Source organism: Lampetra planeri, chromosome 31, assembly GCF_965212315.1.
Source record: "Lampetra planeri chromosome 31, kcLamPlan1.2.h2, whole genome shotgun sequence".
Classification (NCBI taxonomy): domain Eukaryota; kingdom Metazoa; phylum Chordata; class Hyperoartia; order Petromyzontiformes; family Petromyzontidae; genus Lampetra; species Lampetra planeri.
The window spans coordinates 12096620-12168708 of record NC_136137.1 but is presented as its reverse complement, the minus strand read 5'-3'; the positions used below and the strand labels follow the sequence as shown (position 1 = coordinate 12168708).

The 72089-nt window shown below is 47.3% G+C and overlaps 2 long non-coding RNA genes across 3 annotated transcripts; both read left to right on the top strand.

Annotated features, from left to right (window-relative positions):
• Window positions 1–2796: 2796 nt before the first annotated feature.
• On the top strand, window positions 2797–12493 carry LOC144729237 (uncharacterized). 2 transcript variants are annotated; one of them, XR_013587661.1, is made up of 3 exons: window positions 2797–3448; window positions 6779–11193; window positions 12323–12493. It is a non-coding gene; the product is annotated as an uncharacterized LOC144729237 (long non-coding RNA). The 2 variants fall into 2 exon arrangements; XR_013587660.1 differs by having other exon boundaries at window positions 2853–3448; window positions 10483–11193.
• Window positions 12494–39506: 27013 nt separating this feature from the next.
• Window positions 39507–71646, top strand: LOC144729236 (uncharacterized). The gene is made up of 6 exons (XR_013587659.1): window positions 39507–39601; window positions 57689–57825; window positions 60328–60553; window positions 62396–62549; window positions 63328–63382; window positions 71133–71646. It is a non-coding gene; the product is annotated as an uncharacterized LOC144729236 (long non-coding RNA).
• Window positions 71647–72089: the final 443 nt, after the last annotated feature.

Genomic DNA, 72089 nt, shown 5'->3' with positions numbered 1-72089 from the left:
AGAGCCCACAGCGTTGTAGCAATGATCGGCAACGGCGGAAGAATCAGTTTTGCCGTGTTTCAGATCTGACCATAGAGTATGGGAGGTCTTCCCAAGATCCATAAAGAAGGCACCCTGCTACGACCCATGGTGTCGACGATCAACTCTCCTACCTACAAACTAGCCCGGTTTCTATCAGATACTCTGCTTCCCTTCACAGGCAAGACCTCTTCGGCAGTACTCAACTCAACCCAACTAGTCTCTATGGTCAAGGACATGGTACTATCTCCTGATGATATCCTCGTCAGTTTTGATGTAGTATCTCTGTTTACCAACGTCCCAGTACCTGACACCCTAACAATAATTGAGGACTTGGTCCAACATGGATTGAATTCGGATGTACCTGCGCTGGTTAGACATTGCCTCACCAACACTTATTTTACCTGGAATGGTACCTTCTACAAAGAGAATGAGGGTACCCCTATGGGCTCCCCATTGTCACCAGTGATAGCCAACATATTCTTAGGTTTGTTCGGTAAAGTCACGTCGGTAAAAAAAAATTAAATTAAATAAAATTAATTAAAATTAATTAAAATGAAATTTACTTTATTGATTTAATTTTTTTTTACCTACGTGACTTTACCGAAAAAACCTAAGAATATGAATACTTGCAGTCACGAAAGCTTCAAATCTAGAATTGATAGCCAACATATTCATGGAAAAGTTTGAATCAGACGCCATCCAGACATCCACCCTGCGTCCTTCCCTGTGGAAGAGGTATGTGGATGACACTTTCGTCATTTGGCCACATGGCCTCCCAGCATTGAACCACTTCTTGGACCACATCAATTTCAGACACCCATCCATCAGATTCACCATGGAAGTGGAGAAAGATGGTAAACTACCATTCTTAGATATTCTGTTTGAGAGGAGACCTGACGGATCCTTGGGACATTCTGTCTACAGGAAAGCCACCCACACAGATTCCTACTTGAAACCTGATTCCCACCACCACCCATCTCAAAATAATTATCTCATCAAAACGCTATACCACAGAGCTCAAAGCATTTCTGACCAACACCACCTGGCCAGTGAATTAAGACATGTACATCGGGCCCTCAGGATGAACAGATACTCTGACCGCACCATCCGCCAAGCTGTTTCTCCCACCATACAGAAACTCGGATCAAAACTATCACGTTGCCATACATAGCAGACGTGACCAAAAAGATCTCCAAAATTCAAAACAAACATAAGATCCAAGTCCGATTCAGTACAGTACATAAAATCCGTGATCTAATTCCAGCTGTGAAAGATGTCATTCCTGACTTACAATACCCTGGAGTCTACAAACTGAGTTGCAGTTGTGGTGATTGCTACATTGGAGAAACGAAACGTCATATCTCTGATCGTGTCCGCGAGCACAAGTCAGATCTGAAACACGGCAAAACTGATTCTTCCGCCGTTGCCGATCATTGCTACAACGCTGTGGGCTCTCATGAAATTGTCTTTTCCGAGACCAAGGTGCTCTGCAAACCTCCTGGCTACCATCAAAGGTTTGTACACGAAGCCATCCAAATATACAAACACAGACATAATTTCAACCGTGATGATGGGTCCAAACTTAGTAATCATTGGAAAGATGTTATTAACCATGCTAAAAAGATTTAACTACACATATTTGGACCATCTTATTTGACAGGCACCATTCTTCAGTTACCATATAGTTTCTTCTTCTTTTTTCACACACTGGTTTTCCTACTATAAATTTTACCACACATATTTGGCAAATCTAGAATTAATCCCAGCAACGTAACAAAAGTGCTGTTTCATCTACATAACAAAGGCTCAGTCCCATTCATAGCAGCTGCACCTTTACATCCATCAGCCGCACCTTAACAACAATTCTACACAACAAAGACTCATTCCTGGGAGCGTTTTCAGCCTCACCACCTCTACATAACAAAAGGCTTAGTCCCATTTACACGCACCTTTACATCAGCCGCACCTAGTTTACACAACAAAGGCTAATTCCTAACAGTGTGCTTCAGCCGCACCGAACCTCACAAAAATAATATTCAGGGCCCACCTTGGCTCCTCCCACCCTCATCCAGTATATATGCAAGGACTGTTTTCTTGGATTTTCTCCTACTTGATACAGCTATCGTGCTGTGACGGTTCCACCTGAAGACGGAAGCTTGTGTTGCCTCCGAAACGTCGTGATTTTTATTTTATTTTTTATTTTACTTTTATTAATTTAACTTTTTTATCTACGTGATTTTACCGAAAAAACCTAAGAATAGGAATTTCACTGTCGTTTGAAAAATTCGCAGGGTTTAGTGGCAGCATAAAATATTTAACCAACAAAAACAGGTAACTTATTCCAAACTGCTAAATTCTCAGGATAAACTCATTCGGTTGCCATATTCATTACTAACCCCACATCAATGTATGCAACATGTTAATTAGTACCGAAAATACGATTTTAAATATACGATGAAGGCTAGAAACTGACTTAAATAATGTTTCTCCTGTCACGAGAGCTGTCAGAATGTACCTGCGTCATTTTAACTGATGTTTCTTGTTCTAAGAAATGCAGTCATATTCGGGACTCCTGACGTCATTTCACAAACATAGTGCGTCAGAACCCTTTTGGGAAATGCATTATGCGCACCTGCCTGGCTAAATTTGAATAAATACGTCACTCACCTTCCTCACAAAAATAATATTCAGGGCCCACCTTGGCTCCTCCCACCCTCAACCAGTATATATATACAAGGACTGTTTTCTTGGAATTTCTCTTACTTGATACAGCTATCGTGCTGTGACGGTTCCACCTGAAGACGGAAGCTTGTGTTGCCTCTGAAACGTCGTGATTTTTATTTTATTTTTATTTTACTTTTATTAATTTGAATTTAAATGTTATATCTACGTGACTTTACCGAAAAAACCTAAGAATAGGAATTTCACTGTCGTATGAAAAATTCGTAGGGTTTAGTGGCAGCATAAAATATTTAACCAACAAAAACTGGTGACTTATTCCAAACTGCTAAATTCTCAGGATAAACTCACTCGGTTGCCATATTCATTACTAACCCCACATCAATGTATGCAACATGTTAATTAGTACCGAAAATACGATTTTAGAAATATACGATGAAGGCTAGAAACTGACTTAAATAATGTTTCTCCTTTCACGAGAGCTGTCAGTATGTACCTGCGTCATTTTAACTGATGTTTCTTGTTCTAAGAAATGCAGTCATATTCGGGACTCCTGACGTCATTTCACAAACATAGTGCGTCAGAACCCTTTTGGGTAATGCATTATGCGCACCTGCCTGGCTAAATTTGAATAAATACGTCACTCACCTTCCTTACTCACTTATAAAGCCCCTTGCAGGAGACCACAGCGAGACACCTGGAGAGAGCATCCATCGTGAGAAAACGCATTTCGGAACTGAGTCTCAAGGTTTGTTTTTTAAAAGCCCTTGTGCAAATACAGAAAATATGTATTTAATATGTATATATTTATAAAGGCTCTGTTGGTCAATTTCTCAAGCTTTCCCTCTTTTGGCCGGTACTCCAAGGGTGTGTAGCTATTGTTAATTATTAGTTGGCGTGTTTACCCAGGGAAACCTCACTGAGTCTCAATACTCTATTCGAGGAGGTTTCTGCCTCGTTTTCACAGTAGGCAGTGATGTTGCTCTGTGTGTAATCCCACTTGAGTAATTTTAAAGTAATTTTCAGCATTGGAATGTTTTGGCCAAGACAAGCTTAAATTTGTTTTCACAATCAGACCATTTCAAGTTCATGAGCTTGGCGGAGTGTTGCAGTGCGAGGACCATAATAGATAGTGACCGACTTGGGAAGGACTTAACCCACCCATGGTTAGATCACAGTTGATTGTGATGATGGGATGTGGTCAGAAAATTAGATGTGGGCGACTTTGTGATGTGTGCGTTTGAGTTAATTTTATTTGTTTACATGGATGTTCCCATTTAGCCAGGTTCCTGACTGTTTTACAAGGAATATTTGGTGGTGCGTGAGCACAGCAACAACACAGACAAAAACATCAACATTGCAGACAAGTACAGGGTCCTGAAGGAATATGGCACAACTAACAAACTCGGTATTTAACGGTCGTGAACTAAACACATGCGAAAAAAGTTTTAATATAATGGAAGCAAGATGCGCCAAAAAAGTTAGGTAGAGGTGAAAAAAAGCTCTGTGTTTTGGCCTAATAGGGTTAAACAGAGGGGGAGTGAAGGGAGTTAGTTTTAAATATTAATAAAAAGACACATCTGATGCTACGGGAGGGAGTTAGAGGAACAACATGGTCCTTTTTTAATTGTCTGATTTTATTAAACCCTTTGGGTTGAAGACAGCCCATTGATGGACTCTCTGGATTTCCATCCGGGAGAGATTCGAGTTGATGTACAGGTTGCAATGATGAGTTCTATAGGGAGCGTCAAGGGAAAAATGGAGGGCAGAGTGGAGAGAATGAGGAAGGCGAATTAAGAGGTGGATAAATAGTCGTGTCACAAGGCTGGATTTCAGTGTGGATGTGGCCTGCAGATGTAAAAAGCTTGCGTACTGCCACGGCCGTATAATTATGAACTGCGAGCGCATCACAATTTATGCAGATATTAGCATCACGTGCCGCTTTACTAATGATTAACTCTCGATGAATCGATACTCTAACGTGGCTGTCGGTTCGACACTGAGCGGAATCGATATTATAGACACCTAAATTCAGGTTTCACAAAACCTTATACAGTATTGGCAGAGGCGCGCCCCTATGGGACAACGCCACACATACTTTCTTCCATACATAGGCAGATAAATGATCGGTATTTTTGTCAGGTTTCGATTTTAAATGTTTCGAGTGCAACACCTGGCAGGCTTATGAGCACACAAAAGTTAAATTGAAAAGGACTGGCGTATCCTGAGCTGCGTTGCCAGGGAAACCGAGTCTACCCGTATGCTAATTACAGTCGACTCAATTATCCAAGCTAATGACGGGAAGGACGGCCGCATATAACACTGGTCTGCAGCCAAAATGCTTCTGAAATAAATGTAGTCCAACCTTACTAATTCTGGGTCACTGAGAATGAAAACGATGCTTAAAATTGTTGATTGGCTCTAGTTTTCAAGATATGCTACTGGGTCAGTATATACAACCCTTGACTTGGGAATGGCGGAGGATTAGTGAGTTATTAAGGGAAGGGATCTCAGTTTAAACCAGAAATGACTAAAATACATCTTTGACTGGGTTTGGACAGTACTTGCTTTTTGAGCAAAACAATTAATGATGCAATCTGAACCTGGTATTGCATCATACGTGATATGAATTGCATAATCTTATTCCTAGAAGTTATGGATGATGCAATCATAACTATACTTACATCCCTCTGGTGAAAAAAATGCCCTATATCAGCTCTAGAAATCACAGTGTCGTGCTATCTTATTTGTCAGTGTTTGATTTTGCAAAGGAACACATTTATGTTTAGCCAAAGCGAACAGAGATGCCTCGTACTTCTGTGAACAAACCAGATAACTACTGCTATGTTTGTGGTGAAGTCACATTTGCATCACAAAAGCCCAGTATAACCACTATGGTTAAGAAAGCCTATCACCTTTATTTTGGCTGCAAATTGGAGATCAGGACAAGATGTGGGCCCCACCCATATTCTGCAACACTTGTGCAACAAATTTTCGCCAGTGGTTGAACAGGAACAGAAAATCTATGCCCTTTACAGTGCAAATGATTTGGAGAGAGCCAACAGATCATATCAGCATTTGTTACTTCTGCATGGCACCTCCAGTTGGGAAAGGTGTGTCAAAGAAGAAAAGTGGACTGTGCAGTATCCAAACATTCCATCAGCTATATGCCCAGTACCCCACGGAGAAGAACTGCGGATTCCTGATGCACCAGAATCATTCTCACCTTGAGTCTGACGAGGGAGAGGATGAAACTTCTGGTCCTGAACCATCAAGGTCACATGACCTAGATTTTCTCCCATCCTCCTCCTCTGAACCACACCTCATAACACAAGGTGAACTGAAAGACATTGTCAGGAATTTGGAACTACCCAAGAGTAAGGCAGAGCTGTTGGGCTCAAGACTACAGCAGTGGAATATCCTGGCAGGTGATGTTATGGTTTCCATGTTCCATGACCATCAAAAGGATCTTGTCACATTCTTCTTCATGAAAGGTGATCTTGTTGCCTGCAACATCGATGGTGTGATGGCAGCCCTCAACATCGTTCATGATCCAGATGAGTGGAGACTGTTCATTGATTCATCGAAGATGAGTCTTAAAGCTGTTTAGCTGCATAATGGCAATGTTTTGCCATCAATTCCAGTTGGTCATGCAGCCCATATGAAGGAAACTTATGATAACATGAAACAATTTTTGAGGTGCATAAACTATGACCAACATCAGTGGCAGCTTTGTGGCGATTTTAAGGTTGTTGCTCTCTTGCTTGGTCTGCAGACTGGATACACAAAGTACTGCTGTTTTCTCTGTGAATTGGATAGTCGTGCGAGAGATTCCCATTACATCAAGATAGATTGGCCACTCCGACCGTCATTGGAGCCTGGGAGGAAAAGTGTTCAGCATCCACCACTTGCTGAATCAAGGAAGATTTTGTTACCACCCTTTCATATGAAGCTGGGTCTGATAAAGAACTTTGTCAAAGCCATGGACAAAACTCAAGCAGCTTTCAAGTACATCCGTGAAAAATTTCCAAGGTTAAGTAAAGCTAAGATAAAGGAAGGTGTCTTTGTTGGTCCTCAGATTCGTGAACTTCTTCGAGATGATGCAGTTGACAGTGCACTGCATGGCAAGGAAAAGACGGCATGGAAAGCACAACAAGGCAGACAACTACAGGGAGTTGGTGGAAACCGGAGGCGGGCCGTCAGGGCCAGCAAGGCCTTCTCTGCTGGCCTAGAGATTGTCAGAATCAGAAAATTTTAATTTTATTTTAAAAAATCATTAATGCTTCATGTATTTTTCAAAGTTCGTTCCCATCAGTCTATTAACGTCATTTCATTGCTACTCTCTCCCTCAGTTGCACTGCTTCCAGTGCAGCTCATAAATTCGAGCTTTTATCCAATCAGATTTTCCACCTGTGCTGTCTCCGGGTGAAAAATCTACCCTGAGGCCTTCAAAATTTCAAGTGAATCCCCTCTGCTGTTGAAGCATTTGGGGACGATGCTGTTGATTGTCATATGCTTTAACCAATCAGATTTCGAGTTTGCCATGTTGGGCGTATTCTTTGACACGCCGGAGCCTTCTAGCTTGCCTAGCCGCCTACATTAGCACTTTTCGTGTGGCGTGATCGGAGGGCCAGATAGCTAACTGAAGTAAAACTAGCTAGCACATAGCGTTGCATCATCAAAAATTTATTTAAACTTCATTTCGTGACGTTTAGATTTGTAGATGTAGTACTTTAGATTTTTTGTTTAGATTTTTACTTAGTCCTGTTGTTTTTTAACGCACAATGGCTGAAGGAGGAGAATAAATGGATTTGGTGGCAGATTTACTGGCAAAGCCTTTTTCGAGGAGGACCTTTCAAGAAAAGCCGGGCCTGTTACTAGCTATTTATTATTATTGCTTGCTTTAGGTCATTGCTGCTGGTGTGAATGCTATTCAAATTCAGTGGCCTGACTGTGCCTTTGAGTGTGCGTGGTGGCATGTGCGTTTAGGCCCAGCAGCTTGGCTGGAATTTGTGGGGAAGCCTGTTGAATCCTGATTGTGTTATTTGTGATTTACGGCATTTTTGCTTGCTTGGTGGTCGTATGAGTAAATGTGACTGGTTGTTGTGAGTTTGTTCTTGTTTCTTTGGTAATGACATTGATTTGAGCTATGCAATGTCTATTTGTGATGCAGCCTCCTGTCGTACTGTGTAATAGTGGAACATCCTTGATGGTTTCAGTCACTATGTAATTATGTCTCTGCAATTAGTGTATTTTAACTCTCATAGGTGTTGAGCTTCATGTTAAATCACTTTATTCCACTCGATAAAGGTTACTGTCACTGTAAATATCGGGTGGTTACGTCGAATGACAATATCGATAAGACTCTGTCTTATCGACAGACCTGTTCTTCACCTGAGGACGACTGCTTGCATTGTGGCCGAAACGTCGTGAGAATTATTTTATTATAATTTATTTTTTATTATTTTATTATTTCCATTCTACGTGACTTTACCGAAAGAACCAAGATGATAAATATTCTATAGCCCTAGTGTCATGAGGTTTATCTCGGCCTCGCCGTGCGCTGCGTTGCACCGCTAGTCGAGTAGATAACCATGTGTTCAATAAACCCTCGGAGCCAGGATGGCCGTCCAACTCCGATCGTCATTTATTGATTGTAACAGGTAAAACTGGTGAGAAAACACAGATACAGCATCTGTTATAATTTGGAAACACCCACACAATGAACACCACAGCATCAGAACATTGTCTCAGATAACAATAGATCCTGGAAGAACCAGGCCCCCACATTACCCCTGAACAACTAGACAAAGGCACAAGCTGGTGCGTTGCATACAGGCACATAGTGTATTCATCCCACTGCACCCCAAATGTACAGCATTACACTTAACACTAAACTGTGGATGAGATACTTCGTCATCACTCTCAGGATCGCAACATAGGCACAAGTCTGACTCGACCTACTAAATCACAAGTAACATCCACAATAAGGAAAGTCACAGGCTTCGTTACTAACTAGGCCTCGTATTTACTACAACAACTTAACGGCACCATAAAGGCATTTACATTGCTATAACGGTCATTCCAACATTACAACAGCATTTCCAATATTATAGGAATATAAACAACTTACAGATAATGCTTCTTAAGCTCCCACAATGGACAAGTGCGGCTGTGGTCTCACTGAGATGCGATGCGTGCCGCCATCTTGACTTATCTGTGTAATGGCTGACGCCCGCGTGGTACAGTGGAAATCTAACATCGTCACTTCCTGGTCACGTGACCAACATTAGCATCAAAAAACAGGAACTTCCTGTGAACGTACGCTCCCCATCTGCCGTGAGGCAAGACAAGGTTATTCGAAGGCAGTTTAATTGCGGGAGGATAGCACTTAAGGCCTCGGTGTAAAATACACGGCCCTCCACTGTTGGAAACCCTCCTCAAGGCATACAAAAGCCTTGACTGCAACATTTAACCAGGACATTGCAACAATGGATAAACGCTATCAGGGCAAATGGAGCCCATCAATGCTTGCGGACTATTGCTGGGCAGTGACAAGAGATGCTCCATTTAATGAATACAAGAGACAAGCCAAGAAGCGCCGAGTAGACACTGAATAAGGACTAAACTATGTACTTATATATACATAATAGTTTTTTGCCTTTTGTTTCATAATACATTTTATTTATATAACTATTTTGCTGATTTTTAAAGTGTTACATGAACAGGACAGGTGACATGTTATCATGTTAAGCAACCATAAACACATGAAAAGACCTAGGTTTACAATTTATGAGTAGAACTCTACTATCTACACAATATACATAGACGTAAAATGTAAAAACTTGGGAACAGTAGCCAATCAGTTGTTTTAATTGTCATATTTGAATTCAGCACATCAAAATCCATAATAAACAGCACATTTCATCTCTGAAGCAGACGACGTCTAAAAAATTGTAGACCAGTGGAAGTAAAAATCACAGATAATCCAATTCTTTACATTTTTACGCGGGTCTCTATGCCAAAAACGAACGATCGACCAATCGATGCGCGTGCTCAGTGATACCACTTTCCTGTTCCCGCGCAGATGAATCCGCCCACAAAGTGGACAGCAGCATAGCCACGCCAATCAACATCAAACTCTGCCCACTGTTGTAGAGATATGCAACTACTATACTGTTGAGGCAATAACGTGGGTTTTGGATTAACCGGAGCACATATTTGTTCAGTTTAAGCACATGACTTTTTCTAAATATTTCCAGGACTAACAATGTATAAATGCTTTTAGATGTTTAATTTGGGCCTAAGGGAAATTCCATGAGTTGTTAATTTATGTTAAAATTTGAGGTGCCTGAGTCGTGACGTCACTGAGTCATGGCTTTGTTGTGCGCTTCATTGTGGGCAGCTTGAACCATGGAAACGACACATTTGTTTTGAGTGAACAAGAGTGTGAAAAACGGCCTAACAAATATTAATCCTATCCCATGCACCAGTTTTGCTACTTTGTGAGCGATCACACAAATCCCGATGTTTTTCATCGACAAATTATTAACTTATGTGAAAGTTCTTTATCTCTAGGAGTGACATTCGGAAATTCAAATGGTTAAATGAAGGATACTGACTGACTGACAACCTCCCTGGGTTTTAGCATGCAATGATGCAAATCCACGACTGAGGGTTGTGATTCGGTCTGAGAATGATGTCTCATTTGTATTGTTACTGAATGGTTCTGTCTCGTTTATACAGGTTTTTTTTCTCACCGTGTGCATTTTTCATTTGCAGTGGCTGTCTCTACAGTAGAGCGGCTTTGGCAGAATACCCATACACAGAGAGTGACCATGCAATCCCATCATCTCGCACCAGGTCTACGTATCAGGACAGATGGTCGGTCCTTTATTCCACTTGGACTTGCACGGAAACCCATCTCGGTTTCCCGTCTAATGATTGGCCACGACACTACCAATGCACCACCATGGGCGGTAACCTCACAGCAGCAGGAGAGTTCACGCTTACACGTTAGACCCCCATCACACGCGGAGCCAGATTTTGCCAAAAATGAGTCACAACGCCAGCATGTTCCACATCAACCAACTTCTGCCACCCGTCGAGCCAAAGCCTTTAGTGAAAACGAACTTGAGATACTGGTCGTTGAGTTTTTGAAGAGGCGTCAAAATTTGTTGAAAACTGGTGCGAAGAAACCCAGTAATCATATCAAAATGTTTACCTGGAACCAAATCGCTCAGGCTTTCAAGGCTAAGGGGTTCGACCACCGCAATATTGCAAGCTGCCAAAAGCGGTGGCGTGACCTGAAGCGGAGTGCCTTAAATAAAGTGGACCTCGAGAAGCTAAGGAGGTCGAATCCTGGTTGGCAATTTGAAGCATCTCCCTCACCCCTCACCAGAGCTGAGAATAAGTTGTTGAAAAGCTTATATCCAGAGAAGTGGAAGTGGATGATTGGTGTTGATACAGCAATCACAATAACTACATCTACAGGTATAACCATTCTTCGTATGTTCTTCTTGTCGCAATTGCATATTGAATGACATATCATTAAGATGGAAACACACACCCAGTCACACAAATACCCAACAGCAATAGTAACAATTTAGTGCTACATGATGCCATCATCTTTTCAATGGATATGCCAACGTTATTACGCTTTCACGGCACGCAGATTGGCAACGGCTAACTTACAAGTCAGTCAATTCTTAATTGTACGCCGTAATCCATTGAGGAAGGCCTATTCCGCAAGATAACTCTGAGGTAGAATATTACCAATGCAAACATGAAGATAGCATGTTGCAAATATGATAACGTACAAATCAAGACAAATAGCTCAAAGATGTTGGGGAAAAAAAACATATCACTAGGTCGACAGAGACCAAGCAAGTAGTTCGCTCATGATAGCGAAATAATTTTCAGCGATTTTTAATCAACAGATGCTCGACTTTATGGGAACCTCATTTGCCAGTAAAAATATGATAATAAGTTTTTTGCGCCTTTTGGCGTCATCTGGTCCAACCCATGTGAGACTAGGCTCTAAGGAAAGCTGTCTCGGGTGTGGACCAATCAACTTCAAGGACAGTGCACATTATCAGAGTTATGTTCTTTTGTTTGTATTATGACTGCAGGTATTGCGGTCTATGCAAACATGACTCCTTGTAAAAAGGTGTCAGTTTTGTTGCCAGATAGAAGGGTAAAAAACCAATTATCAGATGCTCGACTTGTATTTTTTTCATGATCGTCACTCATCTGCATCCTGTTGTTGCTGGAAGGCACCTGTTTGACTCTCTTTCACCGAAGATGATTTTCATACCACATACATCGGCATGTTCTTTGAACTACCTCTACTATATCTTGTGCAGATTCCACTCCAACTGCCCAGACACCCTAACCCCAAGTGACTAGTCTGATAAAGCATATTTTTCAGTCATGAAGGATCCCATTAAGGTTACTTCGATACAGTGCCATTTTCTGTTTGACAATCAGCAAAATAATAATTGCCAAAGGTAGAGCAAATCACACATTCCTTACGAGCACTTTCAATTCTTTTCAATATATTTGTCAATATAGAAATGCAATAATGCTGATCATTCTGGTGTGTATCTTTTGTTATTTTCAGGAAATTATGACAAGCCGGAAGAGAACCAACACCGGTATTCACCATTAACGGAATATGAAAATACAGCTGAACAGCTGGAAATGGTTGAGGAAAGCGAATATATATCGAATGATATGCAGGGCAACGACCATCAGTCTGATGACAAAAAAGAAACTTGGAAATGGGTGGAAAGCCAGTTATCACAGGCGAGTGTCAAAGTAGAGGAAAGGGCAACATCACTAGCAGAAGCTCTCCATGAGCTTAGACAGCTAACACAGTCGCTGCGGCAAGAGCTTCAAGGTTCTGCTGCTGGGCCCTCTGGCTGCCAGTAATTAATTTAATAACAAGCTCCCTATAATGCTATACTATGTAATTATGAGTCTAATCAATAAGTATAATCTAATCAAATAACATGCGCGGATTATTGGTTTAATATTAAAATACGCGTAATCCACTTCAAATGGACGTTAAAGATCCCTGACCTCAGTGAAAACGAGTAGGCCATTGTTTGCTGGCGTTATGGACCACATTTTCCAAATTCTAAATATTACCCAAAAATGCCTCCAGTTGGGATTACATTCACAGAGCAACAATCACCGACCTCTATTGGCAAATTTAAGCCCGATTGCAGGCCAAGTGCGGTGTCACCTTATGCCCCATAGGGGCAGCTGCCATTGGGGGTCGTCGAGACTGGTCCACATAGCAAGTATAGCCCCCGACCGGCACACATACCCGTTTCTAGCACAGGTGCTGAGTCACCTTTTTTCTGCCACTAGGGGTGATCATTAAAATGTGTTGAGATGAGATGTAATCTTCATCGCTCATTGTTTTGAGACGCTTCAGTGTAAAGGCGCGCGGCTCTACCAAAACAAATCTACATTATTATGATTATGCTGTTGTACGTGTTATTGTTTGCATGATGTTCTTGTTCATAAAATATTCATATATCAATCTTTTTGTCGTTTCTTGCTTCATTACATACGTCACTTATATTTTCTTTTAAACTTTCCATCAATAGAATTTGCAAGAACCAACAATGTGCATGTATGTAAAGGAGGCTGAGTCTCGTGTCCGGTATAGCGTCATTACCTGCAATTAGACGGAAAGCTGCTGGAGATCTGTGCCAGGTCTTTCCCTGTCTCGTGACCCTTGTGAAGAATTTGACCAACCAAGAAGGAGTGCGTGGGCCAAGGTGCTTTTAGAACTCAGCAGAGAACTTGTCATAAACCTACAGCGGTGCGAGATGTAATACCGTTTAAAACATTGTTCAGTTCAGTCACTATAAAAAATATCTGGGCAGGTTCTGGTTTGATGTCTGGCGAAAGGTCTTCCATCTCTTTATAGGTGCCTTTTAACTTCCTTTTCCAATTGCGCTCTTGTCATATGGAATAGATGGCTAGTTACTTAGTTTCATGCCACTGCAAAATGACATAGTAGACTCCAACACTTCCGGCTGGAATTAATCAAGTCCAATTTCTCAGTCATTTCCACCAATCTGGCTCGGCAAGCTGCTTCCAGATATCTGATCAGATCATCGGCCACGTTTGGGCCGTCGAGATAGGGAGTGTAGGCAGGGTGGCTGCCACGTGGAATGTCCACGTAAGCTACTTTGTAGATGGCGCCATGAAAATATCTGTAAGCTGCATCCATTATAATGTAAGTTTGCTGCGTAACAATGCACCTCGCAGGAACAGTTTCTCAGGGTGCATCTTCCCCACCAGCGGTGCAGCTTTAGAGGGAACCGGATGTGTTTCATGCTGGCCAGCCCCAGCACCACCAAGAGCTGGACGCCTGTCTGGCAGACCCACAAGCACCGAGACCGCACCTGTGAGCAACACCGTTTGACAGTGCCCCTCAATCTCTATCTTCAGCTCCCTCCTTCTCAGCCAGTTGCTTGGCCAAACTTAAAGTACATTTTTTTTTGCTAATTTCATTTGTTGCACGGATGATCCCGTTTAGCTAATTCTCTGGCTATTTTACAGTGTAAATCCGCGGTGTGTGAGCACCGCACCAAAAAAAAACAAACACAACACCGTCAATTTTGCAGGGTCCTTAAGGAAAATTGCACATATAACAAACGAGGTATTCAAAAACAGTGCAAGTGTAATATGAAAAGTTAGTTACTGTTGCATGCAAGCTCTTTATTTTAGTCTAACATGGAGCTCTGCGACGCATCTCTGTAACTACGAGACGCGCTGACGTAACATCGAGGCTATAGAGACCCTCGGATGCAACGCGGATAAAGTAAAAGTGATGTGTTGCTCAGAGGAGCATTGAGACAGCGCTCACCTTTTTACAGTCCCAAGTCAGTGGTGGAAATTACAAGTTCTTATGGCAGAGGACAGTCCATCAATAATACTGGTAGGAACCACCTGGTTCCACCAGCCCACAGGGGATTATTGTGTCCATCTGTCCGTCGTGCATACAAAAATGGGAGGGGTGGGGCTGGGTGGAGAGGGGAGGGTGAGGAGGGGCTGGGTGGGAGGGGTGGGGCTAGGTGGGGAGGGGCTGGTCACCCCGTGGTGCCCTTATAAAACTCAACGTTTAACCTACTCACGCCGGCTTGTGCCCGCCCTCACAGTCGGCCATATTTGCGGAATACACCACGCCGCCGTTGGCCCTGGCCATTGACCGAGCAACCCAACGCTCCTACCAGCTCCCTCCGCAGGAATGTGTTTTTTTTTGCTGTGCTTATGCACCTGTGGAGGCTGCTCGCCTCTTTCTCCATCGTCCCCTCCGTATCATTACCCCCTTGCTGTCTGGTGGGGTCCGGACTTTCGTCCCCCATCTGCTCCCTATTCTGTACCCCCGTGAGTGCTGCGGATCGTGTGTGCATGCTCCCCCTGCGCTGATGTTGGCCGCGGAGCGCAAGTTGCCGCCGCCGTGCGCGCGAGATAAACAGCACAACAATGCGCAGCCGATTACGCGCTCGAGCCGCGGGGTTGGGGGTCAGGGGCCCACCACCGCGCCGCACTTACGCAAGTAACGAGCACACGCACGATCGCACAAAGCTAACAGCTTCAATGCGCACAGCGATTTCGCACACGCGAGCGGGGCACACGCCGACACAACGACTCGTCCCCTCCCGCACTCGCACGTGTACATCAACACAAGTATCGTACAAGGACAATTCTCCTCTCACACGGCTGCGTAGGCACGCAAACACACAAAAGCGCTCTCCCTCCTCCTCCTCTCGCTCCCCCCAGCCGTGCGATCACAGCGCGCTCCGGCGCCGCGGCTCGCGGGTTCACCGTGTGCGGCTTGCGGGTTTTACCGTGCGCGGCTTGCACACACGTGAGCGACGCCCACGCTCGAGCGAGAGCACGTAAAACCCCCCTCTTGCGCGGCCGCGCGTTTATACAAATACACTGTGCGCTCCCCGGGCGTCAACACACACACCTCCGTACCCGCACAATCGTACAGAGACCACGGCCTTTACGCATACAACGACCACACACCCGCGAATGCAGCGCACGCTAATACCACGTGCAACAATACCCAACAACACGGTTTTATTACTACGCTCGAGATTTTATTAGCGCTTGTTAACCAACCGAGCCACCCGTGTGTGTGTGCGGGCCAGCAAGGCGCTTCTAACCCACACTCTGGTGGCGTGCAGCCCTATTCTATGCTGCGCTCTCTGTTAAACTGCTTTCCTCTCGTCCTTACCCCGAACTAACCCTTCTCCCACGGATCCTACTCTCCGCTCTGAGGTGTTGTAAGGCGCGTAATACGATACCGTCTGTAGTCCTTGGTGGCCTTGCGGCGCTCAGATCGTCCTGCAGACAATCTAGCGGCTCGCCCGATGACTCCTTCGTCGCTGACTCCGTGTCAAAACTCCAGAAGAAGAGGCCCTCCCCTACTCTGCCCTCCGTCTTTTATACTATTCACATCAAAGGCTAGGCGCCCCCGTCCCGACCGCCTTGGTCTCTCGACCAATCCTGAGCCTAGGATTTCCCGCCCTTTTGCGATCCCGCCGGCTTTTGATCTTTCGACTAATCAGTAGCCCCGGGTCCGTCACTCTCCTTGTCCTCGGTTACATCAATGGCTCGGCGCCTTCGCCCCCGACCGCATTGTTCTCCCGACCAATCAGGAGCCCCAGACCCGTGGCGCCCTCCGCCAACGCTGCTTTTTTTTTGGCCCTGATCCCAGCTATCCGCCTTGCTGACCCGTGTTTGTGTTTGTATGCGTTTCTAACTGCGGGGCTCTCTGAGCTCGCCGTGGTCGTGCGATCTCAAATTCGCCCACGGCGCCGCAGTGTTACTTGGCCTGGGAAGGGTCCTGTCAAATTCCCTGGCCCTGAGAAACCGTGGGGTAACCCCCCGAGGGGGCCCTCGGGTGAAAACTCAGGGTAGGTGACCCGACCACGAGGCCCTACGTGGGTGCGGGTGCGTGCTTATGTGGGGGGGGTGATGGGGGGAAGTGCAGTGGGGGAAGCCGGGCGGCTCCCTGGCTCGGCAGAGCGGCCCCGTCGCTGTGGCACCACACACCACGGATCTTATTTGTAAAACAACCAGAAAACTGGCGATACGGGATCATCTGAAACAAATCAAATGAACTCAATAGGACAACCACTGTTGACTTCCCAACAAAGGGATAGTAATTTTATCGACCCCCGAAGGGGTTATAGGCCGAGTCGACTCCCAACCAGGATCACAACTCGCAACCTTCAAGATTGCGAACCGCTCACTCGACCCGGCCGGTGACGTTATCACAAATAATAATAATTCAATTTGTAACGCGCGCAAATTTACGGACAAGGTGAGTTTGTAAGTCTATCTTGAAGGATACGATTGAGGTGATGCTGCGAATGTGCAGAGGGATAGTGTTCCAGACTGTTGGGGCTGCCACCGAGAAGCGGCGCATAGACATGACCATCCTGGATCTTGGTATCAAGAGGAGGTCGTGAGTCGCGCTGCGCAGGTATCTGCCGTGTGCTGAGCTGCAAGTTGTCAATAATGAAGAAAGGTACGGCGGGCAGGCAGATATGAAGGCATTGTGGCAGAGGCGATGGGTAGCCAGTTGAGGGCACGGAGACAGGCTAGTGAGTCGAGACGGGGATGAGTGTGGCCAATGACGACGTGTGCAAGGTTGTTTTGTAGTCTTTGAAGTTTTTTTTAGGTTGCCAGTGGAGGTCCGGACTAGGACGAAGTTGTAATAGTCAAGGCGAGACCCAACTATGCAACATGCCAATGCGTTGGCAATTTCAGTGGAGATTAGAGGACGTAGGTGTCTGATAGCCTTCAGGTGAAAGTTACATGAACTGATGATATGGTTGGTTTTACGGTCGAAGGATAAAGTTGAATCTAGGATGACGCCGAGGTAGCTGAAGTGATCGGTGAACCTGATGCTGTGACCGAAGATGTGTATGTGTGTTGGGAGTGCTGATGAGTTGAGACGTTGCTTGGTACCTAACATGATGGCCACTGACTTATTCGGATTAAGGGCTAGGTTGTGTGCAGTGAACCACTGTTGCAAGGCAGTGGTACATTCCGAGAGCCTCTCGAATCCAGATGCATTGCTAGAATCGATGGCGGTGAATAGAATAGTGTCATCCGCGTATGAGTGGTGCTTAACACTGAAGCTTGCGATGAGCCGGCCGATCGGGGAAGTGTAGCATGTGAAGAGCAGGGGACCTAGTACAGAACCCTGGGGAACCCCGCATAATGCTATTGTTTCAGGCGATGTGGACGTGCCCACCCTGACTGAAGATTGCCGGTCAGAAAGGTACGAAACTATCCACTTGAGTGCTGAGCCACATATACCGAAGTCAGATTTCAGGAGGGAAGTAAGGAGCGAGTGGTTGATGGTGTCGAAGGCTAACGAAATGTCCAGACTTACAAGTGCAACAGTTGAGCCGGAATCAATGATCGTTAAAATGTCATCGGGCACTCTAGTGAGTGCTGTTTCTGCAGAGTAGTTTTGACGGTAAGCTGACTGGAAGCAGCAGTAGTTTGCGGAGGAGGTGATGTGTGGTTTTAGCTGGGCGAGGGCTAGTCGTTCAAGGAGTTTAGAGAGGTTCGAGAGATTAATGATGGGACGATAACTAGATGGGCCATCCGGGTCGAGACTTGGTTTCTTTAACAAGGGAGAAACCAGGCCAGATTTGAGGTTGGATGGAAAACACCCCATAGAGAATGAGGCATTTGCGATGTTCCTGATCATGATGGCGAGTTCCGGAGCACATTGCTTGAACAAGGAACCTGGGAGCACGTCGAGTGGAGATAACTTCAATTGAAGTGATTCAATTAAAAAGAAAACGTCTTTTGTAGACGTCCTCGCTCCTATTCATTGCTCCCCGGGTGTGATCGTGTGCAGTCAACATTATTTTACCTTATCTCTACCTCGCGTCGTTTCCTGTGGCGTGCGTGCACCTGCGTCTTAATTTCTTTGAATTACCACAAAGGAAATGTACGTACATGCTGTGGTTCACACACACATATCGACTTTTTCAATCTAAGAATGTATTAATTTGAACTGTTTAAAACATGTGAAAACTCAAGACACCAGGATACGTCTTATTTTCAACAGTAACCTACGTTATCAACATAACTAAAGAAATGTAAATAAATATAAAATACAGCAACCCCCCTCCTCCCAATCAAACATATATATAAACAAAACCAACTGTTCACCTAAGAAATCGAAGCTATTTCACAAACATAACTGTATATGGTATCAACATTAAACATTTAATCTAGATTTGAAGTTTTCGTGACTGCAGGGATCCATACTCTTACCCGCCGTAGCTAACCATTGTTATAACGCTGTGGGCTCTCATGATATTGTTTTTTCCGAGTCCAAGGTACTCTGCAAACCTTCAGGCTACCATCAAAGGTTTATACACGAAGCCATACAAATATACAAACATAGAAATAACTTCAACCGAGAACATGGATACAAATTGAGCAATCATTGGAAGGATGTTATTAACCAGGTAAAACCCAACTGATTTTGTAGTGGTTGTCGTCTATCATATTTGCCGGGTACTACTACTCTATTTGTTCCCCTCCACATCCCCAGCTCTCTCGGCCTCCCACTCCCAGCCCCGCCCACTCCCCCCCAGCCTCGCGTCCCTCTCCTGGCGTCCACCCAGCGCTCCCCCTCCCCCTACCCAACCCCCTCCCCCCACCCCTCCCTCTCCCCCCTTGCTCCTCCCCCTTTCTTGCCTGTGTAGTGGTGATACGCGCTGGGGTAGGGATCGCGTGCCAGCGCGTAGTGATTGGCTGTGTGTGTGGTGACGCGCGCTGACGGTGAAGGATCAGGGGTCAGCGCGGGGTCGTGGGTTATGTGGTGCTGATTGGCTGTGTGCCGGTGACGCGCTTGAGAGGGAGTGATCGGGTGGCAGCGCGGCGTGATTGGTTGGGGAGTGGTAACACGCGCTGGGGAAAACGGATCGTAGGAACAGCGCGTCGTGATTGGTTAACTAAGGAGCGATGCTCACGTCGAGGTCCGCATCCGCTCCGTCTCCCGTGAGCGGGGACTATATAAGGTGATGCACACAGGCGCACAGGGAGAGTGTAACCAGCGAAGACTGAAGACGGAGAGGAAGAGATAGGGCCCTGTGGTACCTAGTCCCGCTGTCCTGTAGGGACCGGGACTCTGTGTAACCCAGAGGCGGAGTGCAGGGTGAGCATGCAGTGTGAGCATGCAGTGTGAGCATGCAGTGTGAGCATGCAGTGTGTGTAGCCAGAGGCATAGGGTCTACACGAGTTAAGTGAAGTGTGTGTAGCCAGAGGCATAGGGTCTACACGAGTTAAGTGAAGTGTGTGTAGTCAGAGGCATAGGGTCTACACGAGCTAAGTGAAGTGTGTGTAGCCGGAGGCATAGAGTCTACACGAGTTAAGTGAAGTGTGTAGTCAGAAGAATAGAGACCACACGTTGTATCGAGACAGTAGTCAGAAGAATAGAGACCACACGTTGTATCGTGACAAGTCAAGATTTAATAAAAAGTGTGTTACCCGTCAATGAGTTTCCTGCCGTCATTTCCAATACTACAACTGGCGTCAGAAGTGAAACAGTCTTCCAAGCATGGATACAAGGAAGACCCGTCGGACCCACGGGATTGACCGTGAGGATAACCTTGACGACTCGGGCCAGCTGGCATCGGGGGGTGAGGACAAAGAATTGCCCACGCTGCAGGATCCGCCGACGGCGCCGGGCGAGCGACTGGGGACCGATGCCGTGCTCCGCGAGGCGCACTCCCGTCCGGCGGAGCTGCTGCTCGCCGCCGCGTCCATCCTGGTGGAAATCAGCTCGTCGGCAGGAGCGGGGACGGCGGCGGACATTCTACAGAGTCGCCCCGCAGATTCCCGCCAAAATGACTTGGCGATTCCCGCCATTTCATCTGCGCCGACTTTTGGCGGGAACGGCGACCGCCACGTGGCGGCGGTTCTCCAAGCGCGCCCGCTTACGTCATCAACGCGCGCTGCGGACCGCCATCAGACACCCGCCACTGGGGCCGCCATCTTACACACCGACGGGGCGGCGGAGAGGAACCACGAGGCAGAGGACGACTTCATCTTTCAACAGCGCCTTCCCACATTGTCAGCCTTCAAGGCGGAAGGCGGGGACTGGGGCCAATTTCAGCGCAGGTTTTTGGCGCATCAGGAGATGTCCGCCTGGTCCGACACTACGGCGCTGCGGGCACTGACTGCCATGTTGGACGACAACGCGCTCGCGGCCTTCACGTCCGCAGGGAGGTCGGACCGCTCCACGCTTAAGGCTGCGCTGGGTCTCATGGCCAAGGTCTACGGACCTCCCTCGGCATGTCGCCATCATTTTTATGCAAGGCGGAAGGCGGACACGGAGACCGCGCTCGCCTATCGCACGGCGTTGCTGGCTCTCGCCGACGCCGCGTTCCCTCGTATGGACGAGGAGGGCCAAGATGCGATGGTTTTGGAGCAACTGCTCAAGTTGGCGCAGGACCTGGGGGTCCCCATCAACACGGCCGACGAGATCGATATTTCTTCCTTGCGGGTCGCTACAAGTATACAAGCGCACGAGGTCCTTCAACGTAAACAGGGGGTCGTCTGCAACGCTGCCGTGGCCTCAGCTCCGGGGCCGGTAGTCACCGAACCCCAAGTCGGCAACCCACGAGAGGAGGCGTTCACCGCGGGACGACCAGGGGACTGGAGGTCGGGGGGTCGTTCGCCTCTGCGATCGGCCCGCAAGCTGGAGCAACCGAGATCTCCGACGACCCTCATCACGTGTTATAACTGCGGCCTCCGGGGCCACGTGGCGTCCGGTTGCCGCGCTCCACGTCAGCGCGCCATGGGACCTCGGCTGGACGACGACCAAGGCCCCAAGTCATCCCCACTAACCCCGGCAAGTCGCGGCACCTCACATGCTCGGCCTACATGCTCGACACACATGGGCCGTCGCGTTGCGGCGGAGGAGAGCCGGTTAGGGCTCGGGGATTCGGTTCGGCGAGGGGGGTTCGGCCAGGACCGGGGAGACATTAAATGGTCGGAGTTGGGGCACAGAATAGTGGCTGCCTCAGCGGGTTCATCCGTCGTTATGGGATCTATTGATGGGGTCGAGGTCAGGGTGTTAGTGGACACGGGGGCGTCGGCGACTATTATATCCGACCTCATTTACAACATTCTCCCCGTCCAATGTCGTCCGCTGCTCCCAGTGGATGTGCCATTTTACGCCGCTAATGGGGGATCGTTGGGCATTATCGGTGTTGTGTATACGCCCCCTTTTTATTTTATTTTTTTATATTATTTGTTAATATTTTTTTCAGAATTATTCTGCCAACATATAATATCGTTTTTTTTTAAGACGGGGCAACGTGAGAACGGACACGCCCCCACACTCCCACAGATGTGCGCACACATCATTTCAAAGGAAAGAGGGCATGAAAGAAGGGTAATCAAGATCATAAAAACTCCCCGAATTTCACACAGGAGGAACAAGGGAGAGGGGAATGGCAGGCGGGGGGTTGGGATGACACCCTCTCGAAAAAAAAACCGTGCAGGGCCGGGCACCACGGAGGAATATATAATTATATTCTTAACAAAGAAACAGCATTGACGACAAAAAGCACATACGGGTCTTTGAACCATGTTAGATGCACAAGTACCAACTTAGCCATGAAGATTAAGCAAACAGTACCCATCCTCACTCCAATTGGAAATCAGACTACAGTCTGCACCAGAATCGCGACTCATCATTGTTAATTACATACTGACATTATTTACCTTTAAAGGATTTCTACACGGCCGGGCCGAAGCATCGAAGAATAATTATGGCATCTATTTCGCTCCAAAACAAAGATCCCTAGCCGGGATATCAGATTAAATAATCACAAGAAGTCAAATAATAAGTACGGAATTAAAGTAAAAGAGGAATCAAGGGCGGATAAGGCTCTCAAAATTAACCAAACACAACATCCCATGGGAAGCGAGCAACACGACCGTCTTTGTCTTTCCGAGAGGATCTCCACATGCAGGCACAAAAGCGAGGAAACGACCCCAATAAAACTCCCGGGCAATGGCTCAAAGGAAATTAACACGCTCTCGGAAATAAATAAATAAGCGCATGCGCCGGGTGCTTCCACCGTGGAAACAACCGTCTTTGTCTTCCCACAACACGGACAAACACGCACGCGAAACACACGGATGGACACGACACACACACACACGGATGCAGATGGTCCCACCCACAGGAAGGTTTTATGACAGACTTTGAACAACTCGGGAAACTGAGTGGATTTTCTCAATATAAACCGAAGGAAAATACATCCAAAATATATCGCCAGGGCTCTGAGCCCCATCTCGTCGCCAGGGCAGATCATCCGGGCCACGGGCCCCAACTCAGATCGTCAGGGCCTCTGGCCCCACCACATCGTCCGGGCCACGGGCCCCATCTCATCTCAACGCCGACAACGAAGAAGTTTTCGTCATCCAGCAGGACGAGGTTCGCGAGGTAGCGACGCGCCGCTACAAGCCGAGGTCTGCACCAACTGAGAAGAATCGTTACCCTGAGTCGCAGAGCTGCGAGTGAAGCCAACAAAGACGCCAACGTCCACCCTGTCACGAACGAAGCATCGCTCCTCGTCAGAGTGACGACCAGCGAACAACCTGCAGGAAAGGCGGAGATCGCTGAACGAGCGCCACCTTGCGCCACCTTGCGCCACCTTGCGCCACCTTGCGCCACCTTGCGCCACCTTGCGCCACCTTGCGCCACCTTGCGCCACCTTGCGCCAAGCGAGCGCCAAGCGAGCGCCACCGCGCGCCACCGAGCGACAACGAGCGACACCCAGATCGACCCGCATCAACCAAAACCGACTCGTCATCCCGCCGTGGAGGAAAAGAGTCAAAGCCTTCTGGACGAGCGCGCCGCTCACCTCACAGCGGAGAAAGTGTCAGCTGACGCTCGCACAGACAGCAGAGAGGTCGTATCGCTTCCCACACACAGACTCAAGGAAACACAGAGGAAATCTTGTCAAACCAGTTTCCTTTGTCTTAGAGTCTCGCGGAAGAATTAATTAAAACCGAGCCAAATTCGCTCTCCCGCAACACGCCTCACCCACCATTGACTCCAACCTTCCGTTAAAAGGATTTCACACTTGCCGATTAATCTATTGACATATACTTTCGCCTCTTGGGTATAATAAGTGATTTTTATTACCGCAAAATGAAGTGTGTCATGCTTGTTTTCAAACTCGGCCAGTCGCCGATTGTGATCGATACAAAAATGAACTAATGAGATGCCTGGTTGTTAGGAGGGTTTTTTAGTCATTCAGTTCGTTAAATGCATAAGAGTTTTGAGTTATTCATTCATTTTAGTCAAACGCATAGTCTCGTAATTGCATAAGAATTTTAGTTATTCATATTAATCGAACGCATGATATCGCAAATGCATAGGGGTTTGGTTATTCATGAATTATTGACGCATGTTTGACCTGCATGATAGAATGTCACGTGCTTGTTAGAATAAAATTGCTTCACACCAACTGTTCGAGTGCTTCTTTCCAAGTCCATGCAAAACTATCTTATTTTTGATAACTGTATCCTGTGATGAGATATGAAAATGGAGACCTAAATATCATAACACACACTAGGATAATCGGTAAACGTTTAATCAATGATCATCGTGTTATCCTGATTGACATAACTCTGGATAAACGAAGCTGAGCCTAATTACCACAACTGCTCACATTAACATCATCGCAAGCATCCGCATAAATTACTACGATTATCTCCGCGATTATCATAATTTATGCATACAATTACTCACACCATCATAATTTATGCATATCATTACACGCATTATCATAATTTATGCATGTTAATACACACATTAACATAATTAATGCGATTTGCGCATTTTTCGGACAATTATTAATTTTTATTATTTTCATCAAAATTTCATAACCTGACACATACAACATCGGTCAGATTAGGGCGTCCATTTGCGTTGGAGATATCAAATTGTCGGGACCCGTTTTCGTTTCGTCTTCCTTGGCGGTTCCTTGTCTATTGGGCACTGATTTTTTGGCTAAAATGCCCATTAAAATTCTCATCGATCAGCGTTGTATTGAACTACCATCGGGTCGCCGTATTTAATTTTTGACGAACCCTACTGAAATTCGGACGGCGTGCGCTACGATACAAGCCTTGGCGACACAGACCGTGCACGTGCCCCCGGGTTCACAGATGTTAATTCCCCTCCGGTTGCGGAAACCATGGGTGGGGGAGACCTCGGAACAAGGCATGCTTTTGGGTCCTTCTAATAGGGCTGTCGGAGGTCTCGATTTGTCGGTGGCTCACACTTTGGTTCGGGCTGACAAGGATCCGTTTGTGATGGTTTTAAACGCTGGGTCGCGGCCGGCCGTCATTCAGCAGGGCACCGTGCTAGCTCGCGCGGCACGGGTCCCTGCGGAAGAGCGGCTGGTTGCGCAGGTTGATCCGAGCCCCACGCAGAACATTAAACCGAAGGAGGACCTTGAATGGGTCGATTCGCTGTGCGCGGACTCGGACGATTTGTCAGCGGTACAGTTGGGTGCGCTGCGCGAGTTGCTGATAGAATTTTCTGATGTGTTCAGTAAACATAAGTATGACATTGGGTGCACGAACCTGTTACGCCACCACATTGAAACAGGCGATGCGGCACCGGTCAGGCTAAATCCCTTCCGACTGAGTCCTGCTGAGAAGGAACATGTTCAGTCGGCCGTCAACGATATGCTAGAGGCCGACATTATTTCGCCTTCTTCCAGTCCTTGGGGAGCACCTATTGTGCTGGTTAAAAAGCAGGACGGGTCCTTGCGATTTTGCGTAGATTTCCGTTGTCTGAATAAGATCTCTGTGGCTGACGCGTATCCGCTCCCCAGGATGGACGAGTCCCTCGATGCATTGTCTGGTGCGCGATATTTTTCGACTCTTGATTTATTATCGGGATTCTGGCAGTTGCCACTCGACGAAGAGTCTAAACCTAAGACTGCATTTCGGACTCCAGGGGGCCTGTTTCAGTTTAACCGGTTACCCATGGGACTTCACTCCTCTCCCGCGACGTTTCAGCGCCTTATGGAGTTGGTTTTGTCGGGCTTGCAATGGGATACGTGCTTGATTTACCTTGACGATGTCATTGTTTTCAGTAAAACGTTTGAGGAACACCTCCAGCGATTGAGAGGGGTGTTCTTGCGAATGCGATCGGCTAAATTAAAGTTTAAACCGGCCAAATGCCACCTTCTTCGTAAGTCCGTTAGATACTTGGGTCACATTGTCGACTCTTCGGGGATTTCTACCGATCCCGCGAAGACGGACTGTGTCAGTTCATGGCCGACGCCCACGTCAGTTTCGGACGTGCGCAGTTTCATCGGTTTTACTTCTTATTACCGCCGATTCGTTGAGCACTTTGCCACCATTGCAAAACCCTTGCACGCTCTAACGGCAAAAGGAGTGAAGTTCCGATGGGGACCGGAGGAGGAGGCCGCGTTCTGCTCCCTCCGGGACGCCTTGGTGGGTGCCCCACCCTTGCGCTATCCTGACTTTGCGAGTCCCTTCTTGCTAGACACGGATGCTAGCAACACGGGCATTGGGGGGGTGCTATCCCAAGTCGTTGGGAGAGTCGAAAGGGTGGTCGCCTATGGTAGCAGGGTGTTGTCACCGGCGGAGCAGCGCTACTGCGTCACCCGTCGCGAGCTGCTTGCCATTGTTTTTTTTGTACAACAATTCAGACCGTATCTCTATGGTCGTCACTTTACAGTCCGGACGGACCACGCGGCGCTCCAGTATTCATTGAGGGTCGCCCAACCCTCGGGCCAATTGTCACGGTGGTTGTAAGTCCTCCAGGACTATCAGTTCACGACTACGTACCGTAAGGGGTTGCGACACACAAATGCCGATGCACTGTCGCGATTGTTGCCTTGTCACAAATGTGCATGCTTATCGGGATCGGCGCGCTGTAAATCGCCAGTTGCGGAAGGTATGGGGGCATTGGTTGCGACCGCGGGTGCACCAATTGGGGATGTTCCCGCTACCCCAGGGGGTGAGGACTCGCTGCTCTCACTGTCGCTGATTGAGTGGGGCCGTCTCCAAATGGCGTACAGCTCCCTGCTAGCATTGCGCCGCAGGGTGGGGGGTTCCGAAGAGGACCAGGAGCGGACTGGCTCCTACGTACTTAAGCAAGGCCTGTTAATGAGATGGGACAGTTTGTCCCGGCGGCACGCACTTGTGGTGCCTTCCGCTGTGAGGGGGAAAGTTGTCTTGGCCGCACACGAACGCCTCTTGCATTTGGGAGTAAACAAAACGCTTGCCCTGCTTCAGCGTGACTATTATTGGCCGGGGATGGGGAGTGACGTGGTGAATATTCTGAAGGGATGTGTTGAGTGCGCCAGACGGAAACCACCGCCCGTGGCAGCTAATCCACCGCTGCAATCTTTTCAGGTCTCACGCACTAACGAGCTCGTTGCGCTCGATATTCTGGGGCCTTTTCCAGTCACGCCTAGGGGTAATAAGTACCTGTTGATGGGGGTCGAATATTTTACCCGGTGGCCTATGGCGTGGCCACTCGACAACCAGTCGGCGGCGGCTGTGATGGACGCCTTTGTCCAGGGCTACGTCCTGGACAAGGGGGCTCCCGAACGCTTGCTGACCGACCAAGGGAACATTTTTTCAAGTAAATTGCTGCAAGAGGTGTGCGATCTGTTGGGTACTAAGAAGGTGCGTACCTCCCCGTACCACCCGCAGACGGACGGGATGGTGGAGAGACTCCACAGGACTTTGACTTCTATGCTGTGCCAGCAGGTGTGTGAGGCACATGTTGATTGGGACCTGCAGGTCCCGGGGGTCCTCGCCGCGTATAGAATGGCCCCCCATGCAGCAACGGGATTTTCCCCATTCTATCTGATGTACGGTCGGGAAGCCGACCCGCCCATGGAAACGCAGCTGGGCCTGTCCGCACCACGAACTAATTCAAAATTGGCAGAGCATATTAAATTTAATATTCATAAGCTGACAGAGGCAAGGGAGGCCGCACGGCTTAATTCGCGGGCTCACCAAATTGCAAACGAGGGGTTGCGTGCACGGAAGGTGTCCGTGCACAATTGGAAACCAGGTGACAGGGCCTGGCTGCATTGCCCTCAGGCACCTTTGGCTACGTCGCCTAAATTGTTGAAGCCATGGCGGGGACCCGTGGAGGTCGTGCGGGTTGCACGCCCCCAGTGCGTTCAGATAGAATGGGGAAAGCGCCGTTGGTACGTCCACCCCTCCCGACTGAAACCGTTCTCTCCTCCATATGGCCTCCCCTTGTGTCGTGAGGGCCGAGCATGTGACGTGACCGACGACCTAAAGGGGGAAATGTCTCTGCCTGATCCTCACATGTCTCCGCCTGATCCGCTCCCAGGTGTCTCGGAACTGACAGCTGCCGACCACCGGCGGCCGGATCTTCGCGGCGGGGCCGGTCCTTCCAAGCCCGATCCGCGCCGTCAAGAGCAATCGGAGCCACCGGACGGTCGTCAGCGTCCCGTCCCATACGACGGACCGGCCAGACGGACTCGCGCTAGGTCGCGCTACTTTTTATGACCTACCACGTGAGGAGTCGAGGCAGCCGGAGCGCCTCGTCACTGCGTTTAGTCACAGAGACACTGAGCGCGTTCATTTTCTGGAATTCGCTTTTATTGTGTTGTTCGTTGGGCTGTACATAGCTTCTTATCTAGGTGTTGTTGTTGTTGTTGCGTTACGGGGCACACTGGGGGGTGGGGTTTTTGTTGTGTTGACGTTGTGTTGTGTTGTTGGTTAGCAGCCGGGCCGGCTGCGAGCTATGTGGGAGGGGGTGATGTAGTGGTGATACGCGCTGGGGTAGGGATCGCGTGCCAGCGCGTAGTGATTGGCTGTGTGTGTGGTGACGCGCGCTGACGGTGAAGGATCAGGTGTCAGCGCGGGGTCGTGGGTTATGTGGTGCTGATTGGCTGTGTGCCAGTGACGCGCTTGAGAGGGAGTGATCGGGTGGCAGCGCGGCGTGATTGGTTGGGGAGTGGTAACACGCGCTGGGGAAAACGGATCGTAGGAACAGCGCGTCGTGATTGGTTAACTAAGGAGCGATGCTCACGTCGAGGTCCGCATCCGCTCCGTCTCCCGTGAGCGGGGACTATATAAGGTGATGCACACAGGCGCACAGGGAGAGTGTAACCAGCGAAGACTGAAGACGGAGAGGAAGAGATAGGGCCCTGTGGTACCTAGTCCCGCTGTCCTGTAGGGACCGGGACTCTGTGTAACCCAGAGGCGGAGTGCAGGGTGAGCATGCAGTGTGAGCATGCAGTGTGAGCATGCAGTGTGAGCATGCAGTGTGAGCATGCAGTGTGAGCATGCAGTGTGAGCATGCAGTGTGAGCATGCAGTGTGAGCATGCAGTGTGAGCATGCAGTGTGAGCATGCAGTGTGAGCATGCAGTGTGAGCATGCAGTGTGAGCATGCAGTGTGAGCATGCAGTGTGAGCATGCAGTGTGAGCATGCAGTGTGAGCATGCAGTGTGAGCATGCAGTGTGTGTAGCCAGAGGCATAGGGTCTACACGAGTTAAGTGAAGTGTGTGTAGCCAGAGGCATAGGGTCTACACGAGTTAAGTGAAGTGTGTGTCGTCAGAGGCATAGGGTCTACACGAGCTAAGTGAAGTGTGTGTAGCCGGAGGCATAGAGTCTACACGAGTTAAATGAAGTGTGTAGTCAGAAGAATAGAGACCACACGTTGTATCGAGACAGTAGTCAGAAGAATAGAGACCACACGTTGTATCGTGACAAGTCAAGATCTAATAAAAAGTGTGTTACCCGTCAAGGAGTTTCCTGCCGTCATTTCCAATACTTCACCTGTATAACCTCTTACCACGGCAACTCTCTCTCCCACTTCAGCAAAACATTATCTTGCTGTGGTTTTCCCACCTGATGATTGCTTGTGTTGCAATCAAAACGTCGTGATTTATTTTATTTTATTTCATACCTACGTGACTTTACCGAAAGAACCAAAGAGTATTAAACATTTAATTCCTTTCAGCACCAATTGGCTCCAGCAAACTCGTTTTATACTGATCATAGTACAACTTCAAAATTAAGTTGCAGAATCATAATATGTTCAACAAATCGCATGCAACTATCGTATAAATTTAAAAGATTAGGATATTTGTCAAATTGTGATTGAGATCGAATAGCCAAGGACGGGTGTAAAGCAATAGGTGCTTTGGTGAAGTAGGCGGATTAATTGAGAAGGGGTGTTGACGGTGAAGCCTACCTGACATGATGAGACAGTTCATAAGTTGCACTAATGAGCTCTGACAAATCACTTACAATTGTTTGAAGATAGATTAAACGAAAATAACTATATACTGCTTTGAAACTCAATAATTATAATTGGCAGTGACTTACACATTTGATCCAGCACTCTGTATGCGAGGGTTGGTGGATAACGTAGATTTGTGGTAAATCAAAAGCTCCTGAGCTGTGAAGTAGCGAGAAAATAGTATTACGGATGTGTTGCTTACAACCATCTTTGCAGATATTTTGTATTATCCCCTCACAGGCATTGGTTGTCTCCACTTAGACCAGTCTTCTCCCATAACAAAAAAAGACAAACGTATAATGAAACTGGTATTGCAAGCCAAATATCTCAATGCCGAAAATGTACCTGCAAATTACCCAATCGGGATTAAACACAGCAACATCGCCGCTTACTGCGACAAACTTTGCAGGACTCTCTTGGAAAATAATCATGAGACTCAGTGAGGCATTCCTGAGTGAACAAGCGTAATACATTATACGAAAAATGTCCACTTTCTGTGAAGACAGACGTACAAAAAAAATATTTTATAAACATGCCAGCAACGAGTTCTCACTTTACGACGAATCTCTCAAGCGCAACTGATTTCCCCACTTCCTCTCTGTTTCCCTCTTGCCATCCTTTATTTATGCACCAATCCCCTCAACCCGTCTACTTGTCACTGATGATTCGCCAGGGAGCTCCCACCCTTAGTCCGCTGTTTTTTAGTGCAGTAAGGCTGAGCGAGGGATGCCGAGTTGAGAGAATCCTTTTACAAACTCGCGCATAGCAAGTGCTTTCGTTGTTGCTGCATTATGCCTAAATAAATCAGCAGTTGTGTAACTCTGGGCTGCTCATTTGTGTAAATGTAAGGCATTGGTCTTGAAGTTTAATGACACCTGTATTGCTGCTTTTATCATGCAGATAATGTATTTCTCCGTATATGTCTAGTATAATGCCAGTAGACTCTACCTGCGGTGTAAGTCAACTAGTGGCCACGGGAGGTAATGACAGGGGAGTCAGCCTACAGTGCGAATGCACCAGTGGCCACGGGAGGTAATGACAGGAGAGTCAGCCTACAGTGCGAATGCATTAGTTTCCACGGGAGGTAATAACATGGGTGTCAGCTGTGAGGACGAAGGGATTGGTGGCTACGTGAATGAGCGTGGTCAGGTGACTGAAGAGGACAGTAAATCTGCAGGTGGAGTGAGCGTCCAGAGTCCGTGAGAAGGTTCGGGAAAGTGCGGCACGGCCTCGGTCCATATATAAGGGAGATGCAGTGGGGTCTCCCATCTGTTCAAGTGAACATGTCTTCAATAAAGAAACCATCTCAAGAAAAGTGTGTCAAGTCGTCTTTACAACTAATGCCCAAATTGGAATGTCATCATGCGACGGCATAGCCGCAAGGAGAATTCACTGATGATGACTTCGGACGGGGAGGAGACCCCATTGCAATAAGCCCCGGGTAGCAGGGACCCGGTGAACAATGCCACAGGTGAGGAGAGAGCGGCGGCGGTAAGGAGGATGCAGGAGGCCAGCCGACAGAAACAAATAAACGAGGAATAGGTCGAAGTGACAGGACGGCTGGACCGGCTGTTAGCAGCGGTCTCGCAGCTCACCATGCAACTTGTCGCAGCTGTGGTGAGAGGAGGAGCAGTGGAGAGCAGGGTGGGAATCTCCGCGATAGAAACCGATCAACCGATGGCCGCCATTTCGCGAGTGAACCAACTGGCGGCCGAAGCAACTACAGCTCTGGTGGCGCAGGAAAAAGCAACTGACCGCCTGTGGCAGATGACGCCTGTAAAATAATTTGTAGCAGTGGGAGGCGACTGGGGCGCCTTCACTCGAAGGTTCGAGGCAGTGTATTAAGCCATCGGATGGAAGAGTAAGCATTGAGTGCCCTGCCTACCGCTCTTAATGACGATGCCCTCGCGGTGTTCTGTGCTGTGCCGGAGGAGCGAAGGGCTACGCTACAAAAGACGTATGGTGAGATAATGGCCATGTTTGATCCCCCATCAAATATGCTGAGAATGTTCCTGCAGCGAAAGTGGGGGGAGGCCGAGACACCCCTCACTGATCACAGCGCGTTGATGGCGCTGGGCCAGGTAGCGTACCTGCGGATAAACGAGATGGTGCTGGATTATCTGGCGATGGAGAAAATTCTGATGTTGGTGTAGGAGATAGGGGTCATGCTGCCAATTATGGAGGAGGAGGCGCAGACCTCCCTGTGGGTGGCCCGATGTTTGGAGGTGCACGAGGAGATGATCTGGCAGCCTCGTGTGGTGGCATGGACGGGAGATCCCATGTCGGGTGAGGCCTCGACAGCCCGGTCAATGGAGAGTGCAGATAGGCCAACAGAGGAGGATCCAGAGCTGGGGGAGGAGGTGATGGCTGCGGTACATGGGTGGGTTCGACGCCGGAGGGAGACTTCGCGATGGCCTCAAGGATGGGGACCAAGGGGGGAGGTGACCGCTCCGCATTGAGGGCCCACGATCGCCTGCTTCAAGTGCGCTCAACCGGGGCACATTTTACGGGGATGTCGGAGCAATGCCCAGACAACGACGTCGTCAACATCCATCTTCTCGGCAATGGACACTCCACAACTATGCAGGCAAGTTGTGGCCCGAAACATCAATTCATATATCTAGTCCAGGGGTCGGCAACCTGCGGCTCCGGAGCCGCATGCGGCTCTTTTGAACCTTGACCGCGGCTCCGGGGCGGATGCTAGCGAGGGGAACAGGCGCACTGTGACACCTGCTCTGGCGTTGCCGCTGCTGACAGGTCGCCGCTCCGCTCCACACTGCCCGCCCGGTGACAGGCAATAACGTTGCCGTTGCTTTGTCACATGTTTGGAAGAAGTAAAAACCTTCCTGGGCAGCAAAGAGCTCACCTTTGCTGAGCTGGAACAGCCAGAGTGGCTGGAAAAATTACATTTTATGGTAGACATGACAGCACATCTAAACACGCTAAATACAACCCTTCAGGGGAAAGGAGGCACAGCCCTGCACATGCTGGAGGAGGTTTTGGCATTCGAGCGCAAGTTGACAGTGTTTGTCAAAGATTTACAGAGAGGTACACTGTCTCACTTTCCCTCTTTGAGAGAGTTCAAACAAAGTCATGATACGATAAATTTGGAATATTTCAAGTCTGCAATCACCACAATGCAAAGTTCGTTTGGGAAACGATTCTGTGAGTTCAGAGAGGAAAAAACGACATTATCCTTCCCTGTCACTCCCCTGGCGATCGATCCATCCCTATTGAATATAACTGCATTTGCAGGTGTAAGTCAACCTGATCTTGAGATGGAACTGGCCGATATAGCCGACAAAGATATATGGGTGTCCAAGTTCAAATGCTTGACCGCTACTCTTGAGGATGTTGCCCGTCAGAAGGCCATTCTGGCTCAGAATCATAAATGGAGTGATATTGAAAACCTTCCCAAACAGGACAAACTTGTATTCGAAACATGGAATGCCATCCCCAACACTTATATAAACATGAAAAAGTATGCATTTGGAGTCCTGTCGATCTTCGGCTCCACATATGTATGTGAGCAGGTCTTCTCCAACATGAACTATATTAAAAACAAACATCGATCACGCCTCACAGATGACAGCTTGCAAGCCTGTGTGAAAATGAAGGTGACGTCTTACAGCCCTGATGTGCAGACACTGTGCACTGAGGTTCAGGAGCAAAAATCCCATTAACCAGGTAATTTAGCTATTAATTTGCAAAAATATATTTTACATTGTTAAGTGAAAAAGTCCTTTTTTATTCAGATTGACAGCTGACTGCACGATCCTGTATATAGCAATAAGGTAAGAAACAATATATGCAGTGTTATATTTGTTTTAAATGTTGCAATGGTTTTGCGGCTCCCAGTTTATTTTTTCCTTCGGAAACGGGTCCAAGTGGCTCTTTATGTCTTAAAGGTTGCAGACCCCTGATCTAGGCGGTCGTATCCCCCGGGCTCCATTATCGCCCAGCATCCTTTGTCGGTCACATCGGTTGCGTCGGTCGTGGGTGAACGGCGAGTTCGACTCTAGGCGGGTGGCCCAAGTCGGGCATTCAATGGAGGACTTTGGCTCGTCGAGTAGTGGTGGCTCCCACAGGCACATCAGCAGTGGCCGGCTCAAGTGATGGGATAGAGGTGCGTGTCTTGATTGACATTGGCACATCGGCCACCATTATTTCGGAATTGATATACAGCATGCTGTCATCGAGTGGCCGCTGTGTGACACTGGTTGTGAGCGTGTGTGTGGTGGCTAATGGAGGAAGAATGGGGATCATGGGCCAGGTTAAAGCATTGTAAAGATTGGGGGAATTGCGATGTCGGCGCCCGTTTTGATTTAAACAACGCTGGCTGTCCCATACCTGTTGGGCACTGATTTTTTAAATAGAATGCCCCTCAAAATCTTTATGGACCAGAAATATATAGAGATGCCATCGGGGCATCGGTTGTTTTTTCTTGGATTTTGTTGGAAGAAAGGCGGGTGAAAACGTCGCAGTTCAGCCCTTGATGAGGGAGTCGGTAGATATCCTGCCAGGCATGCAGATGTTGGTTCCCTTGCGGTACCGCAAGTGGTCACATTCAGCTGACCCAGATGCATTGGTTCTCCTTACGCCGTCCAACAGAACGACCCATGAGCTTATGCTGGTCGGTGCACAGATGATCCTGAGCGTGAGCCAGGAGCCGTTCCTGCAAGTGTTAAATGTGGGTGGAAGGACAGCTATGGTCCAAGTGGGAACCGTGTTGGCTCATGCCATGCCCGCGTGTTGCGAGGCAGGAAACCCAGCAGCGACAGATAGCGCAGGAGTAGTGGAAGAGAGAGACGAGTCAGATGGAACTTGGGCAAAAAACCCTTTGTAACGAGAATCCTAATTTGGCTAAGGTGCAAAGCAGCGAATTTAAGTCGTTGTTGCTGCAGTTTTCGGACGTTTTTATTAAGGGCAAGTTCGACATCGGTCGTTCTACTCTATTTCAGCACCACATTGATATGGGAGACGCAGCCCCTATTCGCCATAACTCATATCGGATGAGTCCGGTGGAGAAAGAGCATGTGAAACAGATGGTGGATGAGATTCTGCCGGCGGATATAATTTCGCCATTGAGCAGTCCTTGGGGTGCCCCTATAGTGCTGGTAAAAAAAGTCAGATGGTAGTCAGAGGTTCTGTGTTGATTTCCATAAACTGAACAAGCTATCAGTGGCTGATGCATACCAGCTTCTGCGTATGGACGATTCGTTGGACATGTTGTCGGGTGCTTGTTTTTTTTCTATGCTGGATTTGTTATCAGGATTTTGGCAATTACCCCTGGATGAGTTATCTAAACCAAAAACTGCATTCCGTATACCTCACGGACTGTATCAGTTAAATTTTCTCCTGATGGGGTTGCATTCGGCACCTGCCACATTCCAGAGGCTCATGGAGTTGGCTCTGGCAGGACTGCAATGAGACTTATGCTTCATTTATTTGGATGATGTGATCGTGTTTGGTCATACATTCGAGGAGCATTTGCAATGGTTGCCTACGGTGTTATCCAGAGTACGCTCTGATAATTTGAAATTGAAGCCAACTAAATGTAATTGATTGCAATCCTCTGTATAATACTTGGGACGCATTGTGTGTGCTTCTGAAATAGCTACAGACCCCGATAAAATGGCATGTGTGCGGGATTGGTCGACCCCAACGTCTGTGGGTGAGGTGTGCAGTATTGTCGGGTTCGTGTCCTATTATCGACCATTGCAAAGCCCTTCTATGCATTGACTGCCAAGAACCAAAAGTTAATATGGGGAGAGGAGGAAGAGGTTGCGTTTGTCGGACTACGCGACTGCCTCTCCAATTTCTCTCTGCCCTTCATCTTAGACATGGACGTGAGTGACCTGGGTATCGGGGCTGTCCTGTCTCAAGTAAAGAACGGAGTGGAGAGGGTCATCACCTGTGGTAGTCGCGTTCTGTCGCCTGCGGAGCAGCAGTATTGTGTTACCTCGAGGGAGCTGCTGGCAATGGTCTGTTTTTTCCAACAATACAGGCCCTACCTCTATGGCAGGGACTTCAAGATCCACACTGACCATGCGGCCCTGCAGAACTCCCTGTGAGTAGATCAACCTTCTGGCTAGCTCTCACGCTGGTTGGAAATACTGCAAGAGTACTCCTTCTAGGTGGTTTATAGGAAGGGAGCGAGACAGTAACAGGGACACGTTATCTCAGCTGCCTCGTGGGGAACTGTGTGTATGTGCGTCGGGCATGGCGCGGTGTAAACCATCTGCATCTGTGTAGCCTGAAGTCGTGGCTTCGCTGGGGGAGGCAGAACCCACCGTGGTGAATGTGCATCGAGACAGCACACTGGGGCTGATGCATGCGGAATGGGGACAGCTGCAGATAGAGGATGGTTCGTTGTTGGCTTTGCGGCGTCGCACGGAAACAAACTGGTATACCCCTGCCTCGGCAGTAGTCCCGCGGTTCGTTATGCACGAGGGACTTTTAATGCAGTGGGATGGGGTCACTCAACATTGGTGACTGGTGGTCCCTACTTCCCGACAGGGTAAGCTGATGCGTGCGGTGCATGACACAGCTGCTGCACCTTAGACGTCATAAGACGCTCTTGACTTTGCAGCGAGATTTTTACTGGTCTGGATTGTTGACCAATGTCCATCAACTGGTCGCGGGTTGCACGGAGTGCGCGCGCCGGAAACCCCCGTTGCAAAAATCTCAGCCCCTGTTGCAGTCCATCATGGTGTCCCATATCAACGAATTGGTCGTGCTAGATATCCTGGGCCACTTTAAGGGGTTCACAACAGGATAACAAATTTATCCTTGTGGGGGTGGAATATTTTACCAGGTGGCCAATCGCTTGGACATTACTGGACCAAACAGCTGCATCTATTGCTGGCACGTTCCTGCATGGCTATGTGTTGGACAAGAGTGTCCCAGAGGAGCTACCGATTGACCAGGATCGAAGTTTTTCATCTAAGCTGCTGCGCGAGGTGTATAACGCATTGGGCACTAAAAAGATTAGAACGTCCCTACACCACCCTCAAACGAATGGAATTGTAGAGCGCTTGAATAGGATGATCACATCCATGCTTTGCCAGCCAGTGAATAAGGCACAAACGGACTGAGACTTGCATGTTCCAGGGGTTCTGGCAGCATACGGGATGGCTCCACATGCCTCTACGGGGTTTTTCCCTTTTTTTCTAATGGGTGAGAGCACGAGCCCTCCATAGAGGCTCAAGTGGGTTACGACTTCAAATAAACAAATACAGGACGTACCCGTGCCACTGCAGGTTACGTTTGGGCGGGTGTCGGAGGTACGTGCTGCGGCGAGGGAGAATACTGCCTGGGCAAGAGCCGCTAATGAGAAGAGCGCAGGGTGGCGCGAGCACTTGCTTACTTGGGCTGTCGGAGACAGAGCGTGGCTGCATTGCCCGCAGGTGCCGCTGCGTACATCACCTAAGTTGCACCACCCCTGGAGGGGACCGGTCGAGATTGGGGAAATTAATCGGCCGTAGTGTGTACGAGTACAGACGGGGCGTCTATATAATGGTTGAAGAGGGGAAGGGCCAAGTACGGCACACTTTTTATTAATATGGTAAGGTGAGGCTTAAGACTAAGAATAGACTGCATAACAAAAAGACTGAGCCTTTGTTATGGAGAGGTACGGTTTGTGACTACGCCTAGCCTACATAACAAAAGTGTGAAAAAAGAAAAAACTAAACCTGGTTAAACAAAACTGGCTGTCTATCAATAACCTGTAATAGTTGTCTGTCAAATAAGATGGTCCAAATAAGTGTAGTTAAATCTTTTTTGCATGGTTAATCACATCTTTCCAATGATTACTCAGTTTGTAACCATCATCACGGTTGAAATTATGTCTGTGTTTGTATATTTGTATGGCTTCGTGTACAAACCTTTGATGGTAGCCAGGAGGTTTGCAGAGCACCTTGGTCTCGGAAAAGACAATTTCATGAGTGCCCACAGAGTTGTAGCAATGATCGGCAACGGCCGAAGAATCAGTTCTGCCGTGTTTCAGATCTGACTTGTGCTCGCGGACACGATCAGAAACATGACGTTTCGTTTCTCCAATGTAGCAATCACCACAACTGCAACTCAATTTGTAGACTCCAGGATACTGTAAGTCGGAACGACATCCTTCACAGATGGAATGAGATCACGGATTTTATGCACTGTACTGAATCGGACTTGGATCTTATGATTGTTTAGAATTTTGGATATCTTTTTGGTCACGCCTGCTATGTATGGTAACGTGATAGTTTTGGTCGGAGTTTCATGTGGCTGTTTCTGTATGGTGTATGGTAGGAGAGTCAGCGAGAAGGTTCGGGAAGGGGGGCGTGGCCTCAGTCCGTATATGAGGGAGATGCGCGGGAGATTCGGTGTTGTTGCAGTGGGGTCTCAGTCTGTTCAAGTGAACGTGTCTTCAATAAATAAACCATCTAAAAAAGTGTATCAAGTCGTGTTTACACTTGTATATTCGATCGCTGGCCGAATATGCAAATATCTCCCGTCAATAGAAACTTTAAAAAAACCCAAGTGGTAATGTTTATCTGAGACAGGATTAAAATCCGAAGCTTCCACTTAGCAAACTTCAAGTTCTCCACACTCTCGATCGTGGCATCCTCTCCTCCATCCCGGTACTTCAAAATTGGCACATGTAAATGTTGCACGTAGATGTTTGCTCCAGGCTAGGCCTGGTGTACTTGGTAAACTATTGGATATGTAATGACAATGGGGCCTGCATGCAGTGTGGAAAAACTAGTGGCCACGGGAGGTGGTGACAAGGGTGTCGGTTGCGAGTGCGTGGGGACTGGTGGCTGCGGGAGTGTTGGAGAGGGGAGCGTGGTCAGGAGACGGAAGAGGACGGTGGAGTCTGCCGGTCGAGGGAGCATCCAGAGTCAGCGAGAATGATCGAGGGGGGGGGCGTGGCCTCGTATTGATATGTGGGGGAGATGTGCAGCAGACTCGGGGCTGTTGCAGTGGGATCTCCGCCTGATGTCAAGTGACCGTGTCTTCAATAAAGTACCAGCACAAGAGAAGTGTGTCAAGTAATCATTACAGATAGAGAAATGTTGCTTCTTTCTCTTGTGTGAAGTAAACACAGACCACATTTACCACGTAAATGTGTTGTATCTATAATGATAACTTTCACCCCGTGTGTCAATCCACTGCTGGATGAAACCTTCCTACGCGGTGTCGGTCATTGGGGCTGTTTCCCCATTAGCCGTCGATTCCTAGCGCAGTGAGTTAACTACTGTGCTCCCTCTCCCTTCAGGCATTTTTTTTACATTGTAAATGGTCAGCGCTGGTAGGAATGTTTGCGAACTATGTGTGGGTAATGTTAAGGGCAACCGGAAAATGTGCAATATCCGCGTTATGAAAACTGGACTTTCCCTTTATACAGCTTCGTGTGAAGTGCACGACCACACAGTTGGTGTTAAGCAGGCTGTGTGCCCAAGGACTGTGGGGCACATGGCTCACCCGGAGCTGCCGAGGGCCGTTATCGCGATGGCTCTGTTGGCGACGTGCGGAGCAGGTAACAGCTTCTCGTTTTCTTATGCACGTGAATGCTATATGTTATGTGCAAGAGCCTGCTTTGTTTGCTGGTAGACCAGAATATACGCGTGTAGACACTCATAGCTTCACAGCCGTGGAATTCACATGTTTGCTTTTAGAGGTCGAATGATTCGGACGACAGGCCACCCTGGCTATAGATACAGTGAGGGAAAAAAGTATTTGATCCCCTGTTGATTTTGTACGTTTGCCCACTGACAAAGAAATGATCAGTCTATAATTTTAATGGTATGGTTATTTACACAGTGAGAGACAGAATAACAACAACAAAATCCAGAAAAACGCATGTCAAAATGTTATAAATTGATTTGCATTTTAATGAGGGAAATAAGTATTTGACCTCTCTGCAAAACATGACTTAGTACTTGGTGACAAAACCCTTGTTGGCAATCACAGATGTCAGACGTTTCTTATAGTTGGCCACCAGGTTTGCTCACATCTCAGGAGGGATTTTGTCCCACTCCTCTTGACAGATCTTCTCCAAGTCATTAAGGTTTCGAGGCTGACGTTTGGCTACTCGAACCTTCAGCTCCCTCCACAGATTTTCTATTGGATTAAGGTCTGGAGACTGGCTAGGCCACTACAGGACCTTCATGTTCTTCTTCTTGAGCCACTCCTTTGTTGCCTTGGCCGTGTGTTTTGGGTCATTGTCATGCTGGAATACCCACCCACGACCAATTTTCAATGCCCTGGCTGAGGGAAGGAGGTTCTCACCCAAGATTTGACGGTACATAGCCCCGTCCATCGTTCCTTTGGATGCGGTGAAGTTGTCCTGTCCTCTTAGCAGAAAAACACCCCCAAAGAATAATGTTTCCACCTCCATGTTTGACGGTGGGGATGGTGTTCTTGGGGTCATAGGCAGCATTCCTCCTCCTCCAAACACGGCGAGTTGAGTTGATGCCAAAGAGCTCCATTTTGGTCTCATCTGACCACAACACTTTCACCCAGTTGTCCTCTGAATCATTCAGATGTTCATTGGCAAACTTCAGACGGGCATGTATATGTGCTTTCTTGAGCACGGGGACCTTGCGGGCACTGCAGGATTTCAGTCCTTCACGGCGTAGTGTGTTACCAATTGTTTTCTTGGTGACTATGGTCCCCGCTGCCTTGAGATCATTGACAAGATCCTCCCGTGTAGTTCTGGCCTGATTCCTCACCGTTCTCATGATCATTGCAACTCCACGAGGTGATATCTTGCATAGAGCCCCAGGCCGAGGGAGATTGACAGTTCTTTTGTGTTTCTTCCATTTGCGAATAATCGCACCAACTGTTGTCACATTCTCACCAAGCTGCTTGGCGATGGTCTTGTAGCCCATTCCAGCCATGTGTAGGTCTACAATCTTGTCCCTGATATCCTTGGAGAGCTCTTTGGTCTCGACCATGGTGGAGAGTTTGGAATCTGATTGATTGCTTCTGTGAACAGGTGTCTTTTATACAGGTAACAAGCTGAGATTAGGAGCACTCCCTTTAAGAGCGTACTCCTAATCTCAGCTCGTTATATTAATGAGGGAAATAAGTATTTGACCCCCTCTCAATCAGAAATTTTTTTGGCTCCCAGGTGTCTTTTATACAGGTAATAAGCTGAGATTAGGAGCACTCCCTTTAAGAGTGTACTCTTTCTGATTGAGAGGGGGTCAAATACTTATTTCCCTCATTAAAATGCAAATCAATTTATAACATTTTTGACATGCGTTTTTCTGGATTTTGTTGTTGTTATTCTGTCTCTCACTGTTCAAATAAACCTACCATTAAAATTATAGACTGATCATTTCTTTGTCAGTGGGCAAACGTACAAAATCAGCAGGGGATCAAATACGTTTTTCCCTCACTGTATGGAACTTTCCTAGAATAGAAAAGAATGCCAATACCTGGTGATTAAAACTGCTTTATAACAATAAAAACCAGAGAGTTGAAACGAACCCAAACCACAACGGAAATACCAAATTAATCGCTTATTTATTTTTGCCAAAACCAAAAATGTAACTAAAATTTACTTTATTCTGGAAGGATCTGTGGGCCATGGAAGCGAGGTGGTTGAGCTTTTCCATCAGAGCAACATATGACGTCCTTCCAACACCAGTTAATCTTCACCAATGGTATGGTGAAGATCCGGACTGTGCCCTCTGTTCCATGCCAGCCAACCGCAGGCACATTCTCACAGGGTGTAAAACAAGCCTCACCCAAGGACGCTACACTTGGCGTCACAACCAAGTCCTTAAAAACCTTGCGTCCGCCCTGGAGGACAAGCGAGCTGCCACCAACTCCCTACCACCCCCAGCAGCATCACACCCCTTACGGACGACCTTTGTCCGCGAAGGGGCTAAACCACCGAAGAGCGGCTCTACACCAATAGAGCGAGACCAGCTGCGCTTGGCCCGCGACTGGAAAATGCTAGCTGACATTGGCCGGCAACTTGTGTTTCCCCCGGAGATCGCAACCACCACCCTAAGACCTGACATGGTGCTCTGGTCCCGTTCGCTCAAGAAGGTCTTCATCATTGAGCTCACAGTACCCTGGGAGGACTCAGTAGATGAGGCTTATGAGCGAAAACATCTGCGCTATGCCGATCTAGCTGCCGAAGCACGGCATCATGGCTGGAACACAGAAGTCCGACCAGTGGAGGTGGGCTGCAGAGGGTTTGGGGCAACATCTACAACCAGACTGCTTAGAGACCTGGGAATTAAGGGCCAGAGCCAGCGTTCGGCAATCAGAGCTGTATCGGAGGCGGCAGAAGGCAGCAGTCAGTGGCTCTGGATGAAGAGGAAAGACCCCAGCTGGGCCCCAAAGTGAGAGGGCCAGGAGGTATGCAGTCAACAATGCTTGACTCAGGGAGGAGGACACCCCTGCCATGCATAGTCCCATGGGATGTTGGCTATCAACAACAAGGCAACTCCTATGACTAATTGGGAATGGGACGCAAGCGTAGGATTGATCACCCTGTCGCTGGCCGCCTTTGGGGAGGGTGTATAGTATGAAAGGCCGAAACACCCTAGGAACCAAAGGTTCACTACTGACGATGCGCTCCCCAAATTTCACCAGGCTCACTGTTCATGAACTCTTGGAAGTGCTTGCACAAAGGATAGTAACATCTCATCCTGTTTTCTTTGGAATCTGAAATGAATCCCCCAAACAGGATTTGGTTACAATTTTTTGCGGCTGGGGCATTAAAAGTGGAAATCGCAGGGATCCTTCGGCCACGATCACTGTCATTACCTCTTACACTAGAGCAGCTGCTCGTTAGCTATGGGCCCTCAGAGACTCGATAAGAGAATTTGTACATGGAGCTCAGCACACGGCAGAGGGCACAAGAACGACACAATTAGAAGGTTAGGGAGCTACCCTCACTTAGTCGCGAAAATAGCCATGTACACTGGTGACAAAGACACACAGAGACAAAGACAGGGGCTAGAGCCGCCAATTTTGCCGATAACATCTAATTAAATTTGACCCCATGTTTGACATAAACATGACATTGCGGGGGTTAACTTTTGCTTTACCTATTAACATGATCATTCAAGAGTAGATTTCAGTCTTTTCAGCTGGGCAGTGGTGGTTAGTCCAGCGCTGCATAGAGACAGCAGTGAGGGTTGTTGGATCACACACAGATGCTGTGAAACTCCCTTCCTATGGGTGTCGAGGAGCATCCATAACCCTAGCATGCCAGGAGAATGCGGTAGAGTAAATGGATTCATATTATTTGTCCCATTTTCTCTATCACTGTAGGATAGAATTGTCTGTTTTTACATATATGGTTATGACTGTGATGGCGCTTTGGGTAGCAAAAGAAAACTTAACTTGACTGCGGTGTTGCCACCTCGCACGCATCGGTTTTCCCTAGGTTATGTGATCTCCTCTAATATGTAAGTGTAGTGGTTTCACACGCGCTAAGGGGGGAAATTGCACACATGTGCGTGTGGGTTACAGTGGGGGCATATCGGGACACGTGGCTGTTGCCAGGGGCCGAAGGGTGCGTCGGAGACGGGTGGCTGGGCAATTAAGGATGCGAGGCTGTGATTGGCTGGTTGTTGTTGTTTTTGTTGTGTGTGAGATGGCGCCTCCAAGTCTGGGAAAAGAGGCAGGTGGCAGCGGGGGCTGGGGGCGAGGGGCGTGGGGGGGGACGCCAACTAATTAATTGGGAATTAATAAGGGTGGAGATAAATAGAAGGGATCATCTTCTTAGGTTTTTCGGTAAAGTCACATAGAAAGTAAAATAAAATAAAAACAAAAATCACGACGTTTCGGAGGCAACACAAGTCTCCGTCATCAGGTGGGACCGTCACAGCCAGATTAGCTGTATCAAGTGAGGCAATGATTCAAGATGTAATCCCTTAAAAGCGAGTTGAGGGGGGAGGGAGAGGGAGGGGGGAGCTCATCAGACTATGGTAGCCAATGAAAGGAACGTATCGGGAGGGAGGGGGGGCGAAGCCAAAAGGGTGGGCAATGGACGTGGAAGCGCTTGTGCGCAAGCGGCCAATTACTGCACACGCCAACACAATGGAGCGATTGTGCGCAAGCGGCCAGCCACTGCACCCGCCAACACAATGGGCAGAGAGGAGGAGGGGAGGTCTAATACACATGATAGACAAAAGAACGAAAATGATGATGGGTACAAACTTAGGGGGAGCTCATCAGACTATGGTAGCCAATGAATGGAACGTATCGAGAGGGAGGGGGGGCGGGGGGGGGGGCGAGGCCAAAAGGGTGGGCGACGGACGTGGAAGCGCTTGTGCGCAAGCGGCCAATTACTGCACACGCCAACACAATGGAGAGAGAGGGGGAGGGGGGGTCTGATACACATGATAGACAAAAGAACGAAAATGCCCATGTTTATACCAATGCTGGCTGAACAATGAAGAGAGTACTGTTAAAATAACTTGGGATGTTAACACTCGGTAAAGTACAGTAAAATAGTGCCTGTCAGATAAGATGTACTTTACCGAGTGTTAACATCCCAAGTTATTTTAACAGTACTCTCTTCATTGTTCAGCCAGCATTGGCATAAACATGGGCATTTTCGTTCTTTTGTCTATCATGTGTATCAGACCCCCCCTCCCCCTCTCTCTCCATTGTGTTGGCGTGTGCAGTAATTGGCCGCTTGCGCACAAGCGCTTCCACGTCCGTCGCCCACCCTTTTGGCCTCGCCCCCCCCCCGCCCCCCCTCCCTCCCGATACGTTCCATTCATTGGCTACCATAGTCTGATGAGCTCCCCCTAAGTTTGTACCCATCATCATTTTCGTTCTTTTGTCTATCATGTGTATTAGACCTCCCCTCCTCCTCTCTGCCTATTGTGTTGGCGGGTGCAGTGGCTGGCCGCTTGCGCACAATCGCTCCATTGTGTTGGCGTGTGCAGTAATTGGCCGCTTGCGCACAAGCGCTTCCACGTCCATCACCCACCCTTTTGGCCTCGCCCCCCCTCCCTCCCGATACGTTCCTTTCATTGGCTACCATAGTCTGATGAGCTCCCCCCTCCCTCTCCCTCCCCCCTCAACTCGCTTTTAAGGGATTACATCTTGAATCATTGCCTCACTTGATACAGCTAATCTGGCTGTGACGGTCCCACCTGATGACGGAGACTTGTGTTGCCTCCAAAACGTCGTGATTTTTGTTTTTATTTTATTTTACTTTCTACGTGACTTTACCGAAAAAACCTAAGAAGATGATTCCTTGCAGTCACGAAAGCTTCAAATCTAGAAATAGAAGGGAGTTTTGGAGTTGCGGGGAGTTGGAGTGGAGACGTGCCTGGGAGCAGATGCAGATGGTCGGAGCTGAAGACAGGGAGTAACAGAAGAAGTATAGGGTAGCAGTGGAGTAACAAAAGAAGTATAGGGTAGCAGTGGAGTAACAGAAGAAGTATAGAGTAGCAGTGGTGTGAAGGAAGAAGTATCGTGTAGCGGCTGGAGTGAGACGGAAAAGCTACGAGAGAGTGGCTGGAGTGAGACGGAAAAGCAATGAGAGAGCGGCTGGAGTGAGATGGAGAAGCCGTGACAGAGCGGCTGGAGTGAGACGGAGAAGCCGTGATAAAACAGAGTGAGACGGAGAGACTGCGAGAGGGCTGCTGGACTGTGACGGAGGAGCGGGGAGGAGAGTCGAGAGAGACGGCAGAGCGGACTGAGCGAGGCCGGCGGAGCGCAGCGAGCGAGCAGAGAGCGCGCCAGAGAGTGTTACTGAAATGTGCTGCATTAGTAGAAATAGAGACGACAGAAAAGCAAGAAATTGTCCGTGTAAAGTACAGCACTACATAAGCACTAATGAATTGGCCGATAACATCTTCATATATAGAGGACCGCAGAGCTGGAGTGGGGGGATTTAGCGCCTTGCTGGCTGCTTTCCCGCTCATGTGTAGTTTCTCCTCGCGCGGCGGCACGTTACAAGTTGTAATTATAACTATTAAAGTATATTTGATAAACACTGTGCAGCGTGCAAAATTTATTGCTTTGACTGTCCATGATGTATGCATTACTGAATGCACATTATAGCTACCATGAATGCATTGATATATACAGTTATTCCGTTTTCTGTATTCTGGGTATGTACATGCCAATTGGAACAACTTAAACAATCCACAGTTTATATTCTATGGGTATTTCGGTAAAGCCACTTAGATATAAAAATAATTAAAATATAACGATGTTTTGATTGCAACTTAAGCAATCGTCTTTAGGTGAGAGAGAGAGAAAGCTGCTGAGACAAGGTCTTATATAGACCTGAGATGGGTGCATTAAGGTAGGTAGGTGGAGCTAGAGATGGTCCAACCACAGAGGCTAGGGCAGTGGCCTTTGTATTGTGAGAGATTAGCATGTCAATGGCTGGGGCAGTGGTCTTTGTGCTGAGAGATTAGCCTGTAGGGTGCCACCAAAGCTGTGGAGGTGGCCATTGTATTGTGAGAGATTAGCATATCAATGCTAGTGAGACATTCAGCCTGTCAATGCAAAGACATCCAACCTGGCAATGCAACTCAGAGAGTCGAAAATAACAGCTAACATCGGCAGGTAGGATGGAAACATCATAGCCAGTTATGACTTAAACTGGTTAATAATCCACAGTTTGCATGCTATGTGCACAAATTTAATTTTGATGGAAAAAACCATCGTCTTTAGATGTCCAAGAAAAAACATCATTTTTGTCCAAGCCCTTTCCTTGTCAAACTATGTGCGCTAAACAAAACCGCGCTTATATCGATGACAGAATAAAAAAGAACTATGCTCCGCTGACATGATAATGCACACTCCAATTAAAATGGATCTCTGCTGGTGGCAAGGCCCAATCATTAGCCAAGCAAAATACGTCCTTAGCAATGGCTTCATTAGCAACAGGCGTGCCTAACAACAGGTGGTGTTAGTAACAGACATCCCTAGCAACGGCTGGGCCTGCAGGAAGTCACAAGGAACCTGGTAGAGGGTGTTAGACAGAATGATTGATTGCATGATGCAATAATCAATCAAAGCAATTAGTGAATGATTGAGGTTATAATTACAGGAATTGAAGCCAGTACAGATTGCAAAGAGTGGAAGTAATATGCTCTAAGTGGGGGAGGCACCTTAGCATTCGAGTTGCCGCATTCCATACTAGATGAAGCTTCTGCACCAGGACAAATGGAAGCTCTGCATGAACGACATTACCATAATTCTTTAGTTACTGTACAGTTTACTGGTAGACATCCAGTTTTGTTTCATTATGTTGAGCTTCTTTTTTCACACGCTGGTTCTCTGCTTTAAGTTTTACCCACCAAGCAACATAGCAGGAGGCTGTTTCTTCCTGACCTGCTTTTTCGCTTTTACCATCTACATGGCAGGGGCTCGGTCCCATTAGCAGCAGTTGCACTTTAACAACTCTGGCACCCCCCCCCCTCCTCTCAGCCAGTCTACATAACAAAGGCTCGGTCCTTTGTTATGTAGACTAGCCATAGTTTCAGCCGCACTTACCTTACCATAATAATAAAAAAGGGGGCCTGTCCTGGCTCCTCCCCCCTCAACCAGTATATATACGGGGTCGGATCTCTTGGAATTTCTCATTTACTTGATACAGCAAGCGTGCTGTGACGGTTCCACCTGAAGACGGAAGCTTGTGTTGCCTCCGAAACGTCGTGTTTTTTATTTCATTTTTTATTTTACTTTTATTAATTTTAAGTAAAAATTTTTACCTACGTGACTTTACCGAAAAAACCCAAGAATATGACATTACCATAATCAAGACGCGTCGATATATGCAAGCTGACAATAAGAGGGCGAAAACCACGGAGTTGGCGAAGATGAAAAAAAATCCAGATTTGACCACAGCTGCTACCTACGTAAGCATGTTAATGTTGCGGTCAAATAAATCAAAATACAGGTTTTTTTTGGGGGTTAGATTGCGTAAATATATAAATGTGTCGTTAAACCCGCCACCACCCGACACAGCCAATTAGTAAGGTTTGTCACGTAAACAGAACATGCCAATTCGTTACTAGTGTAGTGACTCAACTCGGAGACAGTAAGACTTGTATTTAACAAGCACCATCGGGATAACACACACCCTACGTGGGTGCACACTTATTATTAAGTCCGTTAGAACAGTTGGTAGGCTGTCTGACTCGCAAAGCCCCGGGATGGTGAAGACGGAGACGACGACGAGGAGATGGTCACGACAACGAGAAGGTGACGACGATGGATTTGAGCAGCACGACGGGGATCCCACTTCCAGCAACAGCCACGAAGTCCCCCACACTCTTATATTCTCAGCGTGGACTTGCTCCACCCTGGCCACGCCCCTTTTCTGGAACCTACTCACGAGTTCCCGGGGCTTCCCGATGGGCCCCTTATGTGACCTTTCCCCTAGATGTCCCTCTCTTGTGTATATCATGGCCTGCTGACTTGAGTACTGACATACACCGCAGTTCCCCTTTTCCCCAGCAGCAAAGCTATGCCACTACACTAGTACAGCACATCGGTGTGTTGGAAAGCAAAGCCACAACATGGGCAATCAGAGTACGACGTTTCGCCAGTACTTACAACTAGCTTCATCAGGCGAAAGACAGATTTGTGGAGAAAACCTCCTGTTTCGTTCTTTAAATAGAGTGGTTGATTTGATGGCATCACTTGTGAGCCCTTCTTGAGCGATGTAGGGGTGGGGGGATTTAATGAATGCATATAAATGACAATGGGTATTCATTGTCGGTTGGGTTATTTATATGGTAATCAACATACGTTATGCATGCACATTATGCAAACCCATTGTTCTTGTACCTCCTGTCGATTTTCTTTACTAATATAGTCGTACCAAGTATGGTGACCTGTATAGACATGCATTTTAACAATCTATTATTTGATTATTCACTTCCAAGCAGCACTAAGGCTGTAGCTATCCGAATGCTTAAAATAATTTGAATTTCTCTCACTTTCAAAAGAATCCCGAATTAGTCTTGGCCAGTGGTAACTTCTTCTTCTTCTCTTCTTGTTCGTCCATCAAAGTTGATGATGACCATGGCACGTTTGTCATTTTGTTGGGTTTTGATGAGTGCGCAGATGGCTGAAGAGGCCAATCCGAGCCCGGAATTCTCTGTGGCACACTGGACAGGTCAGGGAGGATGTAGAGCTCTGAGGTGCAGCCACACGTCCTTCCTTTGTAGATTTGCGCTGCTGCCTCTTCAAGATAGCACAGGAGCTTCTCCTACTCTCACAGAGGACTGCACCGTCCTGTACTTTTCTTCTCCAGGCAGGTCGGTCCTGTGCTAGGGATTCCCAGCTTTTCAGGTCGAATCCAAAGCTCTTCAAGGAAGCTTTAAGGGTGTCCTTGTAGCGCTTTTTGGGGCCACCTTGTGCTCGCTTGCCATTCCTCAGCTCGCCAAAGAAGACTTGTTTTGGAAGTCTCGCGTAGGGCATTCTGGTCACGTGGCCAGTCCATCTAAGCTGTTCCTTCGCAAGCAAGGTGTAGATGCTGGGGATATTTGCCTTGCTGAGGACTTCCGTGTCAGGGATTCTGTCTTGCCACTTGATCCTCAGCAGTTTCCTCAGACAGCTCAATTCGAAATGATTCAATTTCTTGGCATGGCGCTGGTAAACTGTCCAGGCTTCGCACCCATACAGAAGAGTTGGTAAGACAACAGCCCGGTAGACCTTCAGTTTTGTCTCCTGCTTGATGCCAGTCCTTTTCCATACCGAGTCACGTAGATGTCCAAAGGCTGCACTGGCCTTGACAATCCTGATGTTAACTTCATCATCTATGTTGACAGCGCGAGACAGTGTACTACCAAGGTAAGTAAACTTGTCAACGGCCTGAAGCTTTTGCCCATTCACAAAGATGGTTGGCTCAGTGTAGGGTTTCCCAGGAGCAGGTTGGTATAGGACTTCAGTCTTCTTTGTGCTGATTGTTAGGCCGAAGTTGTTGCAGGCTGAGGAGAGGTGGTCCATACTGTCCTGTAGATCTTTATTTGAGCCAGCAGCCAGAGCACAGTCATCAGCAAACAAAAGTTCTCGAACAGTGATTTCCTCCACTCTAGTTTTGGCTTGCATCCTCCGCAGATTGAATAGCCCACCGTCAAAACGGTAGATGAAGTTAATCCCAGTGTTGTGGTTCTGGAATGAGTCTTGTAGCATGGCAGAAAACACCATGCTGAAGAGCGTTGGCGATAAAACGCAGCCTTGCTTCACCCCGTTTGTGATTGGGAACGGATCAGAGAGTTCTTGCTCTGACGGAGTTTGCGCACGATGCCAATGAACTTGTCTGGACACCCATACTTGGCCATGATTTTCCATAGGCCCTCCCGGCTGACTGTGTCGAATGCTTTTGTTAGATCAACGAAAGCCATATATAGATCAACATTTTGTTCTTGGCATTTCTCCTGTAACTGCCGGGCAGTAAATACCATGTCAGTGGTTCCGCGGTCTTTTCTGAAACCACACTGACCCTCAGGTAGCAGACCCTGGTCTAGGTGGACAATTAGGCGGTTCAGAAGGATTATTGCCAAGATTTTGCCAGCGACTGCTAGTATGGAGATGCCTCTATGGTTGTCGCAGTCCTGCCGATTGCCTTTCCTTTTATATAGATTGATTATAGTAGTATCCTTGAACTCCTTGGGAACGGCTTCTAATTTCCACATAGACTGGAAGAGGTCGGTCAGTTTCTCGACTAAGCGAGGCCCTCCAGCCTTGTAGATTTCTGCTGGAATGGCATCGGACCCTGGAGCTCTGCCTGATGAGAGGAGGTAACTAGTTTTGCACAGAACTTCAACATTATCGAAATCAATTGAGTGTCCTTGTTGGCATGCGTGTTCTGTCACTGCCGACGGTTGTTTTTGGGAGTATTTAATATCTATTGGTGTTCTTTAAGTCTCGTGCTGATCATTCGTCCTGTTTGCCCACCATAGCATTCGACACAAGTGCAATGCATCCGGTAAACACCTTCTGTTGATATCTTCAGTAATACATATTTCGTACCAGATATGAATTTCTGTATTTTATGAACCATGCCAAATCTGAATCGGATGTGACATCTGGCTAGTTTATCTTCCTGAAGAGCTTGGCAGGGTGGTTCCTTGCCGATTAGATCTTCTTGGCAACAAAATATGTTTTTGCCAGGAAGACCGCCTTCAGATACTTTCATTGGCAGATTACCAGGACTGCCTGGTCAAGATCACAGTATGATAAAATCTGGACCAACAATGTTCCTGCTTCTGTAGTTCTTGCTTCTGCAAGCAGAGCTTACCGGAATTCTAAGGGGCGCTCACCAATAGGCGAGAGGAAACTATAGATGAGGTGCAACATTATCTATGGAAGAGCGGAGCATACAATCATCTGTCTTGACTTACTCATCGGTGGAACCATGAAACGGGAATAAAGATAAATAAGTCAGGAAGGCCATATTGAACCAAATAGACTCCATTTGCCTCTTGAACCGAATCCAAGGAAGTGTCGATCCACCACAACGTTTAAGAGGGATATAAGTTCCTCTAATTATACCCAGAATTACCCCGTGATCAGTCTATGAGGGAAGATTGAAGCCAAGTTTCCGAACTGTTATACCCTGAGCGAATATTAGGTGAGGTGTATGTCCATGATCATGAGTTGAATCACACACAGGCTGGATAAACCCCATGGACACCATGGCGTCCAATACATCAGTGGCAAGTTCATCTGTGGGATCATCAACCCAAGAGTTGAAATAGCCCAGCACAATAGTGTGGGGAAATTTCAAAATTAGCAGGGAGATCACCTCTGAGGGAATGCATCTCCCAACATACAGAGAAGTGAGGATATAAATACTCTGACCAAGCCTAAAAAAAACCACCAAGACTACCCAATCTTAAGTAGACAATACAAAAGATTAAACCGTTGAAAAAGGGGACAAATACTGATGAAGGTGAAGGGGCAAATACCCTAGCACTGGCCTCTGAGGGGGAGGAAGGGACAGACGGCCTCAACAACAACTGACATTCGCCACTAAGTGGCGGTGACGTCACCACGTCGCTTGTGCCGGGCTATGTCCATGTTGAGGCCACGTGAAGTGTCGAACGCCCGCTGGCAGGAGGTCACGGGGCAGACCCAGGTGCCACGGGTTGTCTGATTGAGATGACTTGCTGATGAACCACCTGTACCCCTACTGTGCCAACTTGCTGTGCTTTAGCCACCCGGCGCTCCGCTCGTTGTTGTGAACGTCGCTTCTCCCCCCTCCGTTATTTTTGGAGTGTGACTGCCTCCAACTGCCCAGTAGCGTCCTTCACGAACCTCCTCCACATAGGCCGATCTTGACACCACTGGTATCAGTCATCAGCAAGTCCACTCAGCTCCACATCCTCCTGTACCACATCACTCCATATCTTCTCTAGCCTGTGCCGTGCCCATTTAGCCCCCTCGATCTGGCCGAACAAAAGCTATTTCGGCATGCGGTGGCTGGGCATGCGGGCTACATGACCCAGCCAACGCAGCCTTGCCTGCCGGAGGAGCTCACCGATGGGACTTTGTCCACATCTTTCAAGGATATGTGAGCTGCTCACACAATCTATCCTGGTTAAACCCAAGATGGATCGTAGGTAGGCCAGCCTAAATGTTTCTAACCGGCGAAGATGTTCCATTAGGGGGGTGACCATTTCACAAGCATAGAGAAGGGAGGGAATGACTGTGGCCAAGAAGACCTGAAGCTTCGTGCAGAACGACAGACCAGGTAGCTTCCACACAGCGTTACGCACTCGATGAAAATATAATGCCACTCGCCTGATTCGGAGTGAACCCTCTGCTGTCAAACCGGAGCCGGTCATGAGCACACTGCCCAGGTATGGGAAACCATCCAATCTCTCCACAACTGCCCTATCACCAATTGGGAGTTGCGCAGGTGGAGTGTCCGATGGTGCAAAATACCCAGGCAGGTGCTTAGTTTTGGTGGGGCTGATAGTAAGTCCCCACCTCTTAGTAGCAAGCTCCAGTTTCAGCAGCAGCGCCTCCAACTCCTCCTCTGAGTGAGCAGCAATTACCAGATCATCAGCATACATAACATGGTTGAACAATAGGGAGCCATCCCTTAACCGCACCTGGGCATCGATCAGCCTCCCATTGTATCTGTACCAGATGGAAATTCCTCCAGTACAACTGACGTGGTCGAAAAAGATGTTAAAGAATGTGGGAGCCAGAGGACATGCCTGTCGCACCCCAAAGTGAACAGGGAATGACCCCGAATCCCGGCCACATAGTTTTACAAGGATTCACTCACCATCATGAAGGTCTTTAATGATCATGAGCAGTGGGTCAGGGACTCCGAAAGCACGAAGAACAATCCAGAGCCCAGGCCTACTGATAGTATAATAGGCTTTGACCAGGTCAATAAAGCAGAGATGTTGGTCTTGCTGGAATTCCCTACACCCCTGCTATAGCAAATAGACAAAAAATATGGCCAATGTACAGGACCGCCCTTTCCTGAAACCACATTGGGGCTCCGCAATTCCCTCCTCAACGTGCCTGGCAAGGCGATGTTGAATAATCCTTGCCAGGACCTTTCCCGGCACACTGAGGAGTGAGATGCCCTTGTAGTTGTTACAGTCTGTGCGGTTCCCCTTCTTCAAGAGGGGGAACACCAGGGTATCCTTCCAATCCTGTAGAACCAGTCTAGTGGTCCAGACTGTTGTTATGATGTCATGTAGGGCAGTCTGTGCACAAACGCCACCCTCCCTCAGCATTTCGATTGGGTGATAATCTATGCTCGGTGCCTTTCCTGGTCTCAGGCTCTGGATCGCCTTCAGTACTTCCTCAACAGATGGTACCTCAGCCAGCACCGCAGTCTCAGCAGGGTCATCTCCACTTTGATCCAGACTGAGGGATTTCCACTCTCCCAGGACCTCACAGAAATGCTCAAAAAATCTGCAAATCTGTTCCTGAGGGTCGTAGATTGGATCACTGTTCTTTCCCCTAATGATGGTAATAGGTGTGGCGCTGCAGGTTACTTTTTGGATGGAATTAAAGAGCGATTTGTGATCGCAGGCCATTGAGGCATACTCCATCTCCTCAAAAACCCGCGACCACCAACTATCCTTGCAGCACCTCACGGCTCTCTGAACCTCTGAGCGAAGGCTGCGGTAAGCCTCTCTAACGTGAGATGCTGTAGACGATGAGAGTGGTCCTGTCGTTTTTGCTCAGCTAGCCTAAACACCTCCTCTGTCAGCCAGGGTCTCCGAGGAGGTCTGGACCGTGTACCCAAAGCAACCACTGCAGTCGCATGAGTCACAATCCTAAACCTCGCCCATTTCCCCTCAACATCAGGAGGAGTGGGGGACGATGCCAACCCCAGCCGCAAGCGATGATGTAATTCTCGCTTGCAACTTTCATCAGCTAGCTGAGATCATGCCGCTATGAGTTTGAATGAGGTCCTGGGTGTACACCAAGGCCGTAATTTAAATATATATTGGGGGGGACACATCCCGCCCAATTTTCAAATATGCTGAAAATGTCCCCCCAATATTTTGCTAAAAAACTATTTTGCTATGCTATGTAAATAAAATATACAAATTGCTAAACCTTGGCCACAATATCTGGACTTGTCTTCATATAAACAATGCGTAGATTTCTGTGCATATGATTGTGTGAGATGCTGTAGACGATGAGAGTGGTCCTGTCGTTTTTGCTCAGCTAGCCTAAACACCTCCTCTGTCAGCCAGGGTCTCCGAGGAGGTCTGGACCGTGTACCCAAAGCAACCACTGCAGTCGCATGAGTCACAATCCTAAACCTCGCCCATTTCCCCTCAACATCAGGAGGAGTGGGGGACGATGCCAACCCCAGCCGCAAGCGATGATGTAATTCTCGCTTGCAACTTTCATCAGCTAGCTGAGACCATGCCGCTATGAGTTTGAATGAGGTCCTGGGTGCACACCAAGGCCGTAATTTAAATATATATTGGGGGGGACACATCCCGCCCAATTTTCAAATATGCTGAAAATGTCCCCCCAATATATTGCTAAAAAACTATTTTGCTATGCTATGTAAATAAAATATACAAATTGCTAAACCTTGGCCACAATATCTGGACTTGTCTTCATATAAACAATGCGTAGATTTCTGTGCATATGATTGTGGTTATGGTTGTACTTTATTAATCCCTAATCTCTGCCATTACATACAATGAATCAAGAAATGTAAAAAATAAAAGTTGAAACGGAGCAATGTAATACAATACATTATTATACATTATTGTAAAAATTTAAATAAAAAGTCCATCCCATGTGTTAGTGAATTTTTTTTATATTTTAGGCAAGAAATGAGTTTTCTAATTTAGATATTTTTCTGGGTTGGGACCCCCAGACACCGTGGAAGATTTGGTCTCCCCCAATGTTGACTCCGTGGCTACGGCCTTGGTGTACACCCCCCACCGGAGTGGAAGAATGGCAGGCGCATCTTACAGATGACAAGTCGATGGACAGTGGGCAGATCAGCTCCACGGTAGGTCCTGATGTCAAGGACATGGGCCCGCATCCACTGTTCCATCACTATGTAGCCCAGCAGATGTTCTTGCTTGGACCCAGAATGCATCCATGATGATGTGTGGATGCGCCGGTGCCGGAACAGCATGTTGATAATTACAAGCCCATGGGCTGCACAAAAATATAGCAGCCTCCTACTGTTGTTATTGAACTGATCTGGTAATGTCTTCCAATCCCTCCAGAGGTGCTAGCATCATGACCAACTCGGGCATTGAAGTCACCCAACAAGATGACTCGATCCCGAGGGGCCACTTTAGCCAGCACCTGTGACAGGAGGTCATAGAAAGCATCTGACTCATCAGCCTTGCCTGCATCCCTCCACGGATGTTCGTCGTCGGTTGGGGCATAAGTAACCATGACCACCACTCCTCGCCTCTGGTTGATGGAAAGGCGTGCCCAAAGTAGCCTGGGGTTTACAGCTTCCCACACCTCACTGCCACGCTCCCACGCCCCCTTCATTATTTTGTTCAGGAGAAGAGCCACTATCTGCTGTTTGGCAGTCTCCTGCCCCACGTAGAGGAATGTCCACTCTCCATGGCTGTAGGAGCCAGAGCCGGTCCACCGGCCCTCCTGAATACCACAGAGATCCAGGTGGTACTGATCCAACTCCTGACATAGGAGTGGCAGCCTCTCCTCTGCAGTGAGCGTTCGAACATTCCACATAGCCATCCGAAGTGGCTTTTTGTTGCTTCTGGAAGAGCCCCGAGGGTAAAGTCTCCTGGCTCCGCCAAATAGGGTTTGGCCAGGAGACGTTATAGACGCCTATCCCCCCGGGGCCTCCAGCACACGCTTAATACGTTTTTTGCATCGTAGTTTAGTTGTAGTTAATTGAAAGTGGAGGGGTTACCAGCTCTTCGCACCCATTCAGAGCCCCCATTTGGCCGCTGTGGTGGTTACTAACGCCATGAAGGGAAAGGCCAATACAAATTGGATATCCCACCATGGCACTGCCCACCACAGCGTTGCCATCCGGCACCACGAGGAGGTAGGGGGTTGTTTTTCCAGGACAGACGGCCTCACACACACAAACACGCGCAGTCTCCTAAAGACCAGGTAGCCTAAACAGTGGTGGAGGCGGCCGAATCGTTGCAGAGACGGCTGTATAAGTGATGAATCGGCCGAGCCGCGGTGGAGGCAGTTGAACCACGGTGCAGTGGCATGGTATAGGGGTGTAGTATATTATTACAAAATTTGGATTTGTCATAGGTGTGTGGGTGTTTCGTCAGTTGGTCTGGTGAATGTGAACGATTAGACTGATGGCTGGTTTGTGTCAAGTTAGCGGTGGGTGATGTTTGCTGAATGTCAGGAGAGTAGTGCATCTGGTGAGGATCAGGTTGACTGGTAAGTGGTGTTGTGAAACCAGTGAGCAAATGGGGAAGATAAGATACCCCGATAGTACAAAAAAAACATAGCATTCACAATTGTACAGTATTTCCAACGATTACTTTAATCTCTACTTTACAAATTATATTGTAGGTAACGCAATATTTAATCCCCCAAAATCAAAGTTTAATTGGTAATTTTAACATGAAAATAATATGATAAAGGCATAATTTAATTTTTTTCATATGTATCAATGTTTATCTCTGTGCATCTCTATTCATCTCTATTTGGGGCGCCACAGTGGCGAGGAGATGTGATCTCCCTCGCCTGGTACGCAGGAGCCTGTCGTCCTTTGGTATTGCCCTCCACATTTAGAAATGTGTGTTTAGATTATTTGGCTACTATAAATCCGAATATAGGTTAAGCTAATTTAATTAGCCACTATGTGTGACCAGGTCATCAATGAAAATAGCGAATAGCTCAAGTGGAATTTACCTGCTAAATAAAATATCAATTGCGTCTTTGCATCTCCGTTTTCATCTGTGCATTTCGCAAAAACAAAGATATTGCACATTTGTCACACACAGACCTCCCGCGTGAGACAAGGCATGCTGCTGCTGCCTTACATGAATGGGCAGTGGTGATAACGACTGTGGTCAGTTTTAGTCTCAGATTCACGAACAGCTGCGCTGGTCAGTCTGCAGCACTTAAGATATGGACTCAGTAAGCGACGCCAGCTGCATTCTATGTTATTATTATTGCATGCGTTTAAATTACATGTTTTTGGAAGATGTTTGCACAGGTCATGCGAGGAGCGGCGTAGTCGTGGCGTCCGAGGGAGACAAGGTCGTCTTGAACTGCGCTCTGCCACGGAATGTGACAACCCGCAGTTTGGAGAGTATACAATGGCGAAAACACGACGTGAATGTGAGTTCGTGCGAAGAGTGAAGTCGCGATCGAGCGACATGAGTGCAATGTGAGCATTATGGGTGTCTGCAAGGATTTGTGATTGATGCAGCTGGTGAGCGGTGGCCAGAGGTCGCAACCGGGTACCCGATACCCGTACCCTACCCAATACCCGGCTACCCGTACCCGGCCGGGTACGGGTACGGTTAGCCATTTGCGACCCTGGTGCGGCCGGGTATGGGTACGGGTAGGCCGTGAGTCACTGGTGAGTAACCGTTTGTCACTCATTTCGGGTAGGGTACGGGTAGGGAACGGGAACCCGTACCCGGTCGGGTACGGGTATCCATTTGCGACCCTGGTGCGGCCGGGTACGGGTAGACCGTGAGTCACTGGTGAGTAACCATTTGTCACTCATTTCGGGTAGGGTACGGGTAGGGAACGGGAACCCGTACCCGTTTACGACCCTGGTGCGGCCGGGATATGGGTAAGGGTAAGGAATCAAAACCCGTTTGCGACCTCTGGCGGTGGCGCAGTGGTGAGTGCACCAGCGGGTAATTTCCCGCCAGGACCGATGTTTGATGTTACAATTGTTAAAATCGGGGATGGGGCGAGTTGTATATCCAGTAACCGCATTCAAAAGGTAAAAACACCGTTCCCGGTTTGCGGCACACATATGGATTTACAATGCAACATGTTCACTTTTTAACTGAGAAACGAAGGGAGTAGCCGTTGTGTGATATGTAGCACATCGGACTCATCGATAGACAGGTCGCGTGTTTGGTACGCCCACTCTTTCCAAGACGTCTAATTAGCGTGGAAGAGGAGGCCAAATACCCTCTAGAGAACCCTCTAGTGGAGGCGCTTCCACCACCAGTGGCGCAAAGCGAGAAATTACAGGGGTGCACCTGTATCCTTTCAAATGAGATACGAGGATAAAATACCCCACGGCGGCTTTTGTACTGTGACGCGTGCGAACCGGTGCATTCATTACTAAAATTCAAATTAAAACGACTGCGTGTTCTATAATTTCGAAACTGGCAATCGACTAGGATACGTTTACCCTTTAACAACTTGATTTGTTATCCATGATCCGCTGTAGCGGCCGGCGAGGAAGATGGGGCTATTCCCCGCTTCAGGGCGTTCTCACTCACACAAAAAACAAAGATCCCCCGTATAGCCTTAACAGACTGTTGGGGCAAGTGCTGTTAACGAGCACCTATGAAGCCCGGCAAGGTACACAAAGAGGTGGGTGGCCAGTACCACGCCCGTCCGCCTTTGTCTCCCTAGTGGCAATGTTTAAACACCGCACTAGGTAGTCATTTGAGGCTGACTCGACCTAGGGGAGGCCCAGGACCGGTTCAAATAATCGTCACTAGTGTTGGCCGTGAGCGAGAATTTTACTTGGGTCGCCGGGTTCGCAGCGCAGCGTACTGACTGCTACACTACCACTCCACGCTCCCACTACACTACCTCTCTCTCACACACATGCACACACGTGCGTGCACCCGTGTGAGAGAAAGTTCGGAGACACGTGCACGTGTGTGCCTGTCCTCGCAGAGCGGACTCGCCGGTGGCGGGAACAGCTACGGGCGTTGGGAACCCAGTGCGCTGAGCATCTCCATAGGCGGCCATGAGTCAGCGGTGGAAATGTAAAATTCCCATTACGAAGGGGTGAGTAGGGGGGCAGTTTCCCATAGCCACTACCCAAGCTGCTGATGATGTTGTTGCTCTAGCTGATGTTCCTGCTCCTCCACTGCTAAAGATGAGGGAGGGAGCGGCGCTGCCGATCTCCTGTGTGGACATCTGATGAATGTGTGCGAGTACATATATGTGTGCTCATATTCTATATATATAAAAGGGAAATTTGTGAAAATGTGTGTCTGTTCGAAATGTTTAGCATACTTCCCAACATGCAACAAACTTGAAATTTGGCATGTTGGTAGCTTCCAGACTGTACACAATGCAAAACGTATAAAAATATACTTTTGTATTTTGGTGGGGGGGGGGGGGGCGCAAAAATGTATATATTTTGCACGGCAAGTGAGCGGTGATGTCACATCTGTAATGTCACCCGCATGCGGAAGCGTTACGCAGTGTGCCTGCTGACGTCACGCACCCCCCACCCTCCGCGTAAGTCGTGTATTAATCCAAGACAAGAATCCAAGCTGCTCGCTAAAACCACTTTCCACAACAGCCTGTGAAGGCTATATTGGGAATAGTTGTCTTTTAATATATGTCACGTGTATGCTAAGAACCTTGTAGCCTGAATTTAAATCCATGGCTAACATCAGTGGCGAGCGACATCTGAATCGCTCCTGGGCACTCTCTTCACTATCCCGCACTGACCAGGGGTGAGGTAATGGTCACACAACCCTCATGTCCGAAAAGGCGTGCAGTGGCCTTCATTTACCAGTTGATTGACAAAACATAAACTGTATACAGCACCTTCAAAAACACTCAATCTACGTTCAGGGTGAGAACCAAATGAATTGTCTTGATGGTCTACACGTGTCATCTGCTTAGATCATTTACCACTCGAAGAAACTTGAGAAGCCATCTGTTTTTCATGGACTCGCCTTTACGGGGAACATATCAGATGGGAACGCTTCGATGGCTTTCCTCAACATTCAAGTCAATGATTCTGGGCATTACACTTGTACCCTGGAAGGGAAAAGCACTTTAATCGTCAACAACTTCTGTCTGGATGTCGAAAGAACATACATCACCACCACCACCACCACAGCAACAGGTATTGGAGACTTGTCTGTCTACACAAGCTGACACGCCCTACACGTCCATTATTTACCCAGGAAAACTTAAATAAGTCTCAGAACTTTTTCAGGAAGGCCTCGCATTAAGATATATGGATAATTCCATTAATGAGCGCATATAAATGTGAACAGAAACTGGAGTTCCCGGAGAAAACCCAGGCATACGAGGGGGGAGAAACTCAGCGCTTCCGTCAACCTCGCTGAAGCTGTTGCTCCATATACGCCCAATGTACGTGCTGAAGAATGTTCTCTTTAAGCAAAATTTGGGTGTCTATATTCCAAATAATGGGGCAAATCACCATAGATGATGGCCTCAACTCTAATTGCCTCGATAGTGTTTTGAGAAAAATGTATTAGTGCACTTTAGTTGGCTATTCCCACCCATAATAGAGGTTTTTAGGTTAGATCGTGTAAATATATAAATGTGTCGTTAAAACCCGCCACCACCCGACACAGCCAACTAGTAAGGGTTGTCACGTAAACAGAACATGCCAATTCGTCACTAGTACAGCACACCGGTGTGTTGGAGAGCCAAGCCACAATATTTACAAGGATTCATGTCTGCATTAACCACAATACTTGCAGTCAAAATGCAAACATAAACACACTCTGATAATATATAAGGGGAAACACCCTATTATTATATTTTGGTACTGGCAAAGGAGGTCTAATGATGTAGATGCTTACCCCGAGCCCTCATTACTTTGATAGTGCAGTCTCTTTGAGCTGTACGCCTTTTGGCGTCATTTGGTCTAGCACCAATTGAGACGAGGCTCAAAAGAAAGCTGTCTCTGGTGTGGACCAACCAGTTTCAAGGACAATGCCTCTATTATCAGTGTGTTTTTTGTTTGCAATTTGACTGCAAGTATTGTGGTTAATGCAGACATGAATCCTTGTAAAAAGGTTTCAGTTTTGTTGCCATAAAAAAGGAGAAAACCCCTATCATTATATTTTGGTACTGGCAAAGGAGGTCTAATAAAGCAAAGAATTATAACATTTTATATTTGAGCCTTGGCCTACAAAAGGTTGAATATGAAAGTTTTAAAGGATTCTGAATGTAAAAATGAAATTAATTTGAGCACGTTTGACACGAAATCCAATACAATGTAAGGCCCGTTACTATTTCTCGTGATGTGACGAAATAGGCACTTGCTAAATTCTTAAAAAGAGCCTAGAAATTGCACGTTTTTATCAAGACCTTTTCCAGCTTCGGTTGAGAGTGATTACAGGTTCTATTCCTGACTCGAGGGGCCGAGTTTGTACGTATGTTCTACCCTTGTTTTGCATGAGTTTCCTCCAGGTTTTTCGATTTTCTCCCCATAGCTAACAAAAAACATACGATGTAACCATTGTGGGCCAAACATCCCAATGCTACAAATATCCTGCAAGTTAACTCAATTGTGATCAAACACATAGCAACATTGCTTCCTGTTGATAAAAGCCTGGCAGGACCCTTCTGAAAAATATATGAGACTCACTGAGACTTTATTTGGTACCGAAGAGTAATAATACATAACCCCTGCCCTTTATTCTGTAACGCGGAAAATTGCCAATCAAGCTCCTATCATCGGTAAGATTGGAATCGCACAATAGATTTTTAAAGGTCCGTTCCCCATAGTAGTCCGTCCGTAGGTCTGGATGAACGAGAACGTTTCCTAAGTAAACATGCACACGTTAAAGTTTGTTTTTAATGTGTAAAAGTGAAATCGAGAAGCGTGTAGGGGAAGCTGCGTCGCTGATTAATTGGTCGGGCTTCCCGTATTATAGCCGATATTGAGTCTGAACATTTTGTTCATTTGAGCGTTTAATTGCCTGCTCAGAATCTACAGCCACACAAGCCCTGCACGTTGAGAACTACTGGAGTACGACGATGACAGTGATCGTGGGAATCCCTGTGTTCGCCATCATCCTCATCGCCCTTCTCACATGGGGATACCACAAACATCATAAGGCCGTTAGAGCTACAACGCAAAGGTGATGACCCATTGTCTTAATAAATAGTAATGCTACATACCGTATTCATATAACGTCGTCCACGTAAATTTTATCTCAAGACGCTGTACAATTTGTAATGTGATGCTTTCGAAATGGAGGCGCAGGAAATTACTGACAGACGCTCGGGAAGGCAGCCAAAACTGACGCTATTCACAACTGTCCAAAGTTTCTGGTCATATATTGGGATGTTTGGCCAACTCCAACATCAGCTAAGCGGTCAAAATCCGTATAAAAATGCTTCTGTAAGTAAACTGCTGTCAGTGAGCTAAGGATGATTCGCATAATCTCCAGCAACCACAATCGATGTAAATAGGAACCATTTTGAAGTTGCAGAGAAAACGTGATCTGGGCTGCACCTCAAATGCAGGGCTTGCTCTGCGAGTGAAATAACACTTACAGCAGTAGCAATGGTTTCTTAGTGTAGTCGTCATAAACAAATGTGACCAATGTAACTGCCCACTAAGCATCGCTCAATTATGTCAGTTTCACGTCCCTGTAATGAGGCAGATAAAGATGGGCATCCAGGACCGAAGAGTGAACAATTTATATGTCAACAGATGTAAGTGGCCATATTTGGAATTATCTCATGAAATGGATGTTACTTTCACCGTTACGTGGCAGTCATTATAATTACGATTAATGCATGTTTATCATTATCATCATCACCATCAGTTACAATCTATTTGCACTTTTATTAAGTGGATGTTAGCATTGAGACTGATGTATGGCTCTTTCTGATGACTACTATGCCCCACAGAAAAGTGCAAGAGCGGCCATCACACATGCAGGAATATGCTAACATTGACAAGTCTGTAAGTATTATACCATTATCCGTCTTCATACTTCAGGTTTTATTGAATTTATTTCAGAAAACTTCGTCTTCCTTTGGGGTATTTACTATTGACCATGTTCAGCGTCAAAGTCAAAGAATATAATTCCCATCTTGACAATTTACAATTTATGGTGACATTTTCCCGCTGTCAGTGGTACAATATAAAAAATATAGGCATGTCTCGCTTAATGAGCATTCCTTCTACAATAATTTGGTGTTACGAAAAAAAATGATTGAGACTTATTTGTTCGCAAAACGAGCAAATGTTCAGTTAGCAAGCGGAGACTGATCGATAAATATGCGTCCCGTGGCACAGGGGGCACCCGGTGGCCCACAGGTGTTTGTTTAGCTGGTCTCTTGTGCTGTGCCCGTGTGTTTCGTCGTGTGGGGGAAGGGAGCCTTATGGTGATTCAGTAACAAGTGGCTGGGGGGCGGACGGTGGCGCTTTGGTGAGCAGTGCCATGGGGGGAGGGCCATTTTCTATTGGCCATTCCCCTCATGGCGTTGGTCACCACCACAGTGGCTATGAGGGGTTCTGGACTGGTGCGAGGGGCTGATGGCCCCTACACCTTGAAATGGATTACCACTAAACCACGAAAAAAATATCAAACGAAGCTTGTGTTGGAGGGGAACAGGTGTCTATGACGTCTCCTGGCCAAACTCCATTTGGCAGAGCCAGGAGATTAAATCCTTAGCCTCGGGGTTCCTCCAAAAACAGCAAAAAGCCACTGTGAGTGGCCACTCGAGGAGAGGCTGCCACTCCTCTGTCAGGAGCTGGACCGGTACTGCCTGGATCTCTGTGGTATTCAGGTCAGGAGGACCGGCTCTCTCTCCTGCGATCATGGGGAGTGGACAGTCCTCTACTCGGGGCAGGAAATTGCCAAACAACAGGGAGTGGCTCTTAATTAAGGGGGCGTGGGAGCGGAGCGGTGAAGTGTGGGAAGCTGTAAACCCCAGGGCGACTTTAAGCTCACCTTCCCATCAACCAGAGGCGAGGAGTGGTAGTCGTGGTTACTTATGCAGCAGCAACCGGGTCACTGGAGTAAAGTGGACCACCGCAGAAGCACTAGTGAGATCGGCTGCAGGGGGAGAGAGAGAAGGGGGGGGGGGAAGGAGGCGGGGCAGATAGTGGACCCCACATCAGCACCCGGGTCACTGGAGTAAAGTGGACCACAGCAGCAGTACTCGAGAGATCGGCTGCAGGGGGGAGAGAGAAGTGCTGCTGCGGTGGTCCACTTTACTCCAGTGACGCGGGTACTGCTAAGGGGTCCACTTTCTGCCCCGCCTCCTTCCCCCCCACCCACTTCTCTCTCCCCCCCCCTATTGCTGGGTCCTATATAACCTCGTGCCACAGCAGATCTCTCACCTACTTCAGCAGTTTTTTCTTGCTGTAATTGTCTCACCTGATGACGATTGCTTGTGTTGCGATCAAAACATCGTGATCTATACATTTTCTACCTACGTGACTTTACCGAAAGAACCAAAGCGTATGGATTCCTGCAGTCACAAAAGCTTCAAATCAAGATATTAGACATCTGTTTCGACCACGTGGTTTGTGAGGCCTTCAGTGGCTGTGCCGGAGGGGCTTCCACGTGGTGCAGATACAGTGGGGGCTGGTCGGTGCCCGGGTATGGTTGGGGGATGGCTCCTTGTTGGTCAGACATGTTGTGTATGCCGATGGTCTGGTAGTTGCTGCTCGCTCGGGGGGGGGGGGCGCAGGTTGGAGGCGCTGCTGCTGAGCCTGGAGCATGCCGCTGAGGGCTGGGGCCTTACCATCAGCCCCACCAAAACTGAGCACCTGTCTGGTTGTTTTGTGCCATCATACGCTGTGCCCCTGCGGCTCTCAGTTGGTGATGGGGCAGTTGTGGAGAGAGTGGAGAGTTTCCCATGCCTGGGCGGTGTGCTCATGACTGGCTCCGGTTTGACAGCGGTCTCGTTCCGAGTCAGTCGGGTGGCATTATCCTTTCGTCGGTTGTGTGGCACTGTGTGGGGGCTGCCTGGTCTGTCACACCACGTGAGGCTTCGAGTCTTCTCGGCCACAGTCATGCCCTCCCTTCTCTGCGCTTGCGAGGCATGGACCCCCCTGGTGGAGCATATTTGCTGGTTGGAGGTATTTGGGCTGGCCTGCCTGCGGTCCATCCTGGGTTTGACTGGGCTGGGTTGTGTGGCAAGCTCGCGGATTCTTGAGGGATCTGGAGGGGGTCCCATCGGTGAGCTCCTCTGGCGGGTGGGGCTGCGTTGGCTGGGTCATGTGGCCCACGTACGCAGCCACCGCATGCCTGGCAGCTTTTGTTCAACCGGATGGCGGGAGCTGGATGGGCGCGGCGTGGGCTGGAGGGGAGGTGGAGTGGTGTGGTGTGGGAGGATGTGGAGCTGGGTGGACTTGCTCATGACTGGTGCCAGGGGGGTTGGGATCGGCCTCTTTGGAGGAGGCTCGTGGGTGATGCTGCTGGGCAGTTGTAGGCCGACGGTGGCGGAGGGCGGAGGAGCCATGCTCACGAGAGCGAGCGGAGCGCTGGGTGGCTAAAACACAGCAAGTTAGGCACAGTAGGGGGTACAAGTGGTGCATTGGCCAGTCAACTCAGTCAGTTGACCGATGGCACCTGGGTCTTTACCCGTTACCTGCTGTCGGCGGGCGTTCGACACTTCACATGACCTCAACGTGCACATAGCCTGGCACAAGCGCTGTGGTGACGTCACTGGCTGTTGTTGTTGGGGTGGATCGTGAAGGGACAGAAAGTCACGCTCCATCTCGCATCCCTGCCTCGTAGCTATGAACCCAGCAATCCCGATTCGATTCTGAGCCACGGCTAACATCAGTGGCGAGTGATATTTGAACCATTGGAAGATCATACAATGTCCACATGGAAAGGTGCTGGGATCATCATTCAAAGCCAGGCAGGCGCTTCTTGCTGGGAGGCACGAGTGTTGACACTGTGCCACCTTGCTGCCCTTATATAAGATTGAATACATAGAAGCATAGGGTGCAGTTATATGCTGTACAAATCATACACTGAATCCATACATGTGAATGCAATTGTGAAATAAACAGTTGTAAATTGGAATAGATCAGTAAAAATAAATTACACGGATAAATGTATTTCACAGAGTTGGTGACAATGCAAAATTATATGCACATGCCATATAACTTAAAACCCTTAAGCGAGTCTTCGAAACTAATTTGGCACAACCCCCGGCAAGGTCTAAGATCCCTCCCTCTCAGGACAATTCAATTTAAGTTCCTTCATGACACATATCTCACTAACCAATGGAGGACTAAATTATCTCAGACCATATCTCCGCAGACTGCCCAAGGTGCCCCACGAGCACCATCCAAACTTACATTCACGCCTTCTGAGAATGTCCAATCATCAGGACATTCTATGATAAAATAACCGATCTGTACAAGGTGATGTCTGGCACTGAGATACTACCTGCCATTGAATCCTCCCCCTTGGGCCTTAAACCCAAGGTATCACCAAGCACCTTCAGCTCCTGGAAAAATCATGGGGATCCTTCATTCACCCTCTGGCATAACTCCCTATTCGCCCTAGCAGCTTTAGTACACCTGAGTCCAAAACTGAGGAATAAGGAAGTTCACCCAGATCTGGGGCCCCCTCGTGAATGTCACTCCAGAGACCCTGAGTTTACTTGATTTAACTTGAAATGAGACTGACCCCCCTACCCCTTCCTCTCTCTTTCACCCTTCCTTCCCTGAAGCAAATGGATCTGACGCACATACTACATAACGCTCCGGTCCTACACGTCCGTGTTGGTTTTCTATCTGAGCCGCTTGTCCCGCTGTGCACTACTCACCTGTCACAGAAGTTGTACACCGCCCCCCCCCCCCCCCCGAGGTTGGATCAATAACAATTGTTTTACAACAACAAAAAACACTTCAGCGAAAAATGTGTCCCTTGAATAACATTGCCTCCAGAGTTGCATTGGCTTTAGAACAGGAGCTGTGGATTGGTGTCAATCATGGGTGTGGATAGGTTTTAGGGCTCCATGGCCTGCCCAATGTGCAGATGAATAACTCAACAATAACAGGCAACTGGACCATTTTGTATACACGTTCTACACCCATTCACTCCATCCTCTACGGGTATGGCGCAATACAAGCACGCGTACATCACTGTGCTTCAGTGATGTACTTGACTGTATTGCCTTTTGTCATTTTTGTGGCCCATGTCGCTCTTATGAAACTCAACCGGTCTCTTGAGTTTTCACCTGTTTAAACAAAATCAATTTGAAACTTGACGTCATGAAGTGTTTGAACGTCGTGATTTTACTGAAGTTCCTCTTCGGCAAAACCACAAACTCACGTCAGGACCCGGATTACACAGTGCAGGTTTAAGCTGCACACAATTAGTTTAGATCAGAGTCGGATCCGATATGATTTATCTGATAGGATTGATAAATCCAATCCGATCCAAAGATGAGAATGGCTGAATGTAAATGGAAACCGAACATGATTGGGCCACGTCCTGATTGGTTGAACTGTATTCCACAGCATGTTATTACGAAATAATAATCAGCTGATGGTGATAATTGTATTAATTTCGACCTGTATTCCATGTTTCCTTTAAACGAGAGAAAGCCATGAAAACATGGATCAGATCTGATTGGCTCAAAATCGTATTTAGGGTTTTATCACACCTGATACGATCTTGTCCAATCAGATTCGAAGTGTGCACCCTTTAGACCGTGTAGTCAACCATAAATAATTTATCGTAATATACATTTGTTGCTCGTGTTTGAACCAAGTAACATTTATACTCTTTGGTTTTTCGGTAAAGTCACGTAGGCTAAAAAAAGAAAACAAATAAATAAAATCACGACGTTTCGGAGGCAACACAAGCTTCCATCTTCAGGTGGAACCGTCACAGCAAAATTACTGTATCAAGTGAAGAGAGCTCTAAGAGACACTACCTTCTTCTTGGTTCTTTCGGTAAAGTCACGTAGAAGGGAAGTAATAAAATAATAAAAATAAAACATAATAAAATGAAATAATTCTCACGACGTTTCGGCTACAACGCAAGCAGCCGTCTTCAGGTGAAGAATGAGACACTACCAAGCTAGTAGTGTAGTGTCTCATTGGTAGTGTCTCACCTGAAGACGGCTGCTTGCGTTGTAGCCGAAACGTCGTGAGAATTATTTCATTTTATTATGTTTTATTATTGTATTACTTCCCTTCTACGTGACTTTACCGAAAGAGCCAAGAAGATGAATCCCTGCAGTCACGAAAGCTTTAAATCGAAATTTAGACACTACCTTATATACTGGTTAAGGGGAGGGGGGATGAGCCAGGATGGGCCGTGGGAGGGGGTATAAGCTGGTGAGGTGACGACCTGTGCTGCAGCTGTGGCTACGCCTGGAGCTTTGTGATGTAGATGGCGGAAGTAGATAAGCAAGCTAGGATTAAGCCACCTTTTGTTATGCTCGCCGGTGAGTTATATTCCAAAGCAGGCAAGCAGTGTGTGAAAAGCTTAAAAAAGTACTATGGCTGTACAATTATAAGGCAGCTAGAGTTTGGCTTGGTTGATTACATTTTTCCAATGATTGCTTAATTAAAACATGTACATCTGACCCTCATGATGAACGGATACTCTGACCGTACTATCCGCCAAGCTGTTTCTCCCACCATGCATAAACAACCACCTGAAACTCCGATCAAAATCATCACGTTGCCATACATAGCAGGTGTTACAAAAAAGATTTCCAAAATTCTTAACAAACACAAGATCCAGGTCCGATTCAATACAGTACACAAAATCCGTGATTTTATCTCATCCGAAAAGGATGTCATTCCTGACTTACAGTACCCCGGTGTTTACAAATTGAGTTGTACCTGTGGTGACTGCCACACGCCAGAACGAATTCTTCGGCCGTAGCTGATCATTGTTTCAACACAGCGGGTTCTAATGATATTGTTTTCTCTGATACCAAAGTACTCTGCAAACCTCGCGGGTACTACCAAAGATTTGTCCATGAAGCCATCCATATATGCAAACATAGACACAACTTCAACCGAGAGGATGGTTTTAAATTAAGCAATCATATATAAGGTCGTGTCTCTTAGAGATCTCTTCACTTATTCTTTGGTTCTTTCGGTAAAGTCACGTATAAAGATAAAATAATAAATTAAATAATAGCATACTACGACGTATTCGATTGCAACACAATCGGTCATCATCAGGCATAAAAGAAATAGCAACAAAAATCAAACCAGAAAACTATAGACAGACATATAAGCAGACAGACATCATGAAGATACACAGAGAGAGAACACGTATCGGCACAAAGAGAGAGGTCGTCTCTGTGACGGGGCCTTATTTATAGAGAGGGGGGCGGGGGCGGAGAGAGGGAGGGGGCAGAGAAAAAATTAGCATGTCAATGAGTGGGCAACGATGTGGTACGGTACGCAAGCTTGAAAATTAGGAGAAAGACACACTAAAATTAAATAACCTAGTAAAATATCGAAATGTAATGTAATGCAACCCAGAGAGTCGGTCAACACACAATTAACGCATAGCCCGTTTATTACGTATTTCAAAGATTGCTAAGTTAGAATTTAAGTGTGAAAATTCCAAAGAGAGGACACAGGCAGAGAGAGAAAACAAAAACCAGAGAGAGAGAAAAAAGATAAGCTTAAAACTTCCCCGTAGAAGTGGTTCAATCTTAATTTTGGAGCTTTCGTGACTGCAGGAATTATTCTTTGGTTCTTTCGGTAAAGTCACGTATAAAGATAAAATAATAAATTAAATTATAGCATACTACGACGTTTCGATTGCAACACAGGCAATCATCAGGTATAAAAGAAATAGCAACAAAAATCTAACCAGAAAACTATAGACAGACACACTAAAATTAAATAAATGGGTTGCATTACATTACATTTCGATATTTTACTAGGTTATTTAATTTTAGTGTGTCTTTCTCCTAATTTTTAAGCTTGCGTACCGTACCACGTCGTTGTCCACTCATTGACATGCAAATTTTTTCTCTGCCCCCTCCCTCTCTCCGCCCCCGCCCCCCTCTCTATAAATAAGGCCCCGTCACAGAGACGACCTCTCTCTTTGTGCCGATACGTGTTCTCTCTCTGTGTATCTTTATTATGTCTGTCTGCTTATATGTCTGTCTATAGTTTTCTGGTTAGATTTTTGTTGCTATTTCTTTTATACCTGATGATGATTGCTTGTGTTGCAATCGAAACGTTATAGTATGCTATTATTTAATTTATTATTTTATCTTTATACGTAACTTTACCGAAAGAACCAAAGAATAATTCCTGCAGTCACGAAAGCTCCAAAATTAATCTCTTCACTTGATACGGTAGTTTTGCTGTAACGGTTCTGCCTGAAGACGGAAGCTTGTGTTGCCTCCGAAACGCCATGTTTAATTTATTTGTTTTCTTTTTTAACCTACGTGACTTTACCGAAAAAATCAAAGAGTATTGATCCTTGCAGTCACGAAAACTTCAAATATACATGTAACATTTAATTTGAATGGATTTAATAATTGTCCAAATTAATATTGGGTGTATGGTTAGAGTAATGGATTGGCAATAATATGTCAGTAGTATGGTCCTAGTTGTGTAGTTTTACTCACATCAGCATTAAGATAAATTATCTTCTATCAATCTGTGCAGCGAGTATGGAATAAAGAGTATTGCATTATTTTCGTATTCCTCTTGTTAATTAATCCCCAAATTTGTTTCTGTTTCTCAGGATAATCTGCAAGATGAAACGTACGAGAATTTATATTAGCAAAAGTAAAACGCACAGTTGGTTTAATAAATATACTAATCATGGAGTCGTCATTTTCATGCTCATCTTTTTTGGTTATTTCAGTAAAGTCACGTAGATAGAAAATAAAAATAAAATGTAAATAAAATGAACAACAAAAAAATAAATATAAACGCAAAAGACCCACGACGTTTCGATCGCAACACAAGCTGTCTTCACTGAAAGAACCAAATAATATAAATTCTTGCAGTCACAAAAGTTGTAAGTCAAAATTCATGATCATCATTACAGCAGGAACAGCAGCAGTGTTGCCCTCAAACGCCGAGGCTTCTGCCCGCTCAATCGACCACCTTCGATTAATCTCGGTCATCTTAATCCGCCCCTGTTCCTCTCGCTTGCTTGTGTGCATGTATCGGGTAACATTCGCACGACCTACCGAGCCATGAATGTGTCGTTTCTGATACTTTGTGGGTCTTGAATAAAAAAAAAATTATTGCGTAAATAGTCGCGGTCCTTTCAACACATTTCACCACACTCCACTCCGGTTTTTGCGGTTAACATTATTAAAATAAAAATATGCTGACATTTTCGCACTTAGACATTCCACCACCTCTTACGTCATGCTCGTCGGTATTCACAACTTAAGACGGTGCTGGCATCTTAGCACCTGTGTTATGCCACATATGCCCTAGAAACTAGACGAGTGGAAAGGTCAGAACCCGGGTGGTATCAGATAAAAGAAGCGATAGCAACTACAATTGTGCCAAACAGAGCACTTCCTCATCTGGTTAAGTTATACGAACTTGACACTTGGGCATGGTAATTCTATTTCGGAACGGGCTCCCATCAGCCGCCCAGCTGCATTATTTACAAGTCTGGTCTAAAGAACATACAACCCGCATAGAAATATCCGCATTACATGCCATGTTATGGTTGTAA